The 72,089-nt window shown below is 36.0% G+C and overlaps 1 protein-coding gene and 3 long non-coding RNA genes across 6 annotated transcripts in view; 1 reads left to right on the top strand and 3 right to left on the bottom strand.

The window, feature by feature from the left end:
• Positions 1-14,267, bottom strand: part of LOC106059184 (uncharacterized) — a 44,233-nt gene extending 29,966 nt beyond the window's left edge. The window contains exon 1 of one of the 3 annotated variants that reach the window (XM_056012151.1): positions 14,200-14,267. In XM_056012151.1, coding sequence (XP_055868126.1) covers positions 14,200-14,252 — 53 coding nt within the window. In that variant the 5' untranslated portion in view covers positions 14,253-14,267. Of the gene's footprint in view, positions 1-9,775; positions 10,170-14,199 lie in introns of those variants that run through there. The other 2 variants (XM_056012150.1, XM_056012152.1) reach the window with 2 other exon arrangements.
• Positions 14,268-17,001: 2,734 nt separating this feature from the next.
• LOC106059190 (uncharacterized) lies at positions 17,002-45,339 on the bottom strand. Its single transcript, XR_008774985.1, has 12 exons — positions 44,394-45,339; positions 42,863-43,029; positions 39,464-39,573; positions 37,824-37,904; positions 36,707-36,780; positions 34,288-34,479; positions 32,314-33,712; positions 31,928-32,123; positions 30,099-30,226; positions 26,045-26,158; positions 25,543-25,601; positions 17,002-18,507 (listed from the first exon to the last, which is right to left on the bottom strand). It is a non-coding gene; the product is annotated as an uncharacterized LOC106059190 (long non-coding RNA).
• Positions 45,340-58,484: 13,145 nt separating this feature from the next.
• Positions 58,485-61,174, top strand: LOC106059191 (uncharacterized). The gene is made up of 4 exons (XR_001216182.2): positions 58,485-58,839; positions 59,309-59,423; positions 59,619-59,780; positions 60,721-61,174. It is a non-coding gene; the product is annotated as an uncharacterized LOC106059191 (long non-coding RNA).
• Positions 61,175-65,500: 4,326 nt separating this feature from the next.
• LOC129923078 (uncharacterized) lies at positions 65,501-70,471 on the bottom strand. Its single transcript, XR_008774986.1, has 3 exons — positions 70,359-70,471; positions 67,332-67,433; positions 65,501-66,150 (listed from the first exon to the last, which is right to left on the bottom strand). It is a non-coding gene; the product is annotated as an uncharacterized LOC129923078 (long non-coding RNA).
• Positions 70,472-72,089: the final 1,618 nt, after the last annotated feature.

Raw genomic sequence — 72,089 nt, 5'->3', positions numbered from 1 at the left:
ACACCTCTATTATGTGGGCATGATTATTCAACTTATTGGCAAATGTAGCTTTGGGAAATGGTGCAAGGCTATGTCTGTAACAAACAAAAAGAAAAAGAAATTCTTAAGATTAGTGACAATAGTGACATGAAAGATTAGATTGGAGTCGAACTTTTTATGCTGTATTGTTTTCAAACTCGGTGACTCTGTTTCTCATGAAATTTAGTATTTGTAGCTTTGCTTTTCTTTTTATTGGAAAAAAAAAGGGGGTGTTAACTTCAAAACCCCAGTTGGCTTATATCATGTAATTTGGTGTTGTAGTTTGCTTTAGATTTCTTTATCGAAAAGTGGGAGTTTTATCGTTAAAACCATCTGTTGGGAAAGGGGGATTATACTCAAAACCATCTGGAGCGGAAGTTTCAAACTCAAAACCTCTTTGGCTAGGCTCATAGAATTTGTTGACTGTGGTTTGCTTTAGTTTTAATTGAAGAGAGTTTGTAACTAAAAACACTCTGGACGGGGTTTTAAACCTTCAAAACTCCTCTTGGCTACGCTTATAGCGTTTTTTTTTTACGTCAATATAATTTGGAGAGAGAGGGGAGAAAATTTACCCCCCACCCCTTGGCCCCTTGGTTACGCTCATGGAATTTGATTTCTGTCGTTTGCTTAATTTCTTTTTGTTTTATTGAAAAGGGGTAAAACCTCAAAACTGGAATTTGAAACTCAAAACCCCTGGAGGAAAATTTTAAGCTTACTTGAAATAAAACAAAATTAAAGCAAAACAACATTCATTAAGTTTCACCCCCACCCCCGCAGTGGGGATTTAATTCTTTTGGGCTGGGAGTTGAACCCCAAAACTTAACCCCCACCTCCTTGATACTCCGATGGCGAGGTACATCATTCTTCATTCTTTTAAATCAGCATTTCATCCATCTTGATATGTTTCAAATTGATGAATTCCATCAAAAAGGGAAAAAATGTATAAACTTCAATATTTCGTCCGCAATTTTGTTCTAGTGTCTCTTCTCCTATCAGTGGCCTCACTAGTTCCTATGCTTGTTATAGACCGAAGCAGTATGTGTTCAAATCACCCCACTACCTTTGAAAGTCGTCTGATGACATGAAAGACAACTCTGGATGTAAACCTCCACTACCTTGTCACTAAGCCTAAAAAAGATAACGGTTTCAGAAATGAACCCTGAGAAAAATCAGAAATCGATATCTTTAGTGTGTATTACAACATACTGTGCCACAGTAGGACAGTTCCAGTTGGTCAGTTCCAGTTGGTCAGTTCCAGTTGGTCAGTTCCAGTTGGTCAGTTCCAGTTGGTCAGTTCCAGTTTAGTCCAGCGGCTTGGTGAAGAAAAGAATGTTTGTGTGAGCGATAATGTTCAAACCTTAATACCCAGGCTTTCACTCAAACTCCAAGAGACTAACCATAGCCGTTTTATGGCTGAAGTTAGCCACCCAAGATATTCTGTAGGTGTCTCTTCTCCCAAACTGATCTTGTTCCAAGTTTCTTTTCTCTCAATTCTTTTCTCAAGTATCTCTTCTGCAATGTGTCTCTTGTGCAATGTGTCTCTTATGCAATGTTTCTCTTGTGCAATGTGTCTCTTATGCAATGTTTCTCTTGTGCAATGTGTCTCTTCTGCAACGTGTCTCTTATGCAATGTTTCTCTTGTGCAATGTGTCTCTTGTGCAATGTGTCTCTTCTGCAACGTGTCTCTTCTTCAATGTGTCTCTTGCGCAATGTGTCTCTTCTGCAATGAGTCTTTTTTGCAATGAGTCTCTTCTGCAACGTGTCTCTTGCGCAATGTGTCTCTTCTGCAATGTGTCTCTTCTGCAATGTGTCTCTTCTGCAATGAGTCTTTTCTGCAATGTGTCTCTTCTGTAATGTGTCTTCCATGTGTTAGAAATGTCAGTCTATTTGCTTTTTCTGCCCTTTTTCTCGACGACTTATCTCCCCTTTTTTTGCGTCAGCGTCTCGCTTTTTTGTCCTCGTTAGCAGACCGCATTCTTATTTGGTTTACTTCCTTCTTCTTGACATTTCGTTGAGTTCAACTCTTCGGTTTGAATTGATTGCTCTTTCCATTTCAACCATTCTTATAATGCTTATATGCTACTAACAAAATGTTTGACATTTGAATTCGTGTTGTGTGGACTTGTGCTGGTCTAGTACTTACCATTCAATAGAATTATTTTTCAGACAAAAAGTATGATGAATTACTTTTTGATTGAAGGACGAGTTGTGGTACTTGCAATGATTGACGTCACATTGAAGCCATCCGCCAGACTGGCACAGTTATCAATCACACAAAGTGACAGGTGCCCCAACTGAAGCTACTATGTTTGAATGACTCCCTGCATAACAAAGAATGTACTAGATTTTAGTTTCCCATGAAGTAGGGACACACCACTGTCTGCTTACTGTTGACTAGTTTGAAACTACGCCTCTTTAGCCTGGTCTCTGAAGTTACAAGCTGTCCTTAGGTCTGACACATCAATGTCTGCTCTATGGGAAATACATTTCTTGATACAATGTAGGTTCTTTTCATGTCGACAGCTGAGAGAAACAAGATGCCGAGAAAGACAGAACACCACATTTATAAATGTCGCAATAAACATGTTTTCTTTTATTGGAGAATGTCATATAAAAAGTCGGTCACAATAAATTTGTATTGTGTACACAGTTTGAGTTTTTAAGATTCCGTTTATACTCTTTTAGCAAAAGAGAAAAAGAAGAGAAAGCGATGTAATGGGTGTGGTGGTGATATGATGGACGGTAAAGAATGGGACAGATTTGAACTAAAGACAAAGCAACCATGTGAAGGACGACATATTCAAAGATCATTGTTGCCAATTTAATTTTAAAAATACTTTAATCTGCAAGTCAAAGAGCTTTTAGACATTTTGATTCTCCAGCGCTAAAACGTTCACCCAACTTCTGATACTACTTCCTAATTCCTAACACAAAAAAAAAGCTTCAAATATGATAATCTACAACATCGTTTCTTGTTGTTCTACATCATTATTGTGTGTGTAAACTATGAACAATGTCACTGGCAATTGATACGTCTTTATTCAACTCTTTATGGCCGTTAGTGAAAACATCTACAATTTCTGAAAGACGTTTTTTTTTTTTCATTTTTATTAACATTTCAGATCATTTAGACTAGTACATGTGGAGTTGAGTTCAGTACATGTGGAGTTGAGTTCAGTACATGTGGAGCCTAGTTCAGTACATGTGGTTTTTAGTTCAGTACATGCGGTTTTTAGTTCAGTACATGTTGTGTAACGTTCGGTACATATAGAGGAGTTGTTTTTTTTAGTTTTGTACATGTGGTGTTTAGTATAGTACATATAGTGACTAGTTCATTACATGCTGTATTAAGTTCAGTAAATGTGATGTTTAATTCAGTAATTGTGGTGTTTATTTTATTACATATGGTGTTTATTTTAGTGCCTGTGGTGTTTATCACAGTACATGTGGTTTTAAGTTTAATAGATGAAGGGTTTAGTTCTGTACGAATGATATATATGTTTAATACATAAAGTGTTGCTCAGTACACGTGGTTTCAAAGTCAGTGCTTGTGGTGTTTAGTTCATTGTAAAATGGTTTACATGTTTTGGATGTTCCTTCAGAGGTGAAGATAGTTTACTTCCTAGTCCAAACCTCCCGCCGGACGACTGGGGATGGGAGTGGGCAGGGTTTGAACCCGGGACCATCGATAAATCCAAACGACAGTACAGCGCACAAACCGCATGATCAGGCAGCCATCTAAGTTATGTTTAGTTTATCTACAACTGACCAAATCTACCCATGTCACGTATGCGGCCGGCTTTTTAACGCGATGATTGGACTTTACAGTCATCTACAAATCCATAGGAAATGAGAAATGTGCTCATCCTCGATCACGAAGGAGGAGCTATAATAATAATGTTTAGTTCAGCAAAATCAAAATCTTCCTCAACTGTGCTGTTGGAATTTGGGGATTGTTGTTTGCATTTTTTTTTGTTTTGTTTTATAGCAGAGGGGGATTCAACTGCAAAAACCTCTGGTAGGGGGTTTTAAACTCAAAGCCCCCTTGTAGAGGGATTTGTATCTCAAAACCCCCTGATAGGGGTTTTTTAAATCTCAAAACCCCCTGGTAGGGGAATTTAAACTCAAAACCCCCTGGTAGAGGCTTTTTAACTCAAAACTGCATCGGCTGTGCTGTGGTAAGTGATGATTTAGTATTAAAATCTCACCTAAAATAAACAAAATGAAAGCAAAAATCAGTCACTTAATTCCGTTTCCCCCCCCCCCCCGCGGGGGGGGGATTTCATTTCGGGGGGGGGGGTTGAACCCCAAGAACCCCCCCCCCCTGGCTACGCCCATGATGTCTAGTCTGTACATATGAAGTTTAGAGCATTTAATATTAGTTTCTATAGTTCCATCAACTACATTGATTTTTTTAAAAGAAAAACCTCTGCAGTTTTCATTCCCTTCGATTAAAAATGTATGTCAGAAAAGGTAAACTTCTTGCTTGAGCAGATCGATGGACGTATTTTAATAAGGTGAATGCTGAACACTACTATTATCAACACAATACCCTTTATGCTCTTCAAAATTTAAACCAATGCAATGTCAAGGTCTTTTACTATAAGCATACATAATTAGCCTCAACAACAGTAATACAAGTCCGTGTTGGGCTGAACACTTGGTGTCAACAGAGAATTTATTTTTGAAAACCATGTGCTGTTACATGGAAAAGTTATCAAGGCCAGTTCGCCGTTAATTACATTAGCCGCCGCGTCGAGACCGTTTCATTCAGCTGCAGCGATGAAGGAAGTTCTAACGATAGGGCCAAGATTAGCCAATAGAAATACACATTTTGAGAAATGGCGTGCAGGGGAGAGAGCTCAATCTGACGTCGATTCTAAATCATGAATGAAGGAGTAGTCTGCCCTGCTACTATTTTTGAAACATCGTTGGGAATTGGGGCATAGAATTTAGTATCAGCGTGACTATCTTGTAAAATTCTCTTTTTTTCTGCTCGTATATAGATCTACTTACCAATTTTCAGTACTATGAAAAACATTTTACAATAATTTCTAAACACACTTTCTGTTGACATGTGACTTTTGGATATTGTAATTATATGGCCCAGAACCTCCGTTTATATTGTCCCGGGTTCAAACCTTTGCCGCTGTCATCCCCTGATGCTCAATTTTGTACAAATCTATTATTAATATCAATATTAGTTCTCAAAGAGGAGATATTCGCTCTTACAAAGTTATTAGCTCCATAAAAAAGACATTTTCATTAAAAAAAAACAAAAAAAAAACTTTTGTTTTGTTCCATGTGTTGTTGTTAAAACATAATTTTACCTTGACCTTTCCTTTAGTTTGTTGGACCGTGGGGTTACCATGCAAGATTTGTCGACCATAGAAAAAGATAATAAACAAGATTGGTACGTTATTGTCAATTGTTCCGCGCGTTTGTTAGCGGCCCCCGAAAGGGGAAAAGACGCTATTAGTGTTGTGTGGCCTGTCTGTTCGGCTGTCCGTCTGTCCCGTTTAGATCTCAGAAACTAGAAGAAAAAATGAAAATCGGACATCATAATATTTTAGATCATTCAAAGTTCTGATGCACCGGCTACTTTTTTCTTTTCCGAAAGTGAACCATCTAATTTTTAAAATTATATATGCAAGCATTTTGTTTTTTAAATTACACCACTTTTCAATGAAAAACTTCAGGGGAGGTAACTTTTTTTAAAAGGTCATGGACTTCTTTATTAATAAATCAAGCTTCATTCATAGATTCGCGCATTGGTACAAAAACATTTGCATCTAAGGTCACAATGGTAAAAGAGTCAAAGGATGATTATAAAATATATTTTCCATTTATTAACTAACTCATTGAATAGAATACTGACTAGGGTTAGCCTAGATCTAGAAATAGAAGTATGTCTAGTTTGAATGACAAATTACAATGGAGATATTAATTTTTATTTGCGAGGAGAAAGTCTTGTTGTCATTTGTACACAATTGTAGCTTAAAGTAGGTCAAGAATTTTTTTTTTTCGTGTTGCCAATTTATCTAATTTTGTAAGAAGAATAAATCTTTTTTAGTTTCTCTTTATTACATGTAACATGTTATTAATTTTGAATGTATGGATAAGGATAACAATTTTTATTTTAACAAATATAAGTTTACGCTAAATGAATATATAGAGATGCTGTGGCTGAGGAGTAAAGCACTTGGAACTGGAAGTCCCGTGTTCGAATCCTGGTGAAGACTCTGGGTGGAATACTTTGGGGGCCGATTTTGAGATTGTATTTCACACAAACTGTCATTGTAACGTTGTTTTTGTTTTATCTTATTGTTTCTGGTCTTAATTACTCTGGTGTCCTCCTTTTTCACCATCTATTGACATCACTGTTTACGGCTACGAAAAAAAAAAACAAAAAAAAAAACCCCACAAAATCTACAATTGATAAGAGATTTTCATATAAGGCGGAAACACTATAAATTGCTTGCCTATTTGGTGTATCCGGTGTTTGATAAGCAATGTGTTTTTTTTTAAATGAAATGTACATGATCATTTTTTATTATTATTATTATTATTTTATTTTTTTTGCATTTTTTAATACTGTAGCATCAAACTGTCTAAGCTCTTCTGTTTATAACAAACTTAAAAACATGGAGGAAGCATGAAACCTTCACTCTAGGACTTAAAACTTATTGAAAAAGTAATGGGCAAGTAACAAGCCTTAATAAAGGAGATTTAACACAAAGCTCAACATTCACGCTTTGAGATATTGTTAAAAACATAGTACAATTGTAATCTATTTAGTTGGCAATACTAATAAAGCTTGTCCTCGAATCCGAATGCGGTATTTCCCGTGGCTACGCAGCCCCAACTCCGACCTACATATTTCGCCACATCTATTGCAGGCATTACCATTTATAATATTACAAAGAAAATTTCATAAAAATAACATTTTTATAAAGGAAATAGATTTTAAAAAAACACATTCCAGGATTTCCAGCATGATCGTGGAGTAGGCTGCATCAAAGGTCAATAAAAGGATGACAGCAAGGGTCCAGAAAGGAAAGTGATGACAGCAAAGGTCCAGAAAATAATGGCAAAATCCATTCATAAAATTATTTAAATTGTTCCTCAAAATAAATATTCTCCTCCAATTTTTTTTTTAGAAAAAAAAAAAGACTTATGAGTTATTAAAATTCATTATTATTTTTTTTAATTATTTTATTATTTTTGCAACAATTTTTCCCTTAAGAACCTAAGACAAAGGACCTCCATCCTATATCATTTGGAATTCTCTAGGGTCTGCTAGAGTTACATTTTATATCGTGGTACATCTAGTGCGGATGGGATGCTAACGAGAAGTTAGTTGGCAATAGTAATTTCAATGTAGCGTTCATGAGATGGTTTATTTTATGGTGAAGATCTTCATGCATAGTGGAAATCAAGTGATATATTAGAGAATAACATTAATTTATTACAACATCTCTATTCAGGTTGCATTATCGTAGTGGGCAGAACCTGGAACCTAGGTGGACAAGCTATTGACCAATGTTATAATAAACAACCAGGGAACAGTACCACGAAGAAGAAGAAGAGGAAGGCATTATGTCTTGCTTTGATTACAACATACAAACGACAGTCAAGAAATACATATAAAAAAAAAGTACATTTTAACTTTCTAAATACACAATGCCACGTCTGCTATTAATTACAATGTCAAGTGGATAATGGCAGTCTGCTGCGTAGCTTTTTTTTTTCTGGAAAAAATTACTGTGACCTGAGAGTGACCTTTCTGGCTTTGTACAATAATGCTGGCGTATAGATCTAGTCCACAGGTTGAACGATGAAATATGATCTAGGTTAGAATGACATCGCTTGGGTTAGCAGTGATTGGAGCCAAGTCACCGAGGCACCCAAACATTGCCGCTTGCAGCTCATCATTGACTTAAAAAGTTTGCTATGTAAAAAACAAAATGTTTTGCCTCAAGGACAATTCGAAATGGGACATCCCCCCTCCCAATGGGGTTCCATCATTTTTCTGTAAAACTGTATTCTATCATCGACACTGCCACTGTTTCTTTGAGTGACTTTCACCCCCCCCCTCCCACCACGTCTTTCTTAGTACTGACTCTTGCCTAGAACTTAATGGTCTGATAATCTTACATGCACAAGTCTTTTGTTGTGGTAAACGGTTAACGAGGGTGTTATGTAGCCAGTACAATGACAAATCATTCTTTCTTTTTTCGGCCTTGAATCTAAATTTTTTGACACGAGTCTCAAGGGTTGCGTCACAAGTCGTTGAGTTTCATGGAACTGAACCTCTGTTTCTTTATAATGCTCTGTGAAAAGATGTTTCGAGGGTCTGAATAGTATTGTGTTAAGATCAGGATACGCGGGTCTTGGTTTGGAAATCCCTGATTCAATGCATTCAATACTAATTAAAGTCACCATAGTAAATTAAAACATGTACTTTCCCACTGAATTTCAAGTTGTGAATGGAATCTAGAAATCGCAATGTAGAATTTGAGAAATTATTTTATTTATTTTATTTGGGTAGAATTGCTTTTCAGAAAGTAATGGTCTTTATAGTCATTTGTTTGTATCTAGAAGAGATTTTCAGAAGAGAAGTCAGGTGTCTGTATCTCTCAGACATGTTTTTTTTTTTAATTGTATGGCGTTCTTCAGTCAACAGTAACGCCAAAGCTTTAAAGCGTGACGTGTAAATGACTAATCATTGAATATCTTGAGGCTTCCTTTCAACTGTTACCTCTAGCATTGAGTTTTATTTAGACAAGTTCTGTTCAATTGTGTGTTAACTAAGTGATATAGACATAGAGCGTCGCCTAGATTCAGGTTCATTTCGGTTCACTTCTAAAAAAAGTGGTAGATCGATTAGGTCTACATATATACAGATATAGATATTCATACTATATAGATAGTATGTTCTTACAGATTGACTGTTCTTTATTCATTAAAGGTGGGCAAGAAGAGTAAAGGTGTTAGGCTACTTAACGAAAAAGCTACTTCTAATATATAACTAAATGTAAACAAAATATTACGACCCTGTTTTACACACCTATCATCAAGATAAACCTAGTGCGCAGCATCTGCGTACACTTCAAAACAGAATTGGTTGGGTTCATTGGTGAAGATCTTGTCAATAGATTAGAAAGGAAACTCCAATAAGAGACTATATATTGATTTGACAAATCTATATACGGATTTTATTTTGAGATAACATTTCACTGAGTTGGTTTCAAATGTTAATTCATAAACATTTATAAATAATCTAAGACTATATGAAGATTTGCACTGCAGATTTCTATCAGGGATAAAACAAAAATTAAATATTCCAGACTCATCAATCACAGTTTTAAAACACAAGTAAAAAAAATAAGATTTATTAAAGAAGCCAATATCTTTTAATTAAGAGGAGGTTAACGCCCCCTTCCGAAACCTTTCGGTCTTATCACATAATACTACAATACTAAAAATAGCCACATCAATCTTATTGGGGCAAAGTTGGAGACAAGTATAATAGGAATTTATTAGGAATCCTTAATTTTGGCCTATGACCCAGTAAAGTAAAAGTAAAGTTCCCCTTTCAGACCTTTGCAAGTAACTTAATTAACTATTTCTCTGTCTAATGTCATGACTTGACTGCCAATATATCTGGTATATCTTAATCCAGTTCTATATTAGATAGAACTCTTAAAAAGCAGATAACGAACAATACAGATAATTTTTTCCCAAGATCACTTACCTCTGTCTCTCTTGTCTCAAACACAACATCAGATCTACATAAAAATATCGTAATATCCATTTAGAATACACTACCATTGGAAACATTGTTGGTAGAACATCTCTCGAACTCACTTAAAACCAATAACACCTAAACACATATTTCACTTGATCACAATAATTTCGATTCTTAGAAAATTATTTCATCTATTATTTTGTTCCTTTCCCAAATGTACTAGGAAGAAACGTCAGCACACTCCCTTTCATTGTTGTTGTTACTATATTTAAATCATTTCTTGGTTATCTCTTAGTAAGATGGATTGCTAAGGTTGTCATTGGAATTACCAAAATTTTATTTTTATAGACCATGTCGTATCTTGGACATTTTCCAGACCGTTATACGAAGAATTCAGTCGACGACTTCCCTGAAAAAAATGTCGGCTAATAGATTTTTAATGATAGATACTTCAAAGTGTTTTTGTGCTTATCGCAGACCTGAATGGGGACACACTGTGGGACCTTTGGAAATGATTCTTGATCTCATATAAAGTTGTACCTGGTCGTTTAAATAATTATGTGCAGGGATCGCTTTTCTCGCCTTTAAAATCGTTTCCAATCCCTTTTTAGCCTACATTTTTGTTAACACTTCCAAAGGAATTTTGAGTGTGGTTACAAGTGATAACAAGTATTTTCCAGTGTTCAAAAATGTATTGAACATTATCTTTTAATGTCTAAAGAATCTTTAAGTGACGTACACATGACTAATGGCAATATACGGCAGACTTTTGTAATGCATTACATAAAACATAAATACCGAATAAATACGTTTCTATCAATCTATCTATAGTATAGAGCAGTGATGTCTACAATACGGCCCGCGGGCCAGATCCGTCCGCGACGTGGTTTCGTCTAGACAGCAGAAACGTCGCTACAAAGTAAGGAGATGCCCCCCCCCCCGATTTTTTTTTTAAAGTTGAAAAATGTAGGCCTACGTTAGGGCCTCACTTTTTCTCAGATGGATTTGTACCATGATAGGAGACCCAAAGAAACTACAAGTGGACTCTGAATTTACAATCTACAAGTGGACTCTGAATTTACAATCTACAAGTGGACTCTGAATTTACAATCTACAAGTGGACTCTGAATTTACAATCTACAAGTGGACTTTGAATTTACAATCTACAAGTGGACTCTGAATTTACAATCTACAAGTGGACTCTGAATTTACAATCTACAAGTGGACTCTGAATTTACAAACTACCGGGACAAGTGAACGGATCTTTACATGATAATAAGCCAACTTGTTTGGTAAAGAAACTGTGGCTGTTAAAAAAAAATGAACATATAAACGGCATTATAAAACAAATATGACGTCATTTTTGATTTGGTGAGCCTAGAGATTGGAGGAGAAACAAGAGACAAAGAAAAGAATTTGTTGCTAAGCTGGCTACAATGTCGCTCACATTTTAAGTAACCTTTACTACAGACTTTGCAAAGCTCTGGACCATGCCCCCTCCCCAATATTGACACTGTCATCATGTCTCCATACAACAGAAGTTGTTTGTCCCAGTTTGAATTGTTATACAGTCCACAGATCCTAAACTATACTGACTGAAAGATCTACACAAAGTAAACAAAACCAGGGAACGATAGACTTTTACTTTTAGCTAAACATCCGAGTCAAAATAGTTTGTAGCTAAACATCCGAGTGTAAATTGTTTGTAGCTAAACATCCGAGTCAAATTAGTTTGTAGCTAAACATCAGAGTCTAAATAGTTTGTAGCTAAACATCGGAGTCAAAATAGTTTGTAGCTAAACATCCGAGTCAACATAGTTTGTAGCTAAATATCCGAGTCTAAATAGTTTGTAGCTAAACATTGGAGTCAAAATAGTTTGTAGCTAAACATCAGAGTCTAAATAGTTTGTAGCTAAACATCGGAGTCAAAATAGTTTGTAGCTAAACATCCGAGTCAACATAGTTTGTAGCTAAATATCCGAGTCTAAATAGTTTGTAGCTAAACATTGGAGTCAAAATAGTTTGTAGCTAAACATCCGAGTCTAAATAGTTTGTAGCTAAACATCGGAGTCAAAATAGTTTGTAGCTAAACATCGGAGTCAAAATAGTTTGTAGCTAAACATCCGAGTCTAAATAGTTTGTAGCTCAACATCCGAGTCTAAATAGTTTGTAGCTAAATATCCGAGTCAAAATAGTTTGTAGCTAAACATCGGAGTCAAAATAGTTTGTAGCTAAACATCCGAGTCTAAATAGTTTGTAGCTCAACATCCGAGTCTAAATAGTTTGTAGCTAAATATCCGAGTCAAAATAGTTTGTAGCTAAACATCCGAGTCTAAATAGTTTGTAGCTAAACATCGGAGTCAAAATAGTTTGTAGCTAAACATCCGAGTCTAAATAGTTTGTAGCTAAACATTGGAGTCAAAATAGTTTATAGCTAAACATCCGAGTCTAAATAGTTTGTAGCTAAACATTGGAGTCAAAATAGTTTGTAGCTAAACATCCGAGTCTAAATAGTTTGTAGCTAAACATTGGAGTCAAAATAGTTTGTAGCTAAACATCCGAGTCTAAATAGTTTGTAGCTAAACATCCGAGTCTAAATAGTTTGTAGCTAAACATCCGAGTCTAAATTGTTTGCAGTATTGTCAAGATATTCTTTTAGAGCTTTAATATTTCGGCAGAAGTTATTGTTGAGCCCGGACTTATTTTATAACATTATGCGCTGATCAAGTTTTGTCGAAGAGTTATTGAGGTTTCCTTGTGTCTTCCTCTCCTTTTCTGAAGTTAGTTTTTACTTTTGAGTTGTTACCCATAGACCATATATGAATATATATATAGGCGAAATGACCCTCAAGCAAGGCCTTTCTTAGTGGCTCCGTCCTCTCATGCGTCCTTTTCACGGCCATCATAAATTACCTTACGGCTCAGCTAAAATGTCAAAAGCTGCTAGAAGCTGATGATACTGTCCAAAGGAAGGAGCGCAACCTCTATACAAAAAGTGTTGCAAGAAGATCACCATACGCTCTGCTCATACACACAAAATGGAGGCTAGAATTAAGCATCTCCAAGACGGGCAACTCTGTTCACGCTTGGGACTGGCAATCTCGGGCAACCTTTCAGGCTCTCCCTTAAAAAAGTGGCTCTCAGCATGGAGAAGCTATTCAAGTACTTTGGTATATATTTGGTGGCAAACTAAAAATGTGTGAACACATCCAGGAAGTTTCAAGAAGGACCTCAGGGAAACTTTGCACGAAGTGGGATACCCGAGTAGACATGCTTCGATCACTGTATTTAGGAGCAGTGCGATCACAGATAGACTACAGTCTACCTGTGCACATTTATGGCTCTAGGACAGCTCTTAAACAACTAAAGCACTAAAATTTGTTTGTGGAACCGTTAGGACAAGCCCAGTAAATGCGGCTTAAATAATGGCTAATGTAGGCCCACTTAACCTTAGGAAAAACGGTCAATACAGACTTGCTTTGAGCGGTATAAAAAGCTGGATGAATACCTCTCAGCTAGAAAACTAGTGGATGGTTGAAGATGCAGAAGACGTATCTAGATGCAGTCTTTTATGTATCATGCCACTAGACTATCTGATGAAGGTGGCCTCTTCACCAACCGACAAAACATTCAACGTTTTCATCCCCTTCCCCCTTGGTGTCGCCCAAAGACCCCAGACATTCATTTGAAGCTAGTAGACCCTAATGCCACTAAGCTAAGTCATTCATCTAACAACCTTCAAATTCTAGCACTGGAGACCATTAATGCCTTCAAGTCCAGTGCCATTTTTGCAAATACTGACGGATCTGCATCAATAGATTCTGGAAGAGCAGGCTAGGGAGCCTACATCGAGTTTCTTGGCTCTAACTCAATCAAAATCTTTGGACCATGTGGTAGTGTTGGCAGATTTGATGCGAGGCCATAGAAGTCTGTGAATCCAAAAAAGTTATTGACTTTCAACTCGGCGAGGGACATTTGAGGGCAACACAGATTGTTGTGGTCGCTGACTCAAAACATGTACTACAGGCTTTGCAAAGTCCTGGACCATGCCCCCCCCCCCAATCCAATATTGACACTGTCATAATGGCTCCCCACAACATAAAGCAACGATATGGCACCCCTGTACATGCAGTGGGTACCGAGTCACAGGTGTGACTGGCACACCATTGCAGACTCCTTGGCCCATCATGTGGGCTAACACCCCCCACCGAACAGGCTGTGAGTTTTTCATCATGCTCTGGCTAGAATAAAAACAAAAAAAAAGAATTTTAGTATGTTACATCAAATTGCACGACCCTCCCAAACACATTTTTCTTTGCCAAATATATTCATACAACCTTTTGATAATAGATCTAGCAAATCATTGTCCATATTGCCCTACAGATTAGCAAAGCCTTTCTTTAAATCTATATCATCATCAGACTTGTTACCTTGTTTTCCAATAACTTTTAGTAACTCCTGCAGCTCTCAGTATTGAAGACATTCAAACCTGTAGTTTTGTCATTGTAACTCTTCAATCGGCTGAAAACGATTACTGCTTCCCCATATAAATGCCACCAATGGTGCAATGCCATTTCAAGATATAAAATTATAAATAAAGTGAGAAATCAATAAGGTTACACAAATATTGTGTGTGGAAACACAGACTCAGAATCGATCCACGAAGTGATCCACTGAGGCAGTAAAAAGCAGATTTGAACATTTTAAAGTTCATTGTGTGCTAAACTTATATCATCAGTGCTTCTAAATCGTTGCTATACACATCCCTTAGGACTAACTGAAAATATTCGAATCAATCTTTGATGAATGACAACAATGTATTTAAAAATGTGGGTCTATAAAAAGTGGAGGGTGTTTTGGAAAAGGAAAGAAACAAAATTTACTCAAAAAGTTCAACTTATTAAATAAAACTAGCGAAAAAAAAAGTTACAACAAAATAACAATTACAACCCCCCTCCCCTTTTCAAAGCGGGAAAAACTAGAAATAAAAATTTTCTCTCCAAAAAATTAGTGAACTCAGAATGGAATCAATAAATATCTAGTTTGAGCTTGAAGTGTTGGGTAATTCCAGGTAGGAGTAGCAACATCCTTTATCTCGTACGATTCTACGAAACTTATTGAGTATGATTAAAAAAAGTATGGTGGTACTTCTTGTACAGGATGTTAACTACGTGTAAATTCCAGGAATTGAGTGGACTTGCTCTAAGTTACTCTATCAAAATATGACTTGACGCTCACCCCTCCCCTAAACACCATCTACCATAAATCTATTTTTAAAATATTACTTTAAATAGTGTATTTTAAAAAAATCCTAACGCTTATAAGCATTGATGTATGACAGAGTACATTTGATGTATGACAGAGTACATTTGATGTATGACAGAGTACATTTGATGTATGACAGAGTACATTTGATGTATGACAGAGTACATTTGATGTATGACAGAGTACATTTGATGTATGACAGAGTACATTTGATGTATAATAATGTATTTTCTTTAAATTTGGGATACGTTTGATCTGTGTTTCAAACTCGCTTCACAATGTGGAAAAATATTTTGTTTCTGGAGATGCTTCTCTTTAAGAGGTAGGTACTAAGACAAAGTTAAAGTACATTAAAGTCTCAGATTAACTTAATGACCGGGAGAGAAGATATGAAACATCTTTCCCTAAATCTAAATTCTTTTTTGGCTCAAAAGTAAAATCAAACTATTATTTCGTTTGCATTGTATAAGTAATGCCTGGTCAAGATTTGTAGGAGTTCACTTCGTCACAGGATTGACCATTTTATTTGACCTCTTTTCTATTTTCCTGATGTTTTTCTTGTAGGCCCATTGCTGTTAACGCAAGGAAAAAATTTTTAATAAACCAATATATCAAAATGAAAGGCTATGAATTATTTCATGAACACATTTCCAGAGATAATTAACATTGGGGGGGCTTAAAGAGAGAATCTTCTGTAACAAGTTAAAGGAGGGGCGCGTGTAGTGGGGAGCAATTCTATGAACAATGATAATCAATCAATATGATTATGATACCAGAATGTTACCTTTAATCTAAGTTGAAGAAATTTGGAAGCTGTAAAGTTTTTATTAAAAATATTTTTTTTTTAAAGTTGTTAATCTTTATCTAATGAAGAATTGGGTTCAAGACCAAAGTGAATGGTTCAGTATTTTGCTGAGCTCTGCTGATCCAGCTACTACCTAAATATTTTGTCACATCCCACTTAGACTTAGATCCTCCCGTTCGGAGCATTGGGCTGTCTCCACAAAGATATGTCACTGGCAAAGTCTAAAGCCTTTTCCCACCTGGTGTCCACTGCTCTGAGGTTCTCCATGAAGGTGTGGCGCCAAGTTATACGAGGACGTCCCTGTTTGCACTTTCCTCGTATTGGCTTCCATGTCATCGCAACTCTTGGTATGGGTCTCATGGTATGGGTCTATTGGTATGGGTCTATTGGTATGGGTCTCTTGGTATGGGTCTATTGGTATGGGTCTCATGGTATGGGTCTATTGGTATGGGTCTCATGGTATGGGTCTCATGGTATGGGTCTATTGGTATGGGTCTCATGGTATGGGTCTATTGGTATGGGTCTCATGGTATGGGTCTATTGGTATGGGTCTATTGGTATGGGTCTCATGGTATGGGTCTATTGGTATGGGTCTCATGGTATGGGTCTCTTGGTATGGGTCTATTGGTATGGGTCTATTGGTATGGGTCTCATGGTATGGGTCTCATGGTATGGGTAGTTCATTTTGTCTGAAAACGTGTCCCGCAAAACTCATGCGACGCTCGGTCACAACCTCATTAAATGTTCGACTCCCAGTTCTGCATAGGATTTCCTTGATTTGAGAGCCGATCTCTAGAACTGACTCCTAAAATCCATCTTTGCCATTTTTGTTGAGCCACATTGACAAAACTTTTGTCTGCGGAGGGTCAATTTAAAGTTCCAGTATTGCCTTGACATTATTAAATTGCTTATTCAGAGTCCATCCCAATCGCCTGGTGTTTTGAACATTAAGGAAATATATCATGAACATTAAAATTACAATTGTTAAGTATAGTATTTTTTTTTTATTAAACATAAAGCATAAAATTATTATTTCGCGCTTTTCATAGACCCAAAGAGCGAAACATCATATGCCTTTAGCAGATTCATTTTTTTCCCGTTTTCTGATAAAGAACACTGTAGCCGAGTCAGGGAGTGAAGACAGAACACAAAGAAATAACTATTTTTAAAATAATGTAAGTTTATTTTGTTTAGACTACTTTTAGAACATCATTAATGACATCATTAAGCAGGACCTTAGGTAAATAGCCAAATAATGAAGCTACAAACTGAAGATCTTAATTTAATTCTGCTAAAAATATACACGAATTATAGGCTTTGGGTAAAAAAGCTTATCAACAGTACTCTGACAACAAACAAAGTTAGCTGTTGATAGTTTTTCCAATTTAGATTAAAGTCTCCAATAACAATTTCTTGGAATATATCATCGGGTTGGTAGTACTTGTTAATTAAAAAGACAATTCGATATATTAATTTCATGAATACTTATTTAAGAATGTATTCCTTCTTACGTAATCCTGTCGAATTTAAAAAATCAATCTCAATGCTGTATCACCATGAACACATTTAATTAAAATAATTTTTGTTTCTAAGCAGAAGGTAAAGACTGTAATAGTGTAGTACTACATGATATTATATTTATATAAGAATTATTTACAAGCTCTGTATTATACTTTAATATGATCTAAGATAAAAAAAATTATATACTGTGTTTGATATATTATTGGATTAATATTTCTAATTTTTAGTAGAATTTTTAAAATGTTTTTTTAAAAGTATATTACAATTTAGCAATTAGTCATTGTATAAAAACTACAAACTATACTGAGTAGATTTTGAAAGGATATAAACAAGACATCAAGATAACTAAGTTGTCTATATTGCATCTTTTACAACCATTTTATAATACACATTTTCAATAAAATAATTGACTAAGTATTGATTTGTGTTTCATGTTAATGTCAATTATTGTATACTATAGAGATCTAACACTAAAGTTCAAAGAGACTAGACAATGCACGTTATCTATGTTCATACCGTCATGGTTTAAACAATTAGCTTGCATCATAAGATCACTACATTCTTGGTTCATATCGTCATGGTTTAAACAATTAGCTTGCATCATAAGATCACTACATTCTTGGTTCATATCGTCATGGTTTAAACTATTAGCTTGCATCATAAGATCACTACATTCTTGGTTCATATCGTCATGGTTTAAACAATTAGCTTGCATCATAAGATCACTACATTCTTGGTTCATATCATCATGGTTTAAACAATTAGCTTGCATCATAAGATCACTACATTCTTGGTTCATATCGTCATGGTTTAAACAATTAGCTTGCATCATAAGATCACTACATTCTTGGTTCATATCGGCATGGTTTAAACTATTACCTTGCATCATAGGTTCTTGGTTCATATTCATTGCATCCCGGGTCATTTTATCCCCAAATATTTCATTCCTTAGTCATCGTGTAACTGCGCTGTGAAGGCTTCACTTTAAGCCCTCACTTCATCTCATAAATACATCAGTTTATTGGTGTATGCTTTTTTGATATTTTTGGCATGTCTTTATTGTGTTTATATATTATCTAACATATTATATAGTCATTGTTTTATTTGTACTTGTCTTGTTCAACTTTCAACATGTACTTTTTAAATTCTGAAAGAAGATAGAAACACTAATTAGTGAGTCTCTAGACGTGTTGAAAGTTCTGACGTACTCTTGCTGATCCGAGGTCTTTGTCTCGATGTCATTGGCTTAGTCAATAGATTTACATTGTGTTGGATTAAGCGGTGTTGTTTTTGCTTTAAATATAGATTATTTAATTTTATAGTATACATATGCGTCATACCTAAAAATGTTTTTTTTTAATTTCTTACTATAAAAAGAAAACTATTGTAGAATCTGTTACGTTTAGAGTTCATTAACATCGAAGTTAAATACAAAAGCAAAAAGCAACAACAGAGATCTTAGAGTCAATTTACTCAAATTCGCTCTTTGATGCAATTGTATAGTTTATAATGAAAATAGAACAAAATATAACTTTCAATTCGTGATATGCTTTTTTTCGTGACTTCGGGTTCGCCTCTATCTCTACACTATACACTATACTAAAATTACAAGACATCAACCAGAGTTTAATAATAAAACAAAAGTGATGTTTAATAAACCTTTTTTTTTTCCTTTTCTGTAGGCCCATATTTCTCACACCCAAAAATAAAAACAACAACAAAAGTCTAGATCTATTTTTATAAATTAGGAAACATGTGTCTGAGTTTATTAAGAGATAATAAATGTATAAATGTAAGACTAGAAGGTCTATCAGATACTTCCTTGATGTGTGTCTATAATTATGACTGACATCATTAAATAATATTAGCTGAACATTTTCATCAGAGATTGGAGAAGAGACATCGTCTCAAACTCTCAATGGTGGAACACTATTCTAATGCCTACATTTCCATCATGCTACAGGAATCTGAACATTTTCAGTTCATGGAGGGCTTCCATTTAGAAGTTTAAAGAAAAAAAACATTAAAAAATAATAATCATATCAACAAGCTTTAAAAGTCAATAATAATAATAATAATAATAATAATAATAATAATAATAATAATAATAATAATAATAATAAAAAGAGGACTTTCTTGGCAAATATAGGCAAAGAGTTAATAAAATCCTCAACACCAAACTGTCTGGCAGTAATCTCATCACTGCAATTAACAGCTGGGCCGTCCCTGTGCTCCTTTACACGTTCGGTGTGATCAAATGGACTGACACCGACCTACATGACATTGACAGACTCACTAGAAAATTACTAACCAAGTTTCGATGTCTACACCCCAAGTCCTCCACCATAAGGTTATACCTGCCCAGGAAGGATGGGGGTCGTGGATTGCAGAACATCTTCAAATTGTGTAAGATGCAAGTTTTAAAAATACGATCAAAACTGCTCGCCTCCAGCAATAAATTAGTTTCCTTCCTACGGAAATACGACTCCGATGCAACCCCTCTGAACCTACACAATGCTGATGTCAATATCGGTTTGGACGACGTAGGGCATGAGATTCGCCAATGGGAAGAAAAAACACTCCACGGAAAATTTCCGGCTTCATTACATGGGGACAACATCGACAAGGCTGCTTCCTTAACATGGCTCAAAGCAGGTCATCTCTACCCTGAAACAGAAGGCTTTGTTACAGCAATACAGGACAGAGTAATCAGGACAAAAAATTACGAGAAGCATATCCTGAAACTCAATGTTGTCGACAAATGCCGAAAATGTGGAAATGTGGGCGAGTCGATTGAACACATTATGGCAGGATGTCCAGCCCTATCAGAATCAGCCTACCTAGGTCGCCATAACCAAGTTGCAAAGTTAATACACCAACACCTGGCTTTGACGTACAAATTGATCGGTAAGGACACTCCCCCTTATTATAAATACTCTCCGCAAGAGGTTCTCGAGTCTACTGAACATCTGCTGTACTGGGATAGGCCTATTCTGACCGACAAAACGGTAGATTTCAATCGCCCGGATCTGCTGTTCATCGATAAAAAAGAAAAAACCGCTACCATTATCGATATCGCCGTACCACTGTCTCATAATTTAAGAAAAACTGAGATAGAAAAACAAAGAAAATATGGGAACCTAGGCTTGGAGATTAGGCGTCTATGGAAATTGTCCAAAATAACAATATACCCCATTGTTATATCAACCGAGGGGATAATAACAACTGACCTCACAGACACCTTCAAGGCCCTTAACATTCCTAGGAACATCTTCGTTGCCTGTCAGAAGGCGGTACTGCTGCAGACCTGCCACATCACCAGAAAATTCCTCAGTGGAAACTGCTAAAGGGACTACGATGAATTTTGTTTCTCTTTAGCGAAACTCGACCCTGGCAGCGCCAGAGAATGACTACTCGTTCATTTCTAACATAATAATAATAAAAATAATAATTTTGTTTCCGATAATTTATCGCCCAGATAGTTTACAAAACATTCTGTCAATTAAAGGTAGGCGTGGCTTTTGCCTGTCCGTCTCTCGTTAACCCTGCCTCCTGTGTTAAAGCTTTGAATGAATTTCCAACTGAAATACACACAGGTATAATATATATATATATATATTCTAGAAGTTTAAGGAAAGAAACAAAGGTCAAGGGGGGGTGAGGCGGGAAATTGTAGCAAAGTTTTCAGGTGGACCAGGAATGTAGGCCCCATTTATACTATTCGAGTTCCTCTTCTGCAAAACACCAGAACCATGTCAGAAACTTTGGGTGGGGTCCTCAATGCAGGATTAGCACTTGAACACGGAAGTTACCCACACCTGGTGAGTTGATTCCTAGAAACTCAGGTCAACAAGTCTTTCTCTGAAACCAACTGCTGGGTGTATAAGTCTTGAAGATGGTAGACACGTAGAGCTTGTAGTTGGGTGCTCTGAAAGGTTGGGGGGAGGGTGCAAGGAGACTTATTTTGTCCCCCCAAAAAAACCAAATGCTTAGGGATTATTTTAACAAAATAGAGTATCATGTGATGACATGTCATGACCTGGTTTTAGAAAAAAAAAAACAAGGTTACAAAGACAGTTTGTGTGAAACACAAACTCAAAATCGGCCCCCAAGTGGTCCACCTAGAGTCTTCACCAGGATTCGAACACGGGACTTCCAGTTCAAAGTGCTTTACCCCTCAGCCATAGCATCTCCATATACTCATTTAGCGTACACTTATATTTGTTAAAATAATAATTATTAACCTTATCCATAAAAATTAATAACATGTTACATTGTAATAAAAAAAACTAAAAAGGATTTATTCTTCTTACAAAATTAAATTAGCTACACGAAAAAAAAATTCTTGACCTACTTTAAGCTACAATTGTGTACAAATGACATGACAAGACTTTCCCCTCGCAAATAAAAATTAATATCTCCATTGTCATTTGTCGTACAAACTAGACTAGATCTAGCTAGATCTAGACCTAGTTTTAGATCTAAATCTAGATTCAAGATCTAAGTCTAGGTCTCGAACTAGATCTAAGCCTAGATCTATATAGAATTTTGATATAGAATCTACTATATCTAGACTAGAACTCGTATTTTAATTATGTAGATCTGGGTTGTATTTAGTCTTATTTAGACTGTCACTGTCAAGTGTAAGCCCCTATAATGAGGATATGTCAAAACTGCGCGCTATTAAAGTAGTTTGTTATTTTTGAAACTGAGTTAATAAGTGGGAAATATATTTTATAATTATCCATTGACACTTTTACCATTGTGACCTTAGATGCAATGTTTTTGTACCAAATCGCAAATCTATGAATGAAGCTTAATTTATTAATGAAGTCCATGACCTTTTTAAAAAAAAGTTACCTCCCCTCAAGTTTTTCATTGAAAAGTGGTGTAATTTTTTGAACAATCTGTTTGCATATATAATTGTAAAAATTAGATGGTTCACTTTCGGAAAAGAAAAAAAAGTAGCCGTTGCATTAGAACTTTGAATGTTCTAAAATATCATGATGTCCGATTTTCATTTTCTCTTCTAGTTTCTGAGATCTAAACGGGACTGACCGACAGACAGGCCACACAGAACTAATAGAGTCTTTTCCCCCTTTCGGTGGCCGCTAAAAAGGACTTTTTTTTTGTCAGTTTTGACTGGTGCCTCTACAGATCTCTCTTACTCACACACACACATATACATTAATGCTGGACCTTCAAGTTGTTTTTAAGCTCTGAATTGATCTCTAGAACTAGTACTTTGTACCGAAAGATCCCCACTAGGGTTCAGATTGGTTACTATGACCTCAGTTTCTCCCTCGCTCTCCCTAACCCTTTCTCCCTCTCTCTAAAAACGAAGAGCCTCTCTAGTTTTACAGACAATTATGTTTTTTTTTTAATTTTTCTAAAGTTTATGTTGTTGTTATTTTTTAATCACACGTTGTCTTATTTGTCTTTTCTTGGTGACGTTACGATGTAAGGTAACTATGTAAGGTTACGATGTAAGGTCACGAAGTAAGGTTACGATATAAGGTCACGTTGTTAGGTTATGAATTAAGGTTACAATGTAAGGTCACAATGTAAGGTCACGATGTAAGGTTAGATGCTAGCTCTTATTGTTTAGGAAATTTAGTAAGACAAATTTTAAAACAGCAAGAGTTGTGTATGGGAATAAATGCGATAGTTTTATGGTGGTAAACAATGTTAGATCGAGAGAGAGAGTAAGAGAGAGAGAGAGAGAGAGAGAGAGCGAGAGGGAGAGAGAGAGAGCGAGAGGGAGAGAAAGAGTGAGTGAAAGATAGAGACTTATAGAAAGAGAGATTTGGTGTTACAGACTTGTCAGTTTGTCAAAGTGGTCAACACACATGATTCTTTCTTTGAAGTAGGGACGTCCTGGTTAGTGTGCACGTGTATTGGTCAGCATCTGCTCGGACTCGCTATCGAATAAATTACAACATCCTCCTTTGTAGCTCAATCGTATGCTTATTGGACTCATTCCTCTCTCAATGTCGATAATTACCAAACCTGGCTGCGAAATATTTGTGCGGGAACTAGATCTAGATTTCAAAATGGGCACGACCACGTTTTGGAGAGACGCCCCTGCCACGTCAATATCAGCAACTCGATTCTGACTGCGTACTTTCTGTTCAAGAAATGTGACGTCTGCTGTTGGACTGGACGTTTGAAACGTGCTCCTGTGTTTGAATGTCCCCAATACCTGACAAGTGTGTGTGCCGCGTCTGACACGTCTGCTTGTCTATGTGTATCTTGGGGAACAGGGCTAATGACTTTATAAATATATATGTTGAAAAGTATTATCTGGCCCTATATGCGTTCAAGTGTATGTGAGGGAATGCATGTGTATATGTGTTGCAAGTCTGGATATATATATATATATATTTTCTAGACAGATATTACCCGCTGCCTGCGGGTCTTAACTTGCTTATTGCTGATATTGTCACTGAAACATTTACATTTACATTAGAAACAATTAAAGAAAATAATAATGTTATAAGTAAAGCGAATGCATGAATTCATGAATAAAAAAAATATGAATGGAGCTAAAAATAGCTAATTGACCTGAATTTAATTTTTTATGAAAGCATTGCCGAATGAATGTAGACCTATGTAAAAATGCTTTGGAAAAAAAAATTAGAATGTTAATTTGATTAAAATAACAAATGAATGAAACTATAAGTAATATGTTTATGTGTTTAATTATAAAACTATTTTTGCGAAGAGAAATTCCATCATCTTAGAGTGGAATTAGAGTTTTAAACCTAGGAATAGATGGATGTGTAACATTTCACGTAATGTTTAATGAAACAATGTTCGTCAGGAATTCTAAATTCGCAGATATATGGAACGAATTGATGTAAAAATGCATTTGAAACACACATTTGAAGGTTAATTTGATTAAATAATGAAACCAATAGACTATATGTTGTATGTTCATGTGTCAAAGTAAAAAACCATCATCGCAAAGTGCAGTTCTTAAAACTAGATCTAGATCATGTCGATCTTTTCATGTCAATATGGTAAACATAGCCTAGATCGATGAGGTTATAATGCTTTCATAGAATTGGAAAGCTTTTTTTTTGGAGGGTTTTAAGTTGGTTTTAGGGCTACAGTGCATACTACTACGGTCTAAGTTAGTGCCCAAGGAACATTTCTGCCAAGCTGTATCAAGATTGGTCAAACGGTTTTGGTTTTTATTCGTAACATACATACATACATACATACATACGCCTTACTTTCTACTTTATAGATAGAAACTAGTGCAGGTGTATTTTCATGCTACATACTGAATAGGTTTTGTTATGTGCTTATAAAATATTTATAGAGTTGAGATGTTTAAGTCTCGTGTGTCAAAGCATTCTAGAACTGAAGGAGTTTCTACTTTATAGAGATCCTAGTGACAGCTTGAGAGAGAGACTAAAAAGACAAATCGATGTTAAACTAGCCACATCCATCTTTCATTATTCAGCCCTGCACACCCTCATCTCTCGTTACCCAGACCTTAAAACCTTTATCTCTTGTTTACCAGCCCTGAACACCTTCATCTCTCGTTACCCAGCCCTTAAAACCTTTATCTCTTGTTTACCAGCCCTGAACAGCTTCATCTCTCGTTTACTTGCCCTGCACACCTTCATCTCTTATTTACCAGCCCTGCACACTTTTATCTCTTGTTTACCAGCCCTGCACACCTTCATCTCTTGTTTACCAGCCCTGCACACCTTCATCTCTTGTTTACCAGCCCTGCACACCTTCATCTCTTGTTTACCAGCCATGCACACCTTCATCTCTTTTTTACCAGCCCTGCACACTTTTATCTCTCGTTTACTTGCCCTGTACACCTTCATCTCTTGTTTACCAGCCCTGCACACCTTCATCTCTTGTTTACCAGCCCTGCACACCTTCATCTCTTGTTTACCAGCCCTGCACACCTTCATCTCTTGTTTACCAGCCCTGCACACTTTTATCTCTTGTTTACCAGCCCTGCACACCTTCATCTCTTGTTTACCAGCCCTGCACAATTTATAAGTCTAAACAACGGCACTAACATTTTCATATGGATTCTCCAACCCCCCCTCCCCCTCCATGTGCACTGAAGAGATTGAGCCAAAGCGCATTGAGCATGCTTCAGGCGCGTAAGGTCTACTTTATACACAATCATAAATGATAATAGTAGCATTACCAGAGGTGCAAGGTCACTTACAAGGTCATACGTCACTTGGTTTCTCTACACATGTAGGTCTGTAATAAAAAATAATATAGAAAATACTTTTTAAAAAATCTAAGTTTTTATAAAGTGCAATTGTATCAATTAGTTGGGATCATTCATGTGATTACATTTTGTAACAGATCTAGAGACTAGACTAACAGTAATACATTTTTTAACCAATTGTTTTGGTTTTCATGCTTTTAGATTTTTCAATTCGCTACGATCGTATCCATTGTCAGATCCAGTTTGGAAAAAAAGGGAGGAGGGCAAATACGGGTGTATCTAAGTAAAAGTTCCTCGATCTTTGAAAGCATTAAAAAAGTTGTACTAATTGAATTTAAACTCATGGCTCAAGCCTCCTCAGGGAGACTAATTCAACTTATACCACCTCATCTGTCAAGTACAGTTGATATAAGCTTTGTAATAATTAGATATGATTGTAAAGTAATACTCTTCATGTATTCTTCATACTGACCATTATTATCAACCAGCATTGGGGCATTAGATGATTCCTGCAGTGCACATTTGCTGTTTTCCGTTCCGAAAAAGTACAAAGTCAGAGTGCCGTAGGAGTGTCTGGGGAACTCAACTGAAAGAATATGGGAAAAAAATATAATCATTTTAAATCTCTGCACCAAACAAAACTAAACACTAGGTATACAACCTATTCGCGTCTGTAGCTTAAGTTTATGCTTCAGTTGTCAAAATGATTGTTTAACAGTAATAGACATAAATATAAAACGTCAATAGTTTTTATAATTTTTGTCGTGCAAATAATTTGTCTAATTAGTTCAACCATATAGTTTTATAATTCTGTGCACGCAAATTTAATGGTTCAATTAAGAGGTGACCTTCACCTTCCCCTAGTCTGTTGGACCGTTGGGGGCACCGAAAAATATTTGTCAACCGTCTTTCTCCGTTCCTCTCTGTCTTTTGCCTGGGTAGGACCTCTTTCAATGGCAGGCCCCCCCGTCCATTCTTTTATGTTGTCTTCCCATCACTTTCTAAGTCTGCCTCTTCTTCTATTTTACTGGTACTGTTCGCTGAAGGAAGATCTCTGAGCCTTGAAGACCTTGTAATATGGCCATAGAGTTTTAGCTTGCGTTTTTTTTTCAGTAATTAGCAGTAATTAGCTGGTTATCCTGGGCGCCATTCGCTGTAATAATTATGTCTCTCTAATGTCTTTTGGGAGGCAGTCATGGTTAAGGGCAAGAAAAAGTGATTGGATGGAGGTAACACGATATTTGTAGACATTTTACTTTAAAACAATTACACCTTCATTAGCATCTGGTCCTTGACATCGCTATCTACGTAGATAAAATATAGTAGACAATGGTTCTCAAATACAGCAAATAGGAATTATCAATTTACAATAAGGTGTACGACGCACAATACAGATCTTCAGTTTGTCATTTCTAGATGAATAGGCGTATGAAGTCGACCACTTAGTCAGGTTGTGACAGAGCGTCGCATGAAGTTTGCGGGACATGTTCTTCGACAAAATGAATTACGCATACCAAGAGTTGCGATGACATGGAGGCCAATACGAGGAAAGCGCAAACAGGGACGTCCTCGTATCACTTGGCGCCACACTTTCATGGAGGACGTCAGAACAGTGGACACCAGATTGGAGGAGGCTTCAGACATTGCCAATGACAGAACTTTATGGAGACAGCTTGCCGCCCAATGTGCTGAACGGCGCAGGAGGACCTAAACCTAAGTAAGTAAGGCCTATGAAATATTCAAATGTATGTTAGGAATATAAGCCCATGAGTTTTGGCACTTATAAATTACTTGTATAGAATAACTCAAGTTATTGATTGAGTTAGGACAGGCTTTTTTTAAATACTTTTTATTGGATGCTTGGCCTTTTAGTTCAGTACTAGTCGACCCACGCCGTAGCATACGCCGCTATTTTCCTGGGCCGGCCATAGGCCACCACAACCTATGCGACCGCAGTGGGCCCCGCTAATTCTAGATGTAAATTATTAAATTAAACCATTTTATAACTTATAACAGATTTCCCGCGGCCGCCTGATTTACCAGGAGCTGCTGGAAATCTCCTGAAATTGCAAAATATACGAAAAAGTCCTGGATAGCTTCGGAAATTATTAAAATCTTTTGAGAACTCATACTCCTGAAATATATAGACAAAATTCTCATTTTGGGGTGTCATTCAATATGGAAAATGCTTTAAAAAAACGGCATTATGCACTACTCGTAATTGTGGAATCTAGTGAAACAAGCTTCCCGCCCCTCAAAATAATGTAGAATTACTTGAGGTCAACAATTTTCGTAGATAGATTGAAACATTTGGTAATTCTTGCTATTGAACGTGGTCTACTTAGGAAATAGAACTTTTATGATATACTGTAGGACATCGCTACACGCAAGGCTCGTAAAGTAATTCTGTAATTAGTAAAGAATGAATAAAATGCAAAGACGAATTTATTTTCTAATAAAAACTCTTAATTTTCACTTATTATCCGTATCCCTACCCAAACTTGGCCCCACGAAATCCGTTTCGCACAGGGACCCACAACGGTTGAGTCCGGCCCTGCTATTTAGTGATGGGTGAATACATAGTAGATTACTTGTTCTCTTTCCATGATTTCTTGGTCACAATGGATAAGTCCGGCCCTGCTATTTAGTGACGGGTGAATACAGAGTAGATTACTTGTTCTCTTTCCATGATTTCTTGGTCACAATGGATAAGTCCGGCCCTGCTATTTAGTGATGGGTGAATACAGAGTAGTTTACTTGTTCTCTTTCCATGATTTCTTGGTCACAATGGATAAGTCCGGCCCTGCTATTTAGTGACGGGTGAATACTACTTGTTCTCCCACCTTTTTTTTTTCATGGGGTAACTTTAAGAGTGATCTTTCCTTTACTTCTTTGTGTCCAAACTGTCAAACCATGAAGAGAATTATATACATAGATTCTTGTCTGAGTTGGTCTAGTAAAATATTGGCAGTTTGGTATCAAAGTTAGCCATATTATTTTAATTGATGTTTTTCGCTTCATCAGCAATTAAAACATTAGCAGTTCCACGTTGAAAGGCTAAACAATTTTAGTTCAAGAACTATCTACTGTGCACATTTGTTATGATGTCTTTCAATGCGACCAATCGTTATGCACTGCATTATAAACGAACTCCAGGCCTGCCCGCTGTCATTCCACGACATATTGTAGGCAACAATATAAATTATATTCTTTTCTGAGGCAATGCATGAAACATGCACTTAGAAATGAAAACGTAAAGGAACCCTAGATCACAAGTTATCAGCTATATTAAAGGAACCCTAGATCACAAGTTATCAGCTATATTAAAGGAACCCTAGATCACAGATTATCAGCTATATTAAAGGAACCCTAGATCACAAGTTATCAGCTATATTAAAGGAACCCTAGATCACAAATTATCAGCTATATTAAAGGAACCCTAGATCACAAGTTATTAGCTATATTAAAGGAACCCTAGATCACAAGTTATCAGCTATATTAAAGGAACCCTAGATCACAAATTATCAGCTATATTAAAGGAACCCTAGATCACAAGTTATCAGCTATATTAACCCTAACCCTAACCCTAACCTAACCCTAACCCTAGATCACAATTTATCAGCTATATTAACCCTAACCCTAACCCTAACCCTAGATCACAATTTATCAGCTATATTAAAGGAACCCTAGATCAGAAGTTATCAGCTATATTAAAAGAACGCTATATCCCGTTAAACGTTTAAATAATAACTTTTTTTAAACACAGACTTTAAAAAAGCATAAACAGATGCTTAGCATCACAGACCTGATCCCTACATCATTTTTGTATTTTTAAGCATACAAGCAAAACATTAATAAAAGACAATACCTCTTGCTACAACCTACTGTTTTTCCCTTTAAAATTAATGAATTTAAGATTTAAAAAAAAGACAAAAAAAAAAACGGTCCCCTTCAACACAAGAATCAATAAAAAAAAATTAGTTTATTAACTATTGATAATTCTATAGTATCTCGAACAAGGGAAAGAAGCTTTACAATATATAACAATAGAATCTATTCTAGAGCCTCACTAGCAGAGTTGTTAGCACGTAACGTGAAATTCACCCAGATTTCCCTTTCTTGCCCTCCCCCCCCCCCGATGTTCCCAACTGGTCTAGAGAAGTGATAGGATCACAACGTATCGAGAAAGCTAAAAGCATGAAATCGGGCTAAACAAAAACGATTGGTAAGAATATTATTAATCACACAGATTTATTGTTTTTGGTCTAGATCTATTATAAATTTAATTACATGACTGATCCAAACGATGGAACTATAAAAATTGATACAATTAGGGCCTACACTTCGTATAAGCTTTGTTGTTTTTTTTTTTACAATAAAGTATTTTTTGTTTTTAGGTTTTTCTTGACAAAATCAACTTATGATGAAATCCAATAAATATTTTAGACTTAAATTTTAGCATAAAATGGCATTTAAAACAAAATCTAACTCACTACAATCGCACAACGACAACCTTTCAGTCTCACCTTATGGAGTCGTCTGTGCTCACCAAGCCCGCTAACGACAATGCCACCTCTCCTGCATCATTCACGACCAATCGCTAACATCTTCAAAGTGTCACCATAGAAACACTCCATAACACCGAGGAAGAATCCTGGTTAAGCAATTGTAGTAAACTTTATAATGATCAGCATTTAGATGTAGACTTAGAAGACAACGCGTACAATGTTACTGAACATTAATTTATTAAACTTCAGACAAAAAAGCTTGTCATTACAAAAATGCAATAGACTTTTCGAAACCGATGTTGGATATAAATTTAAATTTATTTCATTTCTTTACTTGAAAAATGATAATGTAAAACGAGAGATTTTACCGTGTGGTCAAAGAGCTAGTAATTTTATTTCTCAATGAAATATATCAAGTGTTAAATTTCTAGAAAAATCGTTAGAGCCGTTTTTGAGATCAGCGTCAAGGTAAAAAAAAAGTCAAATTGTTTTTACAAAGATTATATCAACTCACTCTGTCTGGTAAAAAGTGTGTACATGTTATTTCTACCACACCTATTCTCGGATCAAGCTGAAACTTAGCACAATTATTTATTGACATAGACAAGACTTGTATCAATACAAAAAAGTAACCAATTAGACAATTAATTACTGGTAATTCATTAATTTGTTAAATAGTAACAAGGGAACTAATACGTTAGTATTCACATATATAGCTAAATTTGTTGGGTTTAATCCTCTTAAATAATTGTTAACGCTATTTCTCCCTCACGCATTCTCTGATCAAGTTGGTAATTCAAACAATTATTTATTATACCTAACAAAACATGAACCAATAAACAAAAATACTTAATTAGTCAATTAATTAATGGTAATTAATTATTTTGATATGGAATAAGGAAAATAACCTGTACATTATTGGTAGATTTAGTTTTAAGAACGTAGTTCTTCCCCTTTAGATAAGCTTTTTTATTTTTTAAAAATATTTTGCTTGTTTAATGTAACATTCATTAGTTATTAAGAGAAAAACAATTAAAAACAAACATGGCGTAGTCAGCCGTAGTATACCGTTAACTGTGAGTTGTTTATTAAATTTAAAGTTGCTTAACATTTACTAAAAGATTCTATAAGATTTGCTTTTTTGTTTTAAATCTAATATATATTACATCTATGTTCTAGATTTCGAAGTATATCTAGACTAGATCTAACGACTTCTAACGACTTCTAAATATAGATCAAGTTCTAGTATGTCTATGTTATCCTATTATGCCTTGCCCGCTGGCCTAGTGGGTACCATCGTTCGTACAAAGAGCCAAATTATAAATTCGATACCGGTTTGAGCTAACAATATTTTTTAAGCAATTTATTATTTTATTTTTAGTTGTATAATTGAGGTATTGTCTTTAAAAAGTATTTCTTTGTTTTACAATCAGACGCAAACAAAAGATAGCGATGCTATCAAATCAACGCTCAATAGTATTTTGGACTCCACGTGAATAGCAAGATTACATGGCAGTGGTGTAATAATTTATACAATAAATATTTATTATTTAATGCAACAAAGAACATTCATTTGGGTGTCCCCCTCAAGTGGGGGCTCGGGAGGACTTTCGAATTTGGAAAGAAACACCACTTAATATAATTTAGAAACATTTTTATAACAGAAAACTATATAGATATAGGTATGTACGCCATTTTCTGTACTGAGAATTGTGGTCTTAAAAATGTCTTCCTTTTTAGCCAACACCAAAACACATTCGCATTCAACAAACATAAATACATACACAAATATTTATACCCACACACACACACACATTCACACATGCATAAATAAAATTCCCACGCACTTAGATTCATCTTGTGAAATTGTTTCGCGCCATTTATTCTTAGCTGGAGTTTGGTCTTGAACTTGCCTGAATCTGTCCAGGTTTATGACATCTTTCTGTAGCTACACCCAGTCAGGTCAACCAATACTTCTGTGTCGTTTTGTAGTGTCACAGACCACGTGACTGTTTGACGTTTGCTTCTACGCTTCGGTGTGCACTACCAAAAGTGAAAAAAAGGAGGGAAAATATATGGAAGTTTTAGTTACAATCGACTCTTTAATAAAGCTTATATAGATAAGATAAAGAGTTGAAGCTAGGTGCTGAAACAAATGATACATACATATATTAAACATAAATGAATAACAGCACCAGAGACCAAGGTTTTAAGAGAGAAAGTAAATATCTACTTTGTGTGAATCAACACTACTTTTGATTGTAGCTGAGACGCTGAACCAAGTGATAGGCCCTTGGTGGACGTGTTCTCTAGCTCGAGATTCGATTGTAATAAGTCCTTGTGCTCATTTAATGCATGTGACAGGAGCGTTGGTCAGTTTTGTCTGCAATATAACCAATAAGATGACTTTTTTATAATCGAATTGAAAACGAGAGCAGATGAAGTTCTTCTTAGTCAATTAACACAAGAATCTAGACAGTATAAAAAATCATTGTCAAATAAGCTAGAATCTAGACAGTGGGAAGACGCTAGTCCAATTACCACAATACAAGAATCACTAGAACTTGGGAAGCAGCCAATTAACAAATAAAATAGTCATCAGAGAACGAATTGAACGAGTCATGGCATCTTGGGTATGGACATTTTAAATGTGAGATCCACAAATGAGAATTATCACGTGACGTCACGCCCTTGAGTAATATTTACTTTCCAGTCGTCACTTGTGTAACTTTTTTTTTTGTACGCAGTGATACAGCGAGAAATGGGAGAGTAAGGTTAATTATTTTGTTTTTATTATGAAATAACTTAGAGTGAACACCTGGACTGCAATAAGTATACATGAACGAGTTTCTTTCAGGAAGTCACATTGAGGGCCGGATTTAAGTGTGGGGAGGCCTCAGTGCAGGATTTTTTGAGGAGGCCCCTACAATTTTTTCGAAAGCTTTAATAAATATCCGTTTATGAATTAACATTTAAAAGTATGCAATATTTTAGAAGAAAGGGAGTTCTTTTAAATTTAATCTTACTTTTCTTTCAAAACAAAATATTTAGTATGAATATTTTAATATGAAAAAGTGTATAGTTTTTAGTTTGTGGAGGGTAAGGCACTAGGTAGACGAACTGTCGTAACTCTGAAGCTGTATTGCTTGTTCCGAGCATGCTCAAAGCGTATACTTTTGAAACGTGACTTTGTTTGCCAGACGTTAAATAGAATTGAACAAAATATGCTACGAAGAAAAAAACAACAGTTTAAATTTGGATATATTTTTATCTCTTTGTGGATGCCCTTTTCTTGTGGAGTCTCCTGGGCTGTAGCCCCGCCTGCCACCCCCCCCCTTTTAAATCCACCCTGTGCACACCTGGGAGTCTCAACCTTGGACATTTCCCAAAGATCGAATTATTTCTTTCCTAACCATAAACTGGTGAGTTTCATAAGACGCATTGTTTTATCTTGTAGTGCGTAAGAAAATGAAAGATAAGATCAAGACTATGTTCTATGTATATGCCATTTGTGTTTCTTGGTGTCTCACACTTTTAGACTTTTTGGGAGCCGCTGCTTGAGTGAAACTTGCCACACCCTTAGGCTAACTTCCTGCTGCTAGCAAGAGATCTCAGTCGTGTAACATCGATACCTAAATAAAAATGTCAGTTGATTTGATTCCAGAGCAATTTGTAATAGAATGTACTTAATAGCAACAGCAAAATTTAACAATTTTTTTCTTGTAATAATCATTATGAGAGATACCGCTGCGTCTGTAACTTTCATTCATTCATTAATTGCTAGCAGAGAAGAACAACGGGGTGGGGGGGGGGGAGATGAAAGACGGTGGTCAAAAATTCAAACAAGGGAAAGCTATAATAAATATTAATAAGTTTTTTTTTCTATTTTTTGTTTCTGATCAAACTTTTAACCAGTAAGAAAAAAACCAAGGCAACTAACAATTAATTATAATATGAATCTTGTTTCTCTCAAAGAAGATTTACAGCCAGTCCCACTGTAGTCTCACAGCGTAAGTATAAAATGTCCAAAAGTTGTGATAATAATAATAATAATAAGGTTACAAACACAAACTCAAAATCGGCCCCCGAAGTGGTCCACACCAGCAGGTAAAAAGGCAAACCAATGCACATGTTATTGTAAGATATTGATGGACTAATAAGTGTTAAGTATTTATGACAAATATAGGCCTATATTTTTTTAGCTTACTTAGAGCTGCTTTACAGTGAAATTCCAGATAGTTGTTGGTATAATCTCAACGAAATTACAACCGAGAAGGTGTGCTTTCAGATCGATGCCTATCTAGCTGGATTCTGAGTTGACCTTATTGTGCAGTTACTGGTCAAACACTTCTGGTAATGTAACGGGCTGTCTGTGTAATGGACTGTACTTTTGAATAGCCTGACCAATGAAGAACAAAAAAGGAAAAGACAAAGAGATGGAATGGCGAAAAGGGAAATAACTCATTAAAATCTATAGAATGTATTTTAACCTCATGATAAATCAAAAGTAGATGCAAAGTTTTGCTAACTGTCCACTCAAGGAGCATCGTTTTTTTTCGTTCAGACATTCATTAAGTTAGGTCCGCTAGCATAGCCTCGTGAAATTAATTTAAGAAAACTCTTAAATTAAGCCCATTACAATAATGGCCAGTAAATGTTGCGTCTCCAATTCACAGCAGAACTTCCATTCACAAATATCTGTCTCGTATGTTTTGTGTTAGGAAGTATTTCTTCTCTCTATATTAAAACTTTACCGAGTGAATTAGATTTTCTTGATGAGTTTCTGGAATTCTGTTCCGCCAGTTCAACTCATTTCTATTTTGTTAAAGAGAACAAAACCAAGAGAGAAACTCAAAACCCTCGCACCAGACGAACCAAGATGATATCTGCACTGAGCAGTCGTTACAAAACATTATGAATAACACTTACGGGTAGAGAGCAACAAATCTACACGATGATAGCAAGAATAATTAAAGGGCAGTAATGAGTACATCGATTATTTTTTATTATTAATTAATGTATTCATTCGTTAAGAAACTGTAAATTTAACGACTGGGAATCAAATTATTACAGTTTCACTTTTTAAAAGTATTATTATTAAAAAAAAGAAGCTTTTGATAACATCACATACATTTGTAACGCAATAAAATAGTCTTAGATGTGCTTTAAGTATATAAGATCATCACTAGATCCATATACTAGATTCGTTTACTGTTCGGACTCATTGTAAACAACAAGAGACGTTACAGACAGGAAGAAGCATTGGTGTACTGTTCGTTATTGTTAGATTTGTGATGTTCAGGTATCCAATAACATGTCCACATGAAGGTAAATGTATTTATTTTTTCAAGGGATGTATCTCGTCATGAGAAGTCTCCTCTACCCAACATATTTAAAAACACACAATTTGACCTTTGTAAATTGACACTTTCTCCTTTAATTCACGATGCTATCCTTGATTTGACCCCCATTAAATTTAATTAATTTTTAGTTTTACAAACTTGTATTTTTGTTATATAAAAAGAACATGCAGTCTCCTATAATTCTTCACTAAACGTAACGTTTTCCGATTTCCAATAAAAATGTTATTGAAGTTTAATCGTAACAGGGTAGAATGTACAAATGTGAAAAATGAACAATGCTGTCAGAACGTGGACAAATAATTACGGAGCTATGTTCAATGTGTGGTATAGGTTTCCTTTGAACGTAGCTCAATAGCAGACACATGGCGTCGTAAGTTTTAGGTTTTGTTGTAGTCAGAAGTAGTACATTGATGTCTTTATTCAATTGGGCAATTAAAAAACAATTTATTACAAGATCTAGCTATATGACTATAATTGTTTGACATGATTAAACATGATTTCAAGGTCTTTGTAGTGGTTCTAACAGACACGTTTAACCTCAACGTCAATCAAACTGCTAATATTTGCTCTAGATAAGACCTAGGTCAACATTCAGTTATTTTGACATTAGTAACACATGAACAGTTCTTGGTAAAACGTGTCTAGACACAGGAGTTGTCCGGGGAAATATTGTCTGCATTAACTCGACTATCTGAAGAGTTCCAAAGAAATGATTCAGCTGACCCAGCCTTACACTCATATAGCCCTCAGACATATAGTGCAATTATTGGCGGAGGGCCAAACAATAGGAACTATACATTGCCTCATTGGTAGTCTCTTTGTCTCTTTGTTAATAAAGTGATGAAGCAGCCGAAGAGATAAAAAAAACACAGCAGTGTTATAGATACTAGCTTTGACACGGCCAGGTGATAGTCTTACAGACGTCACGTTTTCTATATTAAATATAAAATAGATAATTTTTATTCTGTTCGCTATTCACTGGAATCAATACACCCGTCACATACAAAACTTGGCCAACGCCTTGTTGTCTAATGTTGAATGTCTCTCACGCTACGTCCAGGGAGGTACATAATGGCCTAGATAGAGGGCGTATTTGGACTTAGAAAATATTTGCATGCAGGGGTTAGGATATAATGCACAAAAGCAATCTCTAATATTGTAATTTTTTTTTACCTTATTCTAAAACCTCATTACAACTTTTCAATTCTTAAAACATAACTAGCTCATCCGAGTCCGACCAGCACCAAACTATATATAGTATACCTTCTTCTATCCGTTCTTCTCTGCATGTTGAAGTTGTCGAGTGTTTCTTCTCACTTTCGGACTTGCATGAAAACCTGTTCATTTAAAACCCAACAGTAAACTTTAGCAATATCTTAATAACAAGAACAATTATAGAAATAATAAAAAATACTATTACTATTAATAATAATAATCAATCACTAAACAAAACAAATAAAGTGACAGAGCATCCACATATTTTTCTTTGCTTACATCCCTAAGGGAATCGAGTGTACATTGGAGTGGAGAGGGAAATCAGTATGGACCTGCAACAGGAGATAACTTATGAGAGCGAAGTTGATACTGCGTCATAGAAAGACTAGTGGCCACCCGTCTCTATAGAAATTGTGTGTTTTAAATATGGTAAAAGCCTGTTTGTTAGTTGTTGTTTTTTAATGATGAGAAAATGCACCTATTGGATTTAAAAAAATGATAACGTTATGTTATAACAAAACACTGAGAGGACTGGCAATGTTTATATTCATATTGTTATCATCAAAGACAGCAATGCAATTGATGTGTATCTAATTGATGTATGCAATTGATGTATTCCATTGATGTATTCAATTGATGTATTCAATTGATGTATTCAATTGTTTTTCAACTTGATTTGAACTAGAAAGTGTAAGTGACACTGATATTCCAATGACTTCATATTGAACATTTACTATACACAATGTCAACAAATAGACTGCCCTAGAGGGAACTAAAAGGGGTGAGTAAAGGGGGAGGGCTATCGTCTTCATTAATCCGTGAAAATTTGAACGGGGAGAAAGGGGTTGCACAGCTTACCAAGAACAGAGGTCGTTATCTAGGTGTCAGAAGTTCCTAGCAGGTTATGACATTGTGCTGCTGTACAGGGCCCAGACGTGGCTTTAAACCAGACCAGGTTCTTACTTCTGTGTGAATCTTGAGTTCCTTGTGATTGCACACTTCATTGGAACTACAAAAATAGCAAACAACCCTTGCTCTTTCGATCGTTAGTAGGAAATAAATACCCCCCCTACATTTGTACCTGGACGTAAGTGATTAGTACGAAATATTCGATGTCTTAATGACAGTTTATTTACGGCAAGTGTCGTCCAAACCCAATACTTACCCAACAGACACACAAGGAAATTGATTTTTTGGTGAGCTCCCTTGTCATCTACAAACAAGAAATATTTCTTTTTGTTACATTCTGGGGAAATGTAATAAAATGTACAATAAACAGTTTTGCGTGGTTTATTTATGAAAGGTTTGTTCAAGTGAGGTTTATTTATGAGAGGTTTGTTCAAGTGAGGTTTGTTTATGAGAGGTTTGTTCAAGTGAGGTTTGTTCAAGTGAGGTTTGTTCATGAGAGGTTTGTTCATGAGAGGTTTGTTCAAGTGAGGTTTGTTCAAGTGAGGTTTGTTCATGAGATGTTTTTTCATGAGAAGTTTGTTTAAGTGAGGTTTGTTCATGAGAAGTTTGTTCAAGTGAGGTTTGTTCATGAGAGGTTTGTTCAAGTGATGTTCATTTATGAGAGGTTTGTTCAAGTGAGGTTTATTTATGAGAGGTTTGTTCAAGTGAGGTTTGTTCATGAGAGGTTTATTCATGAGAGGTATGTTCAAGTGAGGTTTGTTCAAGTGAGGTTTGTTCATGAGAGGTTTGTTCAAGTGAGGTTTGTTCAAGTGAGGTTTGTTCATGAGATGTTTTTTCATGAGAAGTTTGTTTAAGTGAGGTTTGTTCATGAGAGGTTTGTTCAAGTGAGGTTTGTTCATGATAGGTTTGTTCATGAGAAGTTTGTTTATGAGAGGTTTGTTCAAGTGAGGTTTGTTCATGAGAGGTTTATTCATGAGAGGTTAGTTCAAGTGAGGTTTGTTCAAGTGAAGTTTGTTCATGAGAAGTTTGTTCAAGTGAGATTTGTTCATGAGAGGTTTGTTCATGAGAGGTTTGTTCAAGCGAGGTTTGTTTAAGTGAGGTTTGTTCAAGTGAAATTTGTTCAAGTGAGGTTTGTTCAAGTGAGATTTGTTCAAGTGAGGTTTGTTCAAGTGAGGTTTGTTCAAGTGAGGTCTGTTCATGTTTGTGTTGTAAAATGTTTCATCAGAGCTGAAGATAATCAACATCCTAGCCCAAACATCCAGCAGGACAAATTGGCAGTGGCGTAGCTAGGTTAGAAGGAAGGGGGGGGGGGTCGAAATGTGAAATTCACCCCGGCCCCTGTTATTGTGGGAGGGCAAATGAGTGGTCATTTTGGTAGAATATTTAATCAGAAAAGGACTTTTAGTTGCTAAATGGTATTGAGAAGCTAGCGTTAGAGTCCAACTCTTGAAAATACTGCCAAGCTGGCGATTTCCATTATTCAAAGGTGCAAAAATGTTTTTAAAAAATCGAGAAACCACTTCAGCTTTAGGATCCTATGCTGCATAGCATAGGAAAGTTCCATACCTTTAGGTTATTGGAATCCATACTGTTTTAGTCTAGAATGATTTGAGCCAGAAATAGTCAGCCAAGAGTGTTCTGAATTACTTTAGTCTCAGTTAGTCAAAGATTTAGGTTCAATTTAAATTTCACATTGAATCTAATATTAAACGGAAATTTAAAAAAAAAACGATTAAAAATATATAAACACAGAAAAAATTATGTCATTACCAATTTATCTTATAAATTTGAAAAATATTTTTAAAATCTAGTATACTTCTATGCAAAGATTAATCTTTCATAGACGTCGTGGAAGACAGAATGTTTGAAGATTGTCTTCATGGGCTCATGACTTACTTGAATTGATTCTCTGTGTCCCCAGAGATGCACAGTGTCACATTCACACCTATTGAAAAGACTTGTTTGTAAGCAGCTCTATCTAGCATTTCCCGAGACAGCCTGTCTTTCTGTTGATTAATAGATTCTATTCTAATTGGAGAGGTACAAATTTATATTGTTTAAGCAATAAGATCAAGGCTGATTGACCTCATAATTTAGAAATAATAATAAGGCTTGTCTTCAAGACTGATGATTAATGAAAATTGCAATAAATTTTGATTATTGGAAGGTCACAATGCCGTTTTTATTTAATGGCATCCCAAAATGACAATTTAGAATGAGTTTATGAGTTTTTAGGAGATTTTAATAATTTCAGATTTCCATGAAGTCATGGAAAATGAGGATGCCGCTTAACCCCTGTTATTATATATAAGTTGTAATGGTTTTATTTAATAATTTACACTTAGAATTTGCGCGGGCCTATAAAAGTGCGGGGCCCACTGCGACCGCATAGGTTGAGGTAGCCTAAGGCCAGCCCTGATCCATTGTATGTACTGGAACTCCCATCTATCTAACTCATTATCTTGGACAATAATACTCCGTTTATTGACCATGATAAAAAATATAAGTAAATAAATAGATAGATCTTAGATAGGTAGATGTTGATATTAAAAATATAGATAAATAGACACCTGTGTTGACCCTGTTCCGGAAATCTCTATTGACCCCTGTCTATTGACCCCTGTTTTTCTTTATCTAGTTCACAATAAGCAGACACCCAAACACAGAGGTAAATAACTTGTAAAAGTGCATACATGTTTTACTAACATCTATTTCCTACTTTAGCTGAGACCTATACAACGTAAACAGTGGTTCTCATACTGCTGGCTTGAATGTACAAATTAGAATGCTTTCAAAGCAAACTTTCAGTCGGTGAATACATGACTTGTTGCTTGTTTCGTACGTTACTTTAGATTAGAAGATTATTACAACCTAGTCCAAACCTCCCATAGGACGGCGGGAGGATGACAATGGCAAGGTTTGATCCACTGACCATCAAGACATCAGTCTATATTGTATACGTGAAGAAAAGGTATTACTGTATTATTTTCTTACTAATGATACATATGTTTTGATTTTAAGCATGCTAACAACTCAGTCCCGTAGGTTGAATGTATGCTCAAAGTTTCTGGAAGTCTGGTTTCCTTACAGACCCAGATACTGTGATGGGCTATACAGGTACTAGACAGTGTGAAGGTTGGTACTAGACAGTGTGAGGGTTGTTACTAGACAGTGCGGAGCTTGGTGATAGGCAGTGTGGGGGTTGGTTCTATAGTATTTGAATGTAATTCTAGGTATTTGTTTAGCTGCCCTACTGTTTAGAGTTTTTTTTATATATCTTATTTTTGCTTTTCAGACGTTGGCACCTTCAAAGAGATTGTTCAAATCCTTAGATGTGAATATGAAAAACTTCTAGTGCTTTGATATCAGAGAGATAAGTTAGAGTAGGTTACTTTAACGTCAAGTCTTCTGATTAATTTATATTTTGTTGTCGCTACAGATAAAAAATTTGAATGTTGTTAGTAAGGGTTCCTATCAGTGTGAGAAACTTTGCACTGAAGTCCAAATAAACAGCTAAAAGTAGGACAAAAGGCTTTGGCTATTTTTAAATTGTTTTTTTTATTTTTCTAATTCTAATTCAGTGTTTGTTTGTAAGAGGTTATTACCCGTCCCCCTTTCCAACTTTTTAAAATTATTTTTTAGCTTGGGGTTATATTTTGATCCAATATTATCTGGAACCTCTGTAACGAGAGAAACGTTAAGGGTTGATGGACAAATTAAATATAACTTATATAACTTTCACTAAATAGAACAATAGACTATAAAGGTGTTCCCAAATTGTGTTTCGCGGAACCCTAGTGTTCCGCAATGTCTGAATAGGTGTGTCCACGAACTGCTGGAATAATTAACTAGTAGGCCACCACATGAATTAATCTCTCTACAAAATAAGCAAAAGTGTTCTGCTAAATACTCAGAATGTGCGAAGAGCCCCGTTAGTAACATATTTGGGAACCACTGGCCTATAAATAATTATTAAAACTATTTATTAGGCTGGTGATGTTCTATAATTTATTATTCAATAAACTTACAATGAATTTTAGTTTTTGAATGCGAGGCTCATATAACTTTAGTATCAGTTGATATTCTGACCTATTACTCTAAAGTACATACGCAGCAATTATCCCTTCTAATAATTAAAATAATTTAGTTTTAGAAATTCCTACATTTTAAGTTTCTAATTTCTGGACCTTCTTCTCTCTATTCAACTATAGAAGTCGCAACGGGGTAAAACTCCGTAAAAAGGAAACCGTTGCGACTTCTGTTGTAATGGTTACCGATTCTAGATCCTGCCTCCAAGCCATTGCTGGCTTGGGGGGAAAGTCACCTTTTGGTAGAAGAGGCATTAGGGAGCGCAAATAACATCCGCCTATTTATTGGAGCTGTCATCTTTATTCAGTGGGTGCCCTCGCACCCACTGGGGGGTAACGAGGCGGCTGATGTTCTAGCACGACAAGGAGCGCTGGTCGTGCCCACTTTCGTAGCCTCAAGTACGTCTAACCAAGCTACGACTTTAATCCGAGAGTGGGTACATGAAAAGTGGTTGAAATCCTGGGATGGCTCCAACAAAGCCCGTGGAGTCTGGCAGCATTTGCGTCGCCAGGACCGCGACGATCCATGGTGGAGGCTAAAAAGGCCGGAACAATCAATCATTGCGCAATGCAGAACGGGGCACTGCCCTGTTGGTGCTTACTTTGCCCGGTTCCGGCCAAATTTTGATGCCCGTTGCCGACACTGTCGAGAGTCAGTGGAAACAGTGGCGTATCTCTTGCAAGAGTTACCGCAGCTCCGCTTTGGGCGCTAAATATTGTTAAAACCACTTTCTCTATGTTAAAATTGTAAATCACATGTTTAGGGTATCGAGAATTGAATGGTTACTCCATGGAAATAATAAAGGAAAATAATAATGCTGATAATGTTGAATAACGAGTAGTTCCCCTTTCAGACCTTGCAATCTATAGGGCAGGTGATGTAAAGCTCTTCTGTTACTGTGGTCCACAGTTAACGAGGGTGTCATGTGGCCAGTAAAAAGACCAACCGCCTTTTCTTTTAACTTTTCACTAAATACTGTCAGGTAGCCATTAGAGCTGGGTGGACTCAGAGGCGCTCTGAAGATCCTCAAATTAAAATATTTTTTTTCACCAGGATTCGAACTCTGGATCCCCGGTTTGGAAGCCAAGCGCTTTACCGCTCAGCCGCCTATATATTAACTATATAATAACTTACATTTCATGTATGACGTGATGAAATATGTCTCCATATAGTTCGTTAATTTGTTATCTAACGATTTGAACCTACCCTAAATATGTCTCATATTTCAGATGTTCCTACTACTCATTAGTTCATCATCAAGAAAACTGGGAACATGTTGATGGGGAACTTTGATAATAGTTCAACTGGAACTTGTAATGTCGTCACGCGCTGTGTTTCAATACCCGCTGCCCTCTGTTTAGTATTACGATAATCTGCAAAGTAAAACAGTAATACATTCTGATGATCAATGATCATTTTGGTACTTCCACAAAACTTAGTTGTCATTTAAATGAAATAAATAAATTATACATGTTAGCATTTATATAGCGCTACGTTCATGCTTATAGCAATCTCATTTGTGGACCAGTGGGGGAAGAAAGCTTTCCGTGCTGCCATTAAGCGCTCAGTAAGCACAGGTCGGGTGTCGAACCTCGAGCCCCCTTTATAGTTAGCCAAGCCAAGCCAAGTTCAAGCGTACTTAGCCTCTCGACCATAATCCCCACAGCGCTAAAACTGGGAAAGTCTATTTCCATTAAAATAACATTTTTAAGTATAATGTTCGATATAAAAATGTTGTTATATTTTTGTAGTTATATATTTCTAATATTAAAATAAAGCAAAACAACGTGGTCTGATGCAAAAGTTTATAGCCTAAAGTTGTCAATACCTAATATTAATATAATGTATTTAAAAAATAGAAGATAAGATCTCTGGTTTTATTTGATAACTATTAGATCTATATTATTAGTTCTTTTTCAAATACTTCTGAATAAAAAAAATACTCTATTGGAATACGTCAGATGTCACTGACCTATGTATGGTACTTGACCATTAGGGATTTAGAATTGCTTTATGATGATATGGTTAAATTAAAAGTAGGTGAATATTTTTTGTTCTTGTGTTTTCTTTCCCTTTTCAGATTTATCTTCAACTAAATATTTTCTGTCCTTTTTTTTTCCAGTCTCTGCTACAGATTTAGAGTCTCTACTAAAGATAGAACGTCTCTACTACTGATAAAAAGTCTCTACTACAGATAGAAAGTCTCTACTACTGATAACAAGTCTCTACTACAGATAGAAAGTCTCTACTACTGATAGAAAGTCTCTACTACAGATTTAGAGTCTCTACTACGGATTGAAAATCTCTACTACTGATAGAAAGTCTCTACTACTGATAGAAAGAATCTACTACAGATTGAAAATCTCTTCAACAGATTTTTCTGGAGTATCTACATTGAAGGATAGTCACTTATGAAAATTCGTGTTAACTTTATGCCATTATTAAAACGTTTTATTAAAGCAGCGAGAGTCTATTTATAGTGACACTTCTCCAACCTGGATGAACTGGCGAATTCATTGACCTACTTACCTATTTATGCCATAGTGTATTGTGTGTATTTATCCCTAATCATCATATTAAATGCTATATCTAGAAAACAAATTAATCCAAAATGAATTATTTTTCGACATACAATCATTCATCATGATATTAAATATCTCATCAAATACATTCTGAAATGCACTCTATAAAGTCTGTAATTGAAACAAACCAAAAAAAAAATGTAACGATTATTTACTTTTTTTTAATGTATAAAAAAATATACACAATTCCCATGTTTGATATTAATTCAGAAATATAGATTGACAAAATGGTCAAAGATTTAAATTCTTTCCTATTTTATAGCTGATTTGAACCTAACGGTTTTTTGCCAGAAGTATTAATACTTTGGAAAATTCTTGGGATTTTCCGACTTCCTATATTTCCCGAATAATAAAACGAACCACATGGAAGGAAATTAAGTCTTTTCAATTACTATTTTTGTTTGTTTATTAATCTTTGACAAACCTAGTGAAACTATCCATTGATTCCATGACCTTTGAAAAAAATTAGTTTCAAATGTTTGAAACTGGGTTTAACTTCATTTCACAGTTGAACGCATCATTCAGTCGGAAATTAAACAGGTCACTGTGCGTGGGTGGACTAGCTAATAGATAGACTAAGAAAAGTAGATTGACTTTTCAAAGATACTGTTGTTCTAATTTAATGTGCATGAACTTCTATTGAATCTACATTTAGTCTTGAAAATGTTCACCAACTACTAGATATCATATGAATGGGCGAAATGATTTTACTATTAACACTGTAATTTGAAGGTTAAAAAAAATAATTTCTGCGATAGTTTCAACAGTTGTATTCTTGTATAATGTTAAATGCTCCAAATACAAGCTGGTCATACGCTTATACCACAAGTTCACATCACATAAACTTGCATGTACTTACAACACATGCTTTTGATGTACTTGTTACACACAATATTTTTGTAATCAATTCAAGTAAGCAATTCAAAAGCTGTACGTTTAATTATTTCCCATGCTGTTAATGTAATTATTAAACAAGCTGTCCATGTACATGTACTCATTACAAAACTGTTCTTGTAATGACTCATTAAGGGCTGTCCATTACTTGCTCACTACATACGTCTGTTTGACAATACGTTATTAATGTGTACAAATAAAGTTCAATTTGGCAATTCATTTGTATGTTTTTTTTTCGGTGAAGAATTACGTTCAAAACAAACTTGATTCAAATGGCTCACTTCTAATAAGTTGATCCACGACAAGACTTTGAGTATTTTAGAGCATTTCAATATATTTTAGGGGGACACATTGTTTCAACAAGAATTCAGATACGACCTCATTCGACATTTAAAAAAAATTCGGTTAATAGTATAACCGACATTTTCTTAAAGAAAAAAAATCTCTATTATATTTATTTTTATGCAACCCAGAATTCCCCACAAGATCGAAGGTTAAATTTTTTAACCTGGGAAAATACCAAAAGTTGTCATCTGATTGGCTATAAATGGGTCTATTTTTAGATACAAATGAATATTTTTGGTCTTTAGGAGAATCCTAAAGAGTTATCACTAAATAAATTTATACTTTAAAACTAAAGAATCTAGCAGATGTGATATACAACATAGAACGAACATTTGAAGATAAACTGAAATAATATGCTTTCACTTGAATTGAAAACGTTTTATATGAATAGTGCTGCATCAGCATGTTGGAAATGTCATGGAAATCCTGAGAATCGCTGACTGAGTGTGTTCCATGTTTTAATAAAGCCTTTTTTTCTGGAATCTTATATAGAATATTGTATATGCTTATTGAAGCTATTGTATATTCCTTGTAAAATGTACAAATACAGGTGTATATCTTGTTACATAAAAGTTCAAAGCCATAACTTGTGCAACGCACTTATTTCTGGTCAACTGTCTTGCGCTGTAGTAAGTATTTCTTTTCGTTTCATTTTTTTGGTAAATGAAGTAATGAAATAGATTTGAATTAATATTCATTAGTACTAGCTATCTTGCGTTGAGAAACTTTTTTTAAAATTCGTTTTTATTGTTATTAGAGCAGTGGTGTGCTAGACTAAAGTAGTGGTGTGTTTAACTAGAGCAGTGGTGTGTTAGACTAAAGTAGTGGTGTGTTTAACTAGAGCAGTGGTGTGTTAGACTAAAGTAGTGGTGTGTTTAACTAGAGCATCAAAATAAAAGTTGATTCGCACCCCATTCGGGATCAACAAAATTTCCATTGCACATTTCACGGGCGGCATGACTAAAAAAAAAAGTCCAACAAATTGGAGTTTTTGCAGTTGCATTCTGGGCCGGACAGCACTACGTTACGCGCAGAGAATGTCCGCGGATCGTAATTTGGGCAACACTGGACTAAATAATTTTTTTATTGTCTATGCACCTATTTAGTTATACAAATTTCGGACGTTTATGGCCTTGTTTCATGATACATTTACAGGTTTCTTTCGTATGAATATTTTATTAAGTTTGTGTCATGCAGTATACTTGACATTTATTTGTCTAATAAGAATATTTTCTTTTAAATGTTAGGGTTAGGGTTAGGTATACAAGTAAGCCACGTATGCCTTTGAATTTTGTATTGTTTAGAGCAGTGACGCCCATCCTAACTCGACCTGCGGGCCATTTCAATTTCAAACACCCATGTCGTGGGCCACATCAACGAAAAAGATAGGAAAAAAAACAAAACAACAAATGAAATTAACCTGAAACTATTTTTTGAACTAGCTTTTATATATTGGATGAGAAACCCGTGGATCTAGTACCCGTAGCTGAACAATCTTTTATTCGTAAATCAAATCAAGCGTGCCGCCATATTTGTTTCATAGTGCCGTTTATATGTTGCTGTTTTCAAACAGTTACACATTCTTTATCAAAGAAACATGTTGGCTTAGTATCATGAAAAAAGTATTAACAAAAAGTCAAGATCCGTTCAACGTTTCCTGGTAGATGCTTCATTCCCATTTTAGAAACGTTGTACGTTTGTATGTCAAAGGTCATGGTACCAATCCATCAGAGAAATAGTGAGGATCCAAACGTAGGTAGAGACACATTTTTAAACCTCTTTTTTTTTTGTTGAGGCCCGGGGGGGGGAGTTCTCTACACTTTGTGCCGACGTTTTGGCGGGCCGTATGGAACCACTTCACGGGCCGGATGTGGCTTACGGGCCGTATTTTGGGCATCACTGGTTTAGAGAGACAGTTCCGTTACATTCAGCATGATCGAGCGCATGGATTAGAAAACATTTATTTTTTTAATATATTATAGATTTTTTGTACAATAGCTCTATTCAAGTCACTCCTTCGTGGAACCCTGATCTCAAAAACGGCTCAAACGATTATCTTAGAAATTTCACAGTTGAAGTATATCGCTGAGAAAAGAATGACTAGCTCTTTGGCCACACGGGGAAAACTCTAGTTTGACCATTATAATATTTTAAAGTAAAAAATAAATCAATATAAATTTGGCTGCAGATTATACCTAGGTCTAGAGCCAACATAGTTTAGTCAGCACTTCTACAGTAAATGCGATAATTGAGTAAATTTAAAGTTGCTTTAATTTGATTGAAATTTTTAAGCGTTGCTTCTATTTTGTGCGTCAATCTAATACAGATTACATCTTGATTCTAGATCTAGAAGTACATCAAGACTAGATCTTGAGTTCTAAATCAGAACTTTAGGCCAAGTGTTAGATCTAGATGTCTATATAATGAACATACCAATAAATAATTGCACGTTTGTGACTTCCTCGCTCGCCGAATCAGAAAATGCGTACTTTCTAGCAACTGACGGGGTCAAGGGTTCGATACCCGCATAGCCGATTTGAAACAAAAAAATTGTATGACTATCTTTTTTAAAACTCTTTCTCTCCTAATCGACGATACCATCGTTGATTTGACCTCATTAAATTTAATTAATTCTTAATTATATAAACTTGACTTTGTGTTACATAAAAAGAGCATGCATTTCCCTTTATTCCTATACCAAATATAACATTTTCTGTTTACAAAGCTATTGAAGCTTAATCATGACAGGGGAGTGAAATAGTAATGAACGAAATGAAGAATTCCTTTGTAGAGTGGAGAAATAATTAAGGAGAGAAAGAGTTAATTATTTCATTATATTTGAAGTTTAAAAATGGTATTGTCTTTTTAAAAAATAGATTTTAAAAAATTGTTTTTCTTGTTTTTATTCAAGTCATAATTAATATTTCATGTAATTTCTACATTTTCACGGCGTTGGTGATGTTTCTTACGAAGGTTTCTCAACCTGAATAAGACGTACCCCTCAGGGCTCGGGTTGCTCTGCTAATCGTTTACGGTACCTAGAAAATACTTCGGTTATGAAAAGAAAATCTCTTCAGTGGCTAATTCGAAAACAAAGAATATATTTATTTTTAAAAAATTTAGTCGAGGTTATTATTTGCTGCATAAAATAGTTCAATGCATTAATCTACATTAGCTACGTCAATAAACTACTTTGCTTGCAAGAATACAACGTTAAGAGACAAACAAAGAAATGACTGTTTTGTCACTTTCTCTTGATTTGATTACGATTTCTTAAGGAAACATGAATAATCGTAGTCATCGTCTAAAACTTTCCTCTTTTTTGAAATATATTCTTGTGTTGAAAGTGCAGTCTCTTACATGAAGGAAGTCATTCTCAGTAGAGTCTGTGTTGATCCTCAAACCTACATTTTCAATGAATGTCCGACAGATTTTGTCTTAAGTAACTAACCGGTTTGTTAGGTTCAATTTGTGACGAATTGATTGACTCCTAAAGTCTTAAATTCGCAAGGCATCGGGGTTTGTTATCAGAGTATTTCCTACTAAATGCATTGCCTTTCTAAGAAAATGAGTTACATTTGTCAGGCCTTTACCCATATACGTGTCTAAGGAAGATGCTCACCAGTTTAATGTCTAAGTCACACGACCTGGCCAGGTGCTGGACTTATGCAAGCTGTGTTCCACAGAACCCGAGTGTTTCACGAGGCCTGAATATATGTTACACAAATTACTGGAATAATTAACTAGTAGGCCACCACGTGAATTAAGAAAATAGACAAAATGTTCTTCTTATTACTCAGAATGTGGGAAGTGTTCCGTTCAGGAGAAAGTTTGGGAGTATTTTAGAGTCAATCGGAGCTATTGTATCCTCATTGACAGGAGAGGGTAGGAAAGTCTTTGCACTTTTTGATACAATTTATTCAGCTTGGTAGAATAAAACAAAACATTATTGTGACATTAAACGGGATATCAATGACTTGACTTTATTATTATGAAAAAAAAAAGGATTATTAATAACGAAGGGATGTACAGGGGTTAAATCTAAACTCTCCGTAGATCTTGAAAATCTTTGAATCTCGGAAATAGTTTGAGCGTTACAAGATAAATGTAAAACCTTTTCTACCAAACAATGCAAATGTTTTGATTTGGTAGATCTAAGGTCAACCTGGTTTAGGCATGTCAGTAAACTGTGACTACGGTGATTACGCTTCAAATTGCTCAGAACTATTTAACATACTAAGTGTCACATGAAACGCTATCCTGCACGCATGACCAGAGTTATATACTCGTTACATAACTCGTCATAAGAGCTGATACCGAAACTCCATTATCGCCTGGGACTTTGTCTACAATGTCACACATGTGTACCAGCTGTATGCGATGTGCTAGAGTGTGCTAACACAGTGAATATCTGCTAAATATAGGAGCTAATTTTGAAAACGTTTTGGCCACGCCCCGTTCGTGTCACAGTGACGATCTAAATGCATTTTAAGGCCCGCCCAAATTTTTAAAGGTTATAATTTGCAATGTCATTTTGCGTCGGTAACTAGTTTTTTTTTTTTTTTGGCGCGCATCCATGCACACATGAATACACAATGACAGTGATACTCTATCACGTATACATGTCATGTGGAAACACAAACACACATACGTATAGACGCAAACATCTGACATTCACATACACAACACATAGTTCAAACTGACACCATAGAAGCCCCTTCTCTTTCATGATCACAATATTTTTTTTTCTTATTTACGTTTGTGGAGTTAATTACCCCCTCCCCACCACAGCACACACACACACAAAGCCATAAAATAGCTAGAGTCTAGCTTTAAATCTTAATAATAGTTTCTCTTAGTTTTAAATTATGTCATAACTATCCAAGCAGCTTTCAATGTATGGCTAAATAATGTACAGGGATCCTTAAAGAGAACAGCTTAGCCATCCTTAACATGTCGCTCAACTAGCCGTGGATGTTTTAGTCCAAGCAGTGCTAAAAGGAACAAAGACTTAAGAAGTTTGGGGAGAAAGTAATTCGTGACGTGACACGGTGCTATCCGGACACTTGCTACTAGTGCCCACAGAGGGCAACAAATGCTCAGCTCCAGTGGACAACTAATTGCAGGGCTGCGCCAATGACATGATTGTTGAAAGTATGTGTAGATCTAGTTCACAATGTTGGGCTCCAACGTCCAGGGTCATTTCAATTCATTTCATTCGTCAAACGGGAAGCAAGTATGTAGGTTTGGTGTTACTGTTTCTTCTTCTTTGTAATTGTCCTAGGAGATAAGTTGACTGGAAGTCTGGACCCACGGAAGCTCGCCTCCATCAGCCAAAAGAAGAAATGATAAGAAGATTATATTTTTTACGAAACAAAATATTTGCGCGACATAATTCGAGTTTGATTTGATAACATTGTGAACAGTTCAAAAGCACATTTATCTGACGCACTGCGTATTGCGATGTTAAAAATACAATTTTTAACAACATAACTTGATACTCTAGCAGTACTTATGATACCAGGGCGTCGCTAGGTTGGTATCTAAGGTAAACACGAGGTTAATGAACCCGAAAAAAAGAAAGCAGTCGACCTTAACCTCATTCAGGAAACGAACTTTCAGGTTCGGTATAGAAAAATACCCACATGAAATGTACATTCGACGAATCATCATGAAATAGAATATCTGTCCAATGAAATCAAAATATAGAGAGAAGCAGATAGAGAAAGATGGTAAGGAAAGTATTAAAGAAAAAAGAGGAAAAAGCTTCTTTGGAGGAGACGGAAGGAGTGAGAATAGAAGTGATGAGCAGAAGTGAGGTATTGGAAGAGTTTGCAGATATCTGCATACAAGTTTAAAGGCAATCTCAGCTCAATTGCACAAAGAACTGTTTTTAGTATATAAAATACCCCTGTCAAGAAGTTTATGTCACGGCTCAGCGATGTGCATATGTTTGGAATGCAAGATTTTGAATAGATTGAAGCGTTGCATTAAAGGTCTATTCTACACGATCTTTCTATGTATAGAATAAATTTACTGGGTGGCCAGGTGGCGCTTGTTTAGGTCACAACGCGGCTTGAATCGCCACAGGGGCGGCACCAAAATTAAACGACCATTTTTGAGGTTATGACAGAGCGTCGCATGAATTTAAGGGACATGTTCTCCGACAAAACGAATTACGCATACCAAAGAGTTGCGATGACATGAAGGTCAATACGAGGAAAGTGCAAACAGGGACATCCTCGTATAACTTGGCGCTACACTTTTATAGAAGACCTCAGAGCAGTGGACACCAGGTGGGAAGAGGCTTGAGACATTCCAGTGTCATATCTTTGTGGAGACAGCCTGCCGTCCAATGCATGCGCCCAACGGCAAGGAAAGATCTAAGTCTAAATGTAAGAAAGAATTCTGTAAAACCAAAAAGTGATCATGATCATTAAAATAATTTAATGTTCGCAGTTTTGATCAAATATGTCACTTTGAAGAAAATGAATCAATCTTCTATGGTGCTGACCTAATTGCTGTTGTTCGGACTATGTTTAGGACCAACAATCTAATATATAAAACACAATGTAAGGTGTATGTATGTATATATGTAGGCCTATGTATATATGTCCCGCAAAAAAAATCAAAACAGTTTCATCAATCTTGATAAAACTTATCACAAATGTTCTTTGGATACTAACGGTAAACTTAACACATGTAAAGTAGCCATACCACAAGTTGAAGACCCTTAAAAAAGTTTCCCAACTCTATGAACGAAATAAGACTTAATAGGATCCTGGTCGAGTAGCCATGTTGACATGTCTTTCCATTGCAATAACTATTGCTGCATTGTCAGAAACCAACAAATTTTATAATAGAATCGACAATAATATCAATTGTGTAACCATCAATTAATCTAGGTCACTAGCATTAGCTCAATGTTTAACAAATGGACACACCAGCAACATTTTTGTTGTTGCAGATAAGGAAGGGGGGGGGGGTTGACACCATGAGCTGACCGCATCGGGGGACACACACCCTAGTGACGCCACTGGGTGTGAAGCCCAAAGTGCGTGTTCATGTGAGTGAATTAACTGAGAGAGAGAGAGAGGAGAAGGTGGAAGGTTCTGAACTTTGGGCCACATTAGGTCAAGGTTCTTCTTCCAGGGGATTTTGTATTCCAGGAAAAGTTCAGTTCTATTTAACGACATTACGGTTTCAGTCACGGGACAGGTCACCGAAAGCGACTAGGTTCATGTTTACTCTAGCAACCGGATTGGCTTGGGCTTGAACTTTGGGGGGGGGGGGAAGTCAAAGGCTGGGTGTAGGGAAAGGGGACGACATGGAAATTTATTATGGATGCAACGTAGATCTGAATTGTTTGGTAAGAAAAGGAGTTGTGTCTCCCTGCTGGACTTTCTCACACATCAGTTTGTATTGAAGAGCTGGGGCCTAGTAGTCAAAGAGCAGAACACTCGAAGTTCATTTTGTGACAGGTCTAGAGACGGATAAGCTTTGTTTATGTACACTGAGATTGACATCTAGGTCAGAAAAAAATATGGTATACATGGGAATGGTGTCAGAACCACTTTAACACCCGTTCAAAACCTTCACAAATACTCAGTACGTTGGTTGGCAAGCCACTTATCGGTGTTGACGTTGATACGGGTGGCTTTACATTTGACTTTTGATAATAATATTCCACTATTCACTATGTAAGAATACACAGATTGATATTTCTTTTTCTTGTCTACTTTGACTAAGCGTATGGGTCAACACAAATCTGGGAAGGCTTCACAAAGTTTAATATAAATACACAAAATTTGGGGGGATATATGTCACATGACCTGTGAGCTTATACATAGAAAATGGATGTCTAGAAAGTAATTGCCTTTCTCGCTGAATCACGAACTTCATAGCTACAAACGCTAGATAACAACACTAAAACACATACATGGGTTAAAGCATTGACAGCAATGTTTCATATTCGTAATTTAATGCGGCCTCGAATGAAACATTCATCCAGAGTCGACTCTGATTCAAGTTCCCACATATGCTTCTTATTTTACTTCTTTGAATGGTCATGGCGTGATAGTGTTTTGATTTCTTGTCGAGTCAATGGACAACACGTGATAGTGTTATGATTTCTTGTCCAGTCAATGGACAACACGTGATAGTATTATGATTTCTTGTCCAGTCAATGGACAACACGTGATAGTTTTGACATTAACTCCATTTACGCATAGTGTATGCATGTACCATACAAGCAGAAGGATGAGGCTAGCCTCTGCAGTAAGGATGAGGCCAGCCTCTGCAGTAAGGATGAGGCTAGCCTCTGCAGTAAGGATGAGGCCAGCCTCTGCAGTAAGGATGAGGCTAGCCTCTGCAGTAAGGATGAGGCCAGCCTCTGCAGTAAGGATGAGGCCAGCCTCTGCAGTAAGGATGAGGCTAGCCTCTGCAATAAGGATGAGGCCAGCCTCTGCAGTAAGGATGAGGCTAGCCTCTGCAGTAAGGATGAGGCCAGCCTCTGCAGTAAGGATGAGGCCAGCCTCTGCAGTAAGGATGAGGCCAGCCTCTGCAGTAAGGATGAGGCCAGCCCTGCAGTAAGGATGAGGCTAGCCTCTGCAGTAAGGATGAGGCTAGCCTCTGCAGTAAGGATGAGGCTAGCCTCTGCAGTAAGGATGAGGCTAGCCTCTGCAGTAAGGATGAGGCTAGCCTCTGCAGTAAGGATGAGGCCAGCCTCTGCAGTAAGGATGAGGCCAGCCTCTGCAGTAAGGATGAGGCCAGCCTCTGCAGTAAGGATGAGGCCAGCCTCTGCAGTAAGGATGAGGCCAGCCTCTGCAGTAAGGATGAGGCTAGCCTCTGCAGTAAGGATGAGGCTAGCCTCTGCAGTAAGGATGAGGCTAGCCTCTGCAGTAAGGATGAGGCTAGCCTCTGCAGTAAGGATGAGGCTAGCCTCTGCAGTTGTTTTTTTCTGATGAAACTGAAAATTAAAAAAAAACTCAGTCAGTAGTTACAATAAGCATAAATTGTGCATAAATAGTATTGATACAAGCAGAGCTTCACTGTTTGGTTGAATGTATTCATAGTGATGGGACGAGGAATGGGGTCCATATATTCACTACTTAACTTTAAAAAAAAAGTACTTTTTATTAGTAAATATCTCGATATATATATACATATTTCTGTTGAATTCTTGAGATTCCATGGCCAGCAAATCCGTCCTATTATTTTTTTGCAGTGCACCAAGGTCACGCGATTGATGACCAGGTTCAAAGGTTCACGCTACGACATTGTGCATGGAAGTATTTAATGGCCATGGGGCTAGACCGTCTAAAGAATTATTTCTGTCACATAAAAAGAACTTGCTCTCTTATTTATTTGCTTGTCTAAAAAGACTAGACTAAATCCATGGCACGTGAATTAATCAGTCTGTGTCTCTCCCAAATCCCTCGCATTTAAACACCTCACACACAAACCCCTTGGAGTCAGAATGTATAGACTAGACTATCATGGCGGACAGATGGTTCAAATCATTCTAATATGTTGAAAGTGACCTTACAACTGTATGCGTATGTTCAAGACAGTGGTTGACTTGACCCTTAGCCCAATAGATGTCAAGTCACAGTTGAACAGAACAGAACTTATATTTACAAGGACAAATATCCGTTGGGCCGGAACCCTAATGGATCGACATTAGATTTAGAATTGAAGTATGGCCCTTTTAGATTAAAAGATTTTATAGTATTCTCTTCATGGGCGTAGCTAAGGGGGGGGGGTTGGGGTTCAACACCCCTCAGATGTCGGAGATAGGAGTTTAATGACTGATTTTTTGCTTTGATTTTGCTTATTTTAGGTGAGATTTTAATACTAAACCATCACTTTTAACAGCGCAGCCAAGGAGGTTTTGAGTTTAAAACCCCCGGGGTTTTGCAGTTGAATCCCCTCTTCTAAAAAACCAAACCAAAAAAAAAATAATAATAACGCAAACGACAATCCCCAAATTCCAAGAGCATAGCTAAGGAGGATTTTGATTTTAAAACCCCTCCGAAATTAACGATTAAACCCCCTCTTCAATATATGACTTCAATTTTTCAGTCACCAGATTCTTTGAGGGTAGCCAAGAGGGGTTTTCTGTTTTTCAGTGGGTTTGAAGCTAGTAAATACCACTTCAATATAAAAAAAAGAGGGGTTTTCTGTTTTTCAGTGGGTTTGAAGCTAGTAAATACCACTTCAATATAAAAAAAAAGTTAATTACGCACTCAAAATGCTATGAGCGTAGCCAAAGGGATTATGAGTTTAAATCCCACCTCAGCGGGGTTTGAAGAAAAAAAAACCCTGTTCAATAAAAAAAAGCAAATTACACAAAATTCTATGAGCATAGCTAAGAGGGTTTTGAATTAGTTTTAAAAATTCCAGAAATTTTTTTAGTTTTAAACCCCTCAACAGATTTTTACGATAAAACTTCCCTTTTCGATATAAAATCTAAAGCAAACTACAGTCACCTAATTCCAAGAGCGTGGCCAAGAGGTTACACATTTCTACCAGTGGCTGGGCTCCATCAATAAAGTGCAGTGAAAATTGAAAAGACTACATGTGACTCAACAAAGATGGCTAAGACGGATTTTAGGAATCAGTTATAGAGATCGGGTCTCAATCAAGGAAATCCTATGCTGAACTGTGAGTCGACCCCTCAGTAACGTTGTGACAGAGCGTCGCATGATGTTTGATGGACATGTCTCTGACAAAAGGAATTACGCATAATAAGAATTGCGATGACATGGGTTAGGGTTACCTTATCGAGGTAAGAGCAAACAGGGACATCCTAGTACAACTTGGCGCCAATGATTTCATGGCGGTCCTCAAGGCATGTTTCAGACATTGCCAGTGACATATTTTTGTGTAAGCAGCTTGCCTCCCAAGTAGGAATAGCACATTAGGTTTTTGAAATAAAACTTTTTAATAGCAGGTTAATGCACTGTAGATACCTCAGAATAGCTCCACTAACTCCAGCAAGAGCTCCATTCTAGGGTACAATAGACGTCTTCCGAAAGAATGAAGGGTCACATATACATACATATTTGTCGGGGAAGAAATTCTGGCTACGCCCGTGATTCTCTTACAAATGAGAGCACATAAAACATTTATAAATGATCGTTACAGTTTAATACTAGCCTAACACATTTTCCATATAATCTATTATCTTTCATTGGCTTATACCTTGAATCTACTAAGCGATTAACGAACATCATAAGAGCTCAGCGGAATTAACGTTAATGGGAACCAATCAAAATAATTTAGTTGTGTGTATTGAGACTACATAGTCTATTAGAATTTGAGTTTGAAATGCAAACAAAGAGGATCCTGTTACTTAAAAAGTGACTCAGACACACAGAGATAACTATTTTTGTCAAGATACAGCATTCAAAATGTTACATCATGGTCGGCTGTATTACATTTCTCTTATCATATCAGTTATGACAAACTCTCGACTGTGTAAGGGTCTCATCTGACGATGTCTATAAAGTGTCTCCATGAGAGATTTGGATATATTTTTATTCATAAGTTCCCTAACCCACGTTCAAATGCACAATCTATCCTTGGTGTGCAAAATCTGCACTATTATTCCCACATACACTCTATCCTTCAAGTTCATATTCACAATCTAATCTCCCACATTAATAGCCACAATCGAAGTCTCAAATGTGCAAATCCTTGATATAATCCCACCTAGCAGAAACACAATCTATCAAATCGTAATGCACAATCTACCATTAAACTTGATCATTGATCTAGTCCCCATGTGCACATGCACATCATATCATATCCTTGGCACATGCATCAATCTACTATACGTATCTATACTAACTATACATTTAACTACGGATCTAATCCCACAACCTATCCTTTAACCAAGGATCTAATCCCACATGCACAACCTATCCTTTAACTAAGGATCTAATCCCACAACCTATCCTTTAACTAAGGATCTAATCCCACAACCTATCCTTTAACCAAGGATCTAATCCCACAACCTATCCTTTAACCAAGGATCTAATCCCACAACCTATCCTTTAACCAAGGATCTAATCCCGAAACCTATCCTTTAACCAAGGATCTAATCCCACAACCTATCCTTTAACCAAGGATCTAATCCCACAACCTATCCTTTAACCAATAATCCCACATGCATAACCTATTCTTTAACTAAGGATCTAATCACACATGCATAACCTATTCTTTAGCTAAGGATCTAATCCCACAACCTATTCTTTAACCAAGGATCTAATCCCACAACCTATTCTTTAACCAAGGATCTAATCCCACAACCTATCCTTTAACCAAGGATCTAATCCCACAATCTATCCTTTAACCAAGGATCTAAACCCACAACCTATCCTTTAACTAAGGATCTAATCACACAACCTATCCTTTAACCAAGGATCTAATCCCACAACTTATACTTTATACCTTAGCTATGCACTCTATCCTATAATCTGATATCCACAATCCTTCTAAACTCCCTTGATCTAATATTTGATCTAATGTTTGATCTAATTCCCATATGCACATACACACTCTATCTATGTGTATATGTGTATATGTATAATTTATCCTTCATCTAATCCCCCATGTGCATAGGCACAAACTATCCTAATCTAATGTACAAGTAATCATTAATGTAAGCCTACATGATCAGGTGCACAATTTTTAACTTTATCTTTATTCAAATCCTATATTAAATCATTTAAATGCAATATTTTTAAATTTAAATTTTACTTTTAATATATAATTATTTTATAGTACGGGAATAATATGAAATATAACACTGCCCAGGTCGAGATTCGTACTCGTGACCCCTAGATTGAGACCAGATTGAGAGACAAACGCTGTAACCACTAAGCCACACATCTATGAAAGAATTGTCAAAACAACAACTTAAGAAGAGAAGGACTTGAAACCAACTTGATAATGAACTGGTAACTGATTTTGACTAGAAACGTTTGGGCTAAAAGCTTTCCCATTTATTGAAATAAATATAATATTTATTGAATATAAACCAAGATATTCATGTTTTACATTTTTATTAAAATTGAAAAATTGAATTAAATCTCGTAAGTAAATTTGAAAACAAAGAAACGGGATTCTTCGAGATGGTCAAATAATGGGCAGAAAATGTCAAGATGGCGTCTGAAATTATAGGCTCAGATGTAATATAGGCCAACATTTGCCTACAGCTCGCGCTACTTGTTAAACTATTAGCTTGAAAAAGTAATAACAACAAAGTAATGATACATTTAAAATCAATCTACACATAATATGACTTTTTTTTATTGGCCTATGTGATGGTGACCTTAATTGAATTTGTACTGAATGGTAAGTAAGGCAATAAAATTACAGTTGGCCCTTAGTAGGCTACATTACGAGTATCAAAGACTATTCGTTTGGTTGTCCACCTGGTTGAATCCTGAAAATATAACGCTAGTCAGTTTGTTTTATGTTACCTATAGATGTAGTAGACCTGTAAACAGATAATTATATGAAAAGTTAGTCAGGCAAACATAGTCAGACAAATAGAATGATAGAACAGACAGATTAATAGAAAGAAATATTTTATTTTCATTCTAACAATTTGAAGGTCCTGTAATATTTCATTTGATTTAAACATTAAATTTGACGTCACACAGTTTGAGCAACTGATCATATTTTCAAGGTTAATTCCCTTGCTTTAGAAACAAAATATATTTTTAGTCTACGACTGAAGTTTATTTATACATTTCTCCATGATGTCTTCACTTGTTTCAATAACTTTAATTTTATTGTGTAATATTTGTATTTCCCATAGATTAATGTGTTCAGCGTTGTTGGTCATGTCCCAGATAAATACTAGGCAATACTGTGCAGTTTGCATTCAATGGACTCAGACTGTAGGTGTCAGTACTCAAGTTGGCTTAAAACAGGTACGTATAGAGATGATTATCCGTTGATCACATTAGGGTATAGATGCCAAATGAAGTCAAATGACTTTTGTTTTCCATTAAGGAATAAATACAATGTAATAATTAGGTCTGGGAAATATTGAGGACTCCTGAACTGGAGTAAAGAAAATCAAATGGAAGGCATTACTAGAGTTCTTGCATATTGTCTTGTTTCAGCTTCTAAGCAACCACGTGAACAGTCCAACTTTGAGGAATCTACAGTCCTACATCTGTTGAAATGGTACTAACTGTGTGAAGAAGGTCGTTCAGAGGACAAGAGACATTTCTCTACAAAGATATTGATTTGGCCTTGAAAGCTGAACTACAATATCGAACTACGTACGTATCAGAGCAAAGCGACCTTCAACCATAAAACTTAGCAAACATTCGAATGTTTTGACGCACAGGAGCGACCTCCATCGCCCCGCCACCCACACCCAATATTGTAAAAAAAAAAAAAGACCCCTAGCCATCTGATAATACATTTAAAATAATATGCTTCTTATACTCGTGCTACGTCAGTATCCTCGACCTAAGGTATTGTCTGGTTCTAACTAATATAGCTTCCGTCCCCCTTTATTGAAATGATGTTCCGTCAATCAATTCTTTTATTTCTTAGAATGTGTGCGTCATAGCATTTAATCCCTGCTTGGTTTCTTATGTAGGGTAAATAGTTAGTGAGTGATAGTACGGAATAAAGTAAGTCTGTTATCTGTACAGATGAAAACAACAACAAAACAAAGATTAGCAGCCGAAAAAATATCCTCTGGGGCATGGGTCTTATTAATTACATTTATTTGTACATTATCTTCACTCTTACTGTCTGGTCAAAAGTTTGTACACGTATTTTTCTCAAACACCCAATCTCGGAGCAAGCTAAAATTTTGTTACAATTATTTCTTTTACTTAGCATAACCAGAATCAACTAAAAAACAGTTAGCTAATTAACTATTGGTAATTAATTATTTGATTGGTAAAGAACAAAGTAAAAGAATTGTACTTGACAGATGTGGTAGTAAATATTGAATTAGTCCCTTTGAGGAGGCTTGAGTCCTGAGAGAGCCATTTTTTTTATGCATTCCCCACTTTCCCAACTGGTCCAAACAAGTGCTAGATCATAGCGCAATGAGACAGATTAAAGCATGAAATTGGAATAAACTAAAACAATTGGTAAAAATATTTATAATCGCAGAGATTTATTATTATTTGTCTAGAATTGATACAGTTACATTTAATATAAGCTTTTTTTTAAAATATATTTTTATTTTCTTGATTTCAGATTTACCTTTCTGAAAGAAAGATGTTTATGTCACAGACCAAAGCTATGGGAGAGTAGTAATTGGTCTCCTCGTAATCAGTAAATTATCAAATTATCAAAAATATTTTAATGCATTTTATATTATGATATAATTCGTATAAAATACGATATATAGTGCAATAATAATAACAATAATCTTTTATTATCTTTCTATTCAGCATTTTACAATTTACAATTCCTATAAAATATTTGCACTTGATTTCTTTTATAAATAATAAAACATTTTTTCCAGCTCTGACTTTGTCTTCTTGGTTTTTCTTTGTGCTTGCTTATTATTGTCTTTACAATTGATCCTCAAATGTCGTTAGTTGAAAGTTGAAACTTAACTTTTAATTCATATTGACTAGACCACAAAACAAAAACAACAAAAATAAAATATACTAAACTTTCAAATGCTACAGGATTAGTATTACATATCTTTATTTGATGTAGACTAAAATCATTGCGTTGTCGATTATGGTCAAAGCTTCATAATTAATTCTCGTTACTATTTAAGTTTGAAGTATACAAATTAACCAATGGTGTTGCCTACAACAGAGATACGGTGTGGCTGCGTCACAAAAAGAGTGAACACAAATCTACAAGTGTCGGACTGCACAGAATGACACGTGGCAGGGTTTGAACACGGGACCACTGTGTGGACAATTTGAAGTGTACAGCGCAAGACCAGGCAGTCAAATGAACGTAATACTAGCTCTTGTAAGGTGACAGCAAGCAAGAAAAATGTATATACTTTAAAAATAACTTATCTATGGGAAGAACATCACACTTACAACTATAACTTTCAATTACGTATAAATTATTTTCCTTTTCAAACAAATTAATTAGTTATCAAAAAAAAATGAGTAGTTTAAAAATTCATTTAAGTTTTTGTTACTTTTAATTTGTACAATTTCAATTTGGTACATGTATGCGAGAAATAACTTGTACACTTATCTAAGGGGACATAACCCAACATATTTAAACATAGGTATGAATACTAAAGGATTAATTGAGTAATTAATTGACATTTTTTTTAAATATTTTTTTTTATTGATTCAAGTTTAGTCATGGCCAATGAATAACTGATCCAACTTGATCCGAGAATGGTTGTGGGAAGTAAGTGTTAAAAAAAAAAACTAGGTGAAGGTGCAGAAATATGGTGAGGCCTGGTATTCAAGGGATGTTCTACATATGCATACACTATTCTAGATAATCCCTTGGAGTATTATTAACAGTTCCTGGAAACTACCTAATGGCAAGCTGACACTGTGTGTCAGTGTCACATCCTGCTTGCTAACTTGTACCAGAAAAAAGGGGGTGGAGAGGTTGTACACGTGTGTCAGCGATATCATCAACGTGACAGTGTGATATAAATAGACTGTCAACTGAGCTTTACACATATCACTTGGCGGCGGTGGCGTCCTTAAACGCCATGTGAACTTTAACCTTTCCTCTACTTTACCGGCAACCAAATCATAACACGATTAGCTAAGAATCAATAATCAACTACGTTAGTAGAACAAAGGTGGCCTACTAGAGCAAAGGAATGGAGGGGTGGTGGTGACATTTCTTTGAATGTCGAATTGTGTGAATTCAAAGTGATCTGATTAAACCAAATGAGTTTGTTTCAAAGAACTCATTATTGTTCTAGAACTATTTTATACTGTATAAACTAAAGTCCAGAGTGAAATGCTTTTAAACTGTAAACGACAAGCATTTTAATTTATTCTATAACAAAACTTAAGGCTCACCAAGAGTGTTTTAGGTTATTTTTAACGTGATTGGCCTCGCCTTGCCTTGTATAAAATATCTTTACATACTTAGTTGAGTCATACTTTGGTCGTATCGTCGCAAGATCCCAAGATTTCTCAGCCACGAAATCATTGACAAATGAAAATTATTATTGAAACAGTTCAGGAAAGTTGTTGAATCTGACGTACACCAGGAGAGAATGCCCGACCGTGTAGAAACACTTAACTCATATCCACACAGACCATGTAGAAACACTTAACTCATATCCACACAGACCACGTAGAAACACTTAACTCATATCCAAACAGACCATGTAGAAACACTTAACTCATATCCACACAGACCATGTAGAAACACTTAACTCATATCCACACAGACCATGTAGAAACACTTAACTCATATCCACACAGACCATGTAGAAACACTTAACTCATATCCAAACAGACCATCAAGTGTTATGCTTTTCTTATAATTATATCAAATAATGTAATAGTCTAATTAAGATTGTACTGTAGATTTCTTTTTACAAATCGAGATTTCCTATAGTCTCTAAGTCTATTTACATGCAGAATGTCAATACGCCACATAGCGTTTTCGTACATGCGTTCAGTTTTATTATCAAGTTATGGGTCGAATCGTATGGTAATGCCCGGGATGATTTTGACACCCAGTCCACCCCTACCTAATGGTCAGTTGTACTCATAGTTAATGACAAATGAGAAACACATTGTGTGATTTCCGATACTTACAGCGGGTACTTCTAGACATCTTGTGACAGAATTGAAGTCTTATTGTAACATTGAGCTCTTGATATCAAGCTGCCAAAGCATTAACCTTCCTTTGTAATCTTTCGAATGGGAGGGGACTGCCGCATCTTCAGTGAGCAACAGTTTTCGTAATGGCTTTCAGTCGTGCCAGGTTAAAAAGGCTTCCATTGAAGCTACAACGCCCGTATAGTAAACACATTTCTTTACGATAGCGAGAGCTAGTCAACGTAATCCACAAAGAGCATTAATTAAACGTTTGCTTGCATTGTCTGTGGCTCATAATGTGTCTCTCCTGGAGGGATCTTGTTTAATAAAGAACAAGTTTTGAAACTGGCCATACACACAGCATCTATGATCTTTTGCCATGCAAAATATATATTTTTTTAACTAAAACTGCATGTGAAAGTAATTGTAACTTAATTCTTTTACCTGTCAACACAAGAATCAATAAAACAAAATTAACCAATTTGTTATTGGTAATTCATTATTTTGTTTGGGATATCGAACAAGGGAAAGAAATTTTACGTAACTGAAGTGGTAGTATAAGCAGAGTTTGTCCCCTTTAGAGGTCGCCACTCTAAATTGAAATAAACAAAATATAACTACAATTTTCTCAAGTTGAAAGTACCTCATTAGCAGAGTGGTTAGCACGTCTGCCCGAGCAGGGTTGTGTCATGAGTTTGAATTCAAGTGATTCTACTTTTTTTCTTTTTGTAAAGGCTTTTAAAAACCGATTACGGTAAAACTCACCCAGATATCCCTTTCTTTCTTCTTCTCCCCCCCCCCACCCAATTTTTTCAACGGGTCCAAATAAGTGGTAGGATTATCATAGGATCATATTGTATTGAGAAAGCTAAAAGCATGAAATAGGGCTAAACAAAAACAATTAGTAAAAATATTATTAATCGCTCAGATTTATTGTTGTTGGTCTAGATCAGTGATGCTTAAAATACGGCACGCGGGCCAGATCCGCCCCGCGACGTGGTTCCAACCGGCCCACCGAAACGTCGGCACAAAATGACAAAAATCTTTACTTTTTGTGGAACATGATAATAAGCCAAGTATTAGATTTGTAAAGAAAGTGTTGCTGTTTAAAAAGGAAACCATGTCCTTAGAAAATAAATATGTGCGACATTCTTGGTTTGAGCCTAGAGATTGGAGGATCGATGGGAATATTTATCAAAAAGAGACATGAAGATCAGTCGATGGTTAAGCTAGATACAATGTGCTAGATACTCACATTTTAGGTAGAGAAATGAAGCCATGTTCCGAATGAAAAAAAAAAAAAAAAAAGAAATAATATGCCAAGAGACAAGAAGAAACACAATTGAAACACAAACTCAAAATCGGTCCCCGATGTGGTCCATTCAGACAGGTAAAAAGGCAGATTTCAATATTTTCAGAAAGAATATCAGAATAAAATTATATCAAAGTGAAATGACAGAGAAGAATGGAGAAAGAAGGTTGAGAAATCTTGTGTGGTGCCCCAACGGTCCAGCAGACCAAGGGATAGGTGAAAGTGAAGGTGAAGTTCAATGTGAATCTGGCCTGACTAATGTCATATAATAAGTATCTATTTGATCCTATTGGTCAGTAAAGGGTCAATCTCTTATTCAAAGCCTCAAAAAAAAATATTTAAAAAAAAATTCTCTCCTCCTTTAGTTTTGTGTTCCATGAGTGTAGTAACACCATGCAGTTCACACGATAATATGAAAAACTATTCATTAATTGTTGTTTTAAATTATGTTCCTTTTATATTTATACCAAATAGATTTTTTCTCTTCGAGATCTAAACGGGACGGACAGACGAACAAAACTAACTGCATCTTTTCCCATTTCGGTGACCGCTAAAAAAAACGTATTACTTCGTACGTTAAAAATTATTGCACAGTTACCTTAAATCATTGGATCTTTGATATACAACAGTGGCGTCACTAGGGTTGGTTTCACATGGTGCGGTTAGTTTGAGTGTCACCCCCCCCCTCCCTCCTTAAAAAAAATAAACATATCTTGTTTAGAGATTATTTAAGAGCTCCTTACGGAAAAGGTTTTAAATTATACTATTCTGGAAGAAAAGCGTGCCATACGAAAAATGGCTGGCTCCTCTACCACCATTAACCTGTGATATATGTGGACTCCACAGTTACTTGAAAAAGTATTTGAGATGAACCATTGTCGCTCAACGACTGAAGGAGGCCAACAATAACATTAAATCAATACATAACAAGCCAAGAGACAAGAAAAAAAACACCTCTAAACTTTATTTATTAAAAATTATTGTGTTGTTCCATTAAACCAATCATAAGTCTCAACGACACAATGTCTTTGGGATTTACACATAGCTAGAATGAGGACAGCCACCTGAAATATCTATGAACAGAGTAAGAGGGTCTTTGCGAGCCTTGAGGATCTTGTGACATGGCCATAAAGTTTTATTTAGCATTTTTTTACATTGGTCAATATAACTTCCTAATCTCCTAATTTCTTCTGCCTGTTGTTTTGTTATTATTATATTATTATTTTTTCAAGGCAAATAAAACAGAGAAATGGAAAAAGGCGGTCAACAGATCATGTGTGGCGCCCCAAAATTTCAATAGACTAACGGATATGTGAAGCTGAACAGGAGGAATGTTCTACACTTCTGTTTTGTGCATTGTCAATGTTGATATTTCATCTGGAGGTGGAAGGAAAGTTTACATAGCCTGAAACTGTCACCTGTTCTAACGTTATAAACCCATAAAGGGTAGAAATGCTTCCTGTTGCTCTGAGCAAACATTACACGGTAATATTTCCTCCCTTACACTAACCCATTGGCTTGGCGTGTATATATTTAACATGGGCTTGTGTAAAAAGATTGTGCAACCAACTCCATCAACAAGAACACGTGATCCTGTAACAAACAAGTTTATAAAATACATTGTACTATTTTATTGTGCATAGTTTATTTGTTTAAAGAAAAAATGTATATATAGTAAGAGAAGATAGATTATTAATAAAAGTTGTCAGCAAGGAAATCTTTAAAAAAAAATAATAATACAGAGGCGGCCCCGTCGGAGTCGGATCCCTGTGGGATGCTCCTATTTGCAAGACGTGATTTTATTTTGCTTGTCAAAAGTAATAATGTTTTAACGATTCATTTGGCGTTTTAAAAAAATATTTTTTTCTGTAAAATGTTTTACATGTTTCGGATGTTCCTTCAAAATTAAAGATAATTTACATCCTTGTCTAAACCTCCTGCGGATAGATAGATATAGATAGTATAGTATATAAAAAAATGTCTATCTTCCACATAATTCATAAATGAAATTTCACAAGTACATATCTAGTAAATACTTTCAACTTTAATACGAGACACGTCTGTCTTCTTCAAGATGTCTGGGGCCTACTTTTCTTGCCCATGTGGTCAGATCTCGAGATTTTATTCTCATGATACCCCTATTCCACGTGAAACATCTTATTCTCCATAAATTCACATATCTCGTGGTCCTCCACCAAACAATGTCACCAACTACCAAATAATAGTGTGACAAAGCTGTGATTTCTACAAATAAATTGGACCGCCCTTCCACTCGAAAGTTTAGGGGGGAGGGAATTGATGGCATCGCCCCCCTCCCCACCCCACCTAATCGGCCAACATACTAGAGGGTGCGGACGAAATAATCTAAAAATAGGTTGAAATATAAATAATTATTAAGGCTATATATTATTAACATAAGTAACACATTCCTTCCAGGTTGGTTGGCCGAGTGGTGTGGCGATCGCACCCATAGGCTAATCATATAAAGGTGTATTGAGTGTGCTGGTTGATATTAACCATCTTGTAGTTTTGTTGATTTCAAACTATTCATTAATTGTATACCTAATGTATAGTAGAGTCTGGGCCTAGACGTTTTGGACGCCATCTTGACATTCTTTACCCATTATCAGACCATCTCGTAGAATCCCATTTTTGTCTTTTTTTCAAATTTATTAATTAAATTTGATTCAACTTCTCAAAATCGAAGAAGTGTAAACTATGAGAATGATAAAATAAACATTAGTTTGCCTCAAATAAATGTGAAAACTACAAACCTAGACATTCAAAGTGTAACTTCTTAAGTTGTTATTCTGTCACTTCTTACATGAATGTGTGGCTTAGTGGATACAGCGTTTGTCTCTTAATCAAGTATCAATCTGGGGGACACGAGTTCGAATCCCAACTAGGTCAGAGTTATGTTTAATGGTTATCATAATATAAAAATAGATATTAAAAAAAGTGTTATTTAGTTTAATATACTAAATATTAGTGAAAGATTTGAGGCTAGAAAGGCACATGGAAGTGCAGGGAGATGTTTAGGGGCACATGTGCACATGGAAGAGTAGAGAGATGGTAAAGGGGGGCACATGTGCACAGTAGAGGGAAGAGAATATGTAAAGGGGGCACATGTGCACAGTAGATTGGAGAGAGCATGTAAAGGGGGCACATGTGCACAAGGAAGAGTAGAGAGATGGTAAAGGAGGCACATGTGCACATTAGAGTGGAGAGAGCATGTAAAAGGGGCACATGTGCACATGGAAGAGCAGAGAGATGGTAAAGTGGGCACATGTGCACAGTAGAGTGGAGAGAGATGGTAAAGGAGGCACATGTGCACATTAGAGTGGAGAGAGCATGTAAAAGGGGCACATGTGCACATGGAAGAGCAGAGAGATGGTAAAGTGGGCACATGTGCACAGTAGAGTGGAGAGAGATGGTAAAGGGGGCACATGTGCACAGTAGAGTGGAGAGAGATGGTAAAGGGGGCACATGTGCACAGTAGAGTGAAGAGAGCATGTAAAGTGGGCACATGTGCACATGGAAGAGCAGAGAGATGTAAAGGGGGCACATGTGCACATGGAAAAGCAGAGAGATTGTAAAGGGGGCACATGTGCACAGTAGAGTAGAGAGAGATGGTAAAGGGGGCACATGTGCACATGGAAGAGCAGAGAGATGGTAAAGGGGGCACATGTGCACATCTGCAGAGCAAAGAGAGTGTGTAAAGGGGGCACATATGCACATGGAAGAGCATAGAGATGGTAAAGGCAGCACATTTGCACATGGAAGTGCGAGAGATGGTTAAAGGGCAGAGTTCAGATTCACCATACTAATTCATATTTTAACTATATTTTATTTTATTCCAAAGCACATAAATAAGCTTTGAACTTTTTACTTTACCGAAAGAGATGTGTGGCAGTTGTATAAAACATTGGCAAAAAAAACAAACCCCATTTGGGCAGTTGTTTGAGACAAACATCTTTTAAAAAAAAGCTAACAAGATCCTCGAAATAAAGAATGACCATGTGTGTCAGGATTTTGTGATTTTACCATCCCCTGGTAATCAAATCGTTAAATAAGAACAATCTGATTTAAACTTTGTCACATGTAAATTATAAGTGAGTCTGGTGTGAATGTACACTTTGGTTTCTTATAGTTATAATGTTTTTTGTTTGGTGTAATGCACAAATTGTAAAACAAATTTCCATACGGACAATAAAGATTATTATTATTATTATTATAACAAACTTGTTTGTGGAATATTAATTAAAGTTGTCTTTCATTTAGGCGAGTGTACAAATGAACCACTTCGATGTTGACATGTTAAACGAAGTAAATTACCTCTTAAAACTAACTTCAATATTCTGAAACAAACAAAGAAAATACTTCATTCCCCATTCTAACATTATGGGATAGATTTCTTTCCTCCCTTGTTCTATACTGGATGAATTAAGTTTGAAGTACACAAGGATTTTTAGCAAAGGGGGAGGGGTGCAAGCTGCCACCTATGGCTCAAAATCACAGCCTCAACTTTCTTGTTATAATATTATTTATTATTATTATTATAATATTAGAGAAAATAACTGCCCCCCCACACACTATTCGGGACCCAATACCTAATCAATATTAAGTGCACAATAATTTTTTTTTTTTTTCTTTCATGCAATAAAATGTAGCTCAAAAGGATTCGTATCTGAACCCCAGGAACTAAACCAATGAAGTCGAATACAATCATCGTAATCATCGAACGCTCAAAAACATCTGCTCAGTGCCTCAGTTTCATCACTAAACTACCCAGCAAATGCAGTTAATACATGATGCTGCTGCTCGTAAATATTTGGTTTCTTACTGCTGCCAGTGTTCCGTTTATCCAAATCACAGTTTTGAATTGGACGTTGGCATGTGAAGAACTTTCTTGTATTTCTTTTTTGTTTTGTAAACTGGTGGACGTGTTTCACCTGCTATTTTATCGATCGCAAGACGTTAATACATTTACACTCTTTACTTTTGTTTAAAGAAAGATTTCTTCTTTCTTGCAAACAAACAAAACCATCATATTCTAGACCCAATTCTTCCTTTAATGAACTTTATGTGAATCTATCCAGTGACACCTTTTCCCAGCTGTTAGTGTCGATTTTGAAGAGTGTTATGCCGCTTTTGCATACATCAGTATGGCCAGCATTTTGACTCTTGCCTTATGTTAAATCAACATACAGAATGTCTTGTGAAAGTCGACCTTGTGGCATTCATAAAAACTATAGCTATGTGCAAATATAAACAAATCGTAACGACTCACTATGCTATAGAATATTTGACACCCTTTATAGTGCAAAGAATTGCAAGCCTAGAATAAATCGTACATGGTCGGACATGAACTACAGATTTGCCTATTCTAATTACAATAATAGCAAATCTTTACAACTGTACTTCAGTGTGGAAGCACTACTTGTTAATTTACAACACTTCCAATTATAAGCCTTTAGAAGACCATGCGCAGTAATTTATTAATTTATTAAACTCTTGAATCAATATTGCATGGGACCCCCATGGGGTACATGGTGGTGCACTTGCACCCCCTGAATTCTGACTAAATCTACATTTACGTAAAAAAAACAGATCTGGAAGATGTATTTCATTATAAAATATATAAAATTCTCTCAAATGTGGCTACTCAGGCGTGCACGTACATGGTTGGTCATCAATTCCTGATACGCCTTTTGATGGTGCGAAAAAAATGGCTAGAATTTGGCTACTCAGAATCCAGGGGGGGGGGTGCAAGTGGGCGCCCATGGAAATACATGATATACTTATGTTCAGTCCCCTACATCCATTTTGTCTTGCGTGTGTTCTTTGCTCGTCTGAGGAAAAAAAACGAAATTCCTAAGAAAGTAAAACACTGGCGCTCTGATATGAGACAGAAAAATAAAATGGTAAATCTAATTCTTTGGGTTCTCAATGTATTGCTCTACCTTTTAACCACTAGATTCATTTCTGAACGACTGCACTGGTGTCTTCTCAGATATGTAGTTTACCATAGAACTATATTAAGTATAAGCAGGCTTTAGTTTTGGTTTCAATTTTGCTGGTTTGATTGTGTGTGTGTTTCTTTCACATTGAAGTCTTCAGGTAAGTAATCTGTGTTGTGAAGCTGTGTGTGTGTGTGTGTGTCCCAGAGGGCAACAGTGCATTCGCTTTGCTTTGTGATACTCGACAAAAACATAGGTAAGTTAATGATGTTTTTTCAGAAGTCTCAAGTAATTAGGTCGTTGTGTTGTGTTCTAATGTTGTTTTTTTATTGTTTCGTCTGGGTTTAAACTTAAAGCTATTTCACCGAATTTAATCGTGTTCAATGTTTTAAATATGTAGACCTACTGTTTAGCGACATTTCCATTTGTTACTATATATATAGGCCTCTACGTATCTACAATCATATCGAGGTCAACCTTTATGTATCCATTTCGTAGAAAAGTTGTATTTAGTGTTGCGGTAAGCCTGTGACCTAAATGTCACTTACCTGCATATATTCGCTTATTGTTGTGATTTTCGTAGATTAAGATGTTAGAAATGAAATAGCTCTTGCACACATGCGAGGAGGAGATGATGTTTTGTTGTCCACGGTTAACGAGGATGTCATGTGGTCATCACAAGGATGCCTTAAAAGTTCCGAATTTCAAAATGCCAATTTTCACTGGGATTCGAAACCGAAACCTTTTTTTTTTAGAAGTCAAGCGCTGAACAACTCAGCCACCCACCCCCCGGAAAAATATCTAAGTGCGACATTGAAATGGACCTGACCATATGGCTTACAAAATAAATGAAGTTAGCGACATTGAAATGGACCTGACCATATGGCTTACAAAATAAATGAAGTTAGCGACATTGAAATGGACCTGACCATATGGCTTACAAAATAAATGAAGTTAGCGACATTGAAATGGACCTGACCATATGGCTTACAAAATAAATGAAGTTAGCACATTGAAATGGACCTGACCATATGGCTTACAAAATAAATGAAGTTAGCGACATTGAAATGGACCTGACCATATGGCTTACAAAATAAATGAAGTTAGCGACATTGAAATGGACCTGACCATATGGCTTACAAAATAAATGAAGTTAGCACATTGAAATGGACCTGACCATATGGCTTACAAAATAAATGAAGTTAGCGACATTGAAATGGACCTGACCATATGGCTTACAAAATAAATGAAGTTAGCGACATTGAAATGGACCTGACCATATGGCTTACAAAAAAAAAAGAAATTGCTTCTTTGTGTGAGTTTTCACTGAATATTCAGAATTTTCTCAAAGCACTTGTTTCACCCTTTCTGACATTTCTCCTGACATTTTCTTTGATATTTCCTGACATTTCTCCTGACATTTTCTATGATATTTCCTATGATATTTCTCCTGACATTTCTCCTTTTATTTTTCTATATTTCCTCTGACATTCCACTAACATTGTTTTTCAGACATTTCTTCTGACAATTCCTTTGATATTTGCTCATGTCATGTTATACAAATATTGTAGA

Source organism: Biomphalaria glabrata, chromosome 15 (genome assembly GCF_947242115.1).
Source record: "Biomphalaria glabrata chromosome 15, xgBioGlab47.1, whole genome shotgun sequence".
NCBI classification, from domain to species: domain Eukaryota; kingdom Metazoa; phylum Mollusca; class Gastropoda; family Planorbidae; genus Biomphalaria; species Biomphalaria glabrata.
This window is presented reverse-complemented; position numbering and strand designations above follow the sequence as displayed.